Genomic DNA, 72,089 nt, shown 5'->3' on the forward strand with positions numbered 1-72,089 from the left:
CGCACGGGCGACGGCGGGCGAGGTCGAGGGCGGGCGCAGGAGAGACGGCCTGCGGCGTCGAGGGTGGGCGCAGGGGCGACGGTCGGCGGCGGCGAGAGCGTCGACGGCGGGCGGAGGGGCGAGGTGGAGAGGGGGCAAATGGACTTGGTGAAATTTTGAGCCCGCGCGGCGGGGGGTTAACTCAAAATAGCGGCATCGCTGGTTTTGAACCAGTGGTATAGCTAACTTAGCTATAGCGCATGTTTACAAACCAGCGCTACCGCTATCATTTCGATTTTTTAATACAAGTAGCAGTAGCGCTGGTTTAGGAGCCAGCGCTATAGCTAACTTAGCTATAGCGTTGGTTCCCTAAACCAGCGCTACTGCTATCTTTTCCATCTTTTCTTTTTATTATTTTCCTTTTCTAGTTTTTTGTTTTCTTTTTTTCATTATTTTCCTTTTCTTTTCTGTTTACTTTTCTTTTTCTTTTGTACTCCTTTCTCCCTTTTGTTTTTGTTTTTTTGTTTTTCTCCCGACGACGGCGTGTCCCTCTCCCCCAATGCGCGAATATCACCGGAACCATGCATGTGGTGGTAACATATCAGTTGACCGATAACGGTTACTTAAGTGTGCACACAAAATAGATACATATATATAAATGTAGGTTTCTGATAAGCTGCGTCGACGACGTTTCACATTGAGCTTTTTCCCTTTCTTGTTCGTTGTCGAGTAATTGAGCCCCTCCTTGTGACTTTTCCGGAGCCATGGAGTACGATCTTTGTTATGTAATGTAGTCTTGATTCTTCTTTTCATGTACGCTTCATCGTCATCGTGATCTTCCCTCATCGGGTTGTCGTATTGGTCGTAGTCTTCCTCGTTGGCGACTCCATCCATTCCGACGATGCTCCTTTTGGATCTCCTCACGACAACACGGCTGGGATTGGCTGGGTTGGTTATGAAGAAGCATTGTGTCACGTGCTTAGCGTGTACCCATGGCTCTTTTTGGCGATGATGTTAACGTTCATGGGAGTGCTCTTCGCATCGGGTATAGACATGGTGGTGAAATACTTGTTTTCTCTTACGACGCCCTTGGGCAATCTGACACAGAGCATCGTCGCATCATGCATTCCAGCATAGTCAAGCTCCCACATCTCTTCGACCCTTCCGTAGAATCTTTGAGTTGTGCCGTTGGCGTCGCTCACACATTGAATTGTCACCCCAGAGTTCTGGTAATCACTGTCCATGTCTTTGGCCTCCGTGTAGAACGTGTACCCATTGATATCGTAGGACTGATAGGTCACGAGCTTGGTCACAGGGCCATGTGCCAAGACGTGTACGAGCAATCCGTCCGAACTACCCTATTCCGGGGGGTTTTCAAGAACTTGCTCTTTGAACCAACGCAAGAAAGTAGCATTGTGCTCTACAGTAACTTTGTCGTCCGTCTTGAGCATCCCCTTACAATAGTACTTCTTTGCGATGCTTTCTTTGTGTCGTGTCACATAATCATCTACCACATCTAGGTGATGTAGCACTACTAAGTTAGCCCTGTCAAAGTCGTTCCGTCAATCCGAGTAGTCCACGTGCAATTCCCTCCAGCCGTTGTTGTGACCATCTCCTTCGAGCTTCCCATCGTGCTTCTTGACGGGCAAACCAACAACAGGGTCTCCGACGCTTATATCATTCTCGCAAAGGAGACGCACTCATGTGTCAGATACCCCTGGACGATGTTCCCTTTGGGAGGGGACTTGTTACAAACGAATCCTTTGATGACCCCATTCATCCTCTCGAACGACATCATGCTGTGAAGGAATGTTGGCCCGAGGTCCATGACGTCGTCCACGATGTGGACACACAGATGCACCATGACGTCAAAGAACGCGGGCAGGAAGTGTTGGAAATATGCCCTAGAGGCAATAATAAATTAGTTATTATTATATTTCTTAGTTCATGATAATTGTTTATTATCCATGCTATAATTGTATTGAATGAAGACTTATATACATGTGTGGATACATAGACAAAACACTGTCCCTAGCAAGCCTCTAGTTGGCTAGCCAGTTGATCAATGATAGTCAGGGTCTTCTGATTATGAACAAGGTGTTGTTGCTTGATAACTGGATCACGTCATTAGGAGAATCACGTGATGGACTAGACCCAAACTAATAGACGTAGCATGTTGATCGTGTCATTTTGTTGCTACTGTTTTCTGCGTGTCAAGTATTTGTTCCTACGACCATGAGATCATATAACTCACTGACACCGGAGGAATGCTTTGTGTGTATCAAACGTCGCAACGTAACTGGGTGACTATAAAGATGCTCTACAGGTATCTCCAAAGGTGTTAATTGAGTTAGTATGGATCGAGACTGGGATTTGTCACTCCGTGTGATGGAGAGGTATCTCGGGGCCCACTCGGTAATACAACATCACACACAAGCCTTGCAAGCAATGTGACTTAGTGTAAGTTGCGGGATCTTGTATTACGGAACGAGTAAAGAGACTTGCCGGTAAACGAGATTGAAATAGGTATGCGGATACTTACGATCGAATCTCGGGCAAGTAACATACCGAAGGACAAAGGGAATGACATACGGGATTATATGAATCCTTGGCACTGAGGTTCAAACGATAAGATCTTCGTTGAATATGTGGTATCCAATATGGGCATCCAGGTCCCGCTATTGGATATTGACCGAGAAGTCACTCGGGTCATGTCTGCATAGTTCTCGAACCCGCAGGGTCTGCACACTTAAGGTTCGACGTTGTTTTATGCGTATTTGAGTTATATGGTTGGTTACCGAATGTTGTTCGGAGTCCCGGATGAGATCACGGACGTCACGAGGGTTTCCGGAATGGTCCGGAAACGAAGATTGATATATAGGATGACCTCATTTGATTACCGGAAGGTTTTCGGAGTTACCGGGAATGACGAATGGGTTCCGGGTGTTCACCGGGGGGGCAACCCACCCCGGGGAAGCCCATAGGCCTTGGGGGTGGTGCACCAGCCCTTAGTGGGCTGGTGGGACAGCCCAAGAAGGCCCTATGCGCCATAGGAAGAAAATCAAAGAGAAAAGAAAGAAAAAAAAAGAGGAGGTGGGAAAAGGGGGAAGGACTCCTCCTTCCAAACCTAGTTGGACTCGGTTTGGAAGGGGAGGGTTGCCCCCCTTGGCTCGGCCGAACCCCTTGGGGGTCCTTGGACCCCAAGGCAAGGCTCCCCCTCTTCCCCCTACATATATGGAGGTTTTAGGGCTGATTTGAGACAACTTTGCCACGGCAGCCCGACCACATATCTCCACGGTTTTACCTCTAGATCGCGTTTCTGCGGAGCTCGGGGGGAGCCCTGCCGAGATAAGATCATCACCAACCTCCGGAGCGCCGTCACGCTGCCGGAGAACTCATCTACCTCTCCGTCTCTCTTGCTGGATCAAGAAGGCCGAGATCATCGTCGAGCTGTACGTGTGCTGAACGCGGAGGTGCCGTCCGTTCGGCACTAGATCGTGGGACTGATCGCGGGACGGTTCACGGGGCGGATCGAGGGACGTGAGGACGTTCCACTACATCAACCGCGTTCACTAACGCTTCTGCTGTGCGGTCTACAAGGATACGTAGATCGAATATCCCCTCTCGTAGATGGACATCACCATGATAGGTCTTCGTGCGCGTAGGAAAATTTTGTTTCCCATGCGACGTTCCCCAACAGTGGCATCATCAGCTAGGTTCATGCGTAGATGTCTTCTCGAGTAGAACACAAAAGTTTTTGTGGGCGGTGATGTGCGTTTTGCTGCCCTCCTTAGTCTTTTCTTAATTCCGCGGTATTGTTGGACCGAAGCGGCTCGGACCGACATTACTCGTACGCTTACGAGAGACTGGTTTCATCGCTACGAGTAACTCCGTTGCTCAAAGATGACTGGCGGGTGTCAGTTTCTCCAACTTTAGTTGAATCAGAATTGACCGAGGAGGTCCTTGGATGGGGTTAAATAGCAATTCATATATCTCCATTGTGGTGTTTGCGTAAGTAAGATGTGATCCTACTAGATACCCATGGTCACCACGTAAAACATGCAACAACAAAATTAGAGGACGTCTAACTTGTTTTTGCAGGGTATGCTTGTGATGTGATATGGCCAACGATGTGATGTGATATATTGGATGTATGAGATGATCATGTTGTAATAGTTAATATCGACTTGCACGTCGATGGTACGGCAACCGGCAGGAGCCATAGGGTTGTCTTTAAACTAACGTTTGTGCTTGCAGATGCGTTTACTATATTGCTAGGACGTAGCTTTAGTAGTAATAGCATGAGTAGCACGACAACCCCTATGGCGACACGTTGATGGAGATCATGATGATGAAGATCATGGTGTGACGCCGGTGACAAGAAGATCGTGCCGGTGCTTTGGTGATGGAGATCAAGAAGCGCATGATGATGGCCATATCATGTCACTTATGAATTGCATCTGATGTTAATCCTTTTTGCACCTTATCTTGCTTAGAACGACGGTAGCACTATGAGGTGATCTCTCACTAAAATTTCAAGACGAAATTGTGTTCTCCCCGACTGTGCACCGTTGCGACAGTTCTTCGTTTCCAGACACCACGTGATGATCGGGTGTGATAGACTCAACGTTCACATACAACGGGTGCAAAACAGTTGCACACGCGGAACACTCGGGTTAAGCTTGACGAGCCTAGCATGTGCAGACATGGCCTCGGAACACATGAGACCGAAAGGTCGAGCATGAATCGTATAGTTGATATGATTAGCATAGAGATGCTTACCACTGAAACTATTCTCGACTCACGTGATGATCAGACTTGAGATAGTGGATTTGGATCATGTACCACTCAAATGACTAGAGAGATGTACTTTTTGAGTGGGAGTTCTTAAGTAATATGATTAATTGAACTAATTATCATGAACATAGTCTAATGGTCTTTGCTAATTACGATGTAGCTTGCGCTATAACTCTACTATTTTTATATGTTCCTAGAGAAAATTTAGTTGAAAATTGATAGTAGCAAACTTTGCAGACTGAGTCTGTAAAACCGAGGATTGTCCTCGTTGCTGCGCAGAAGGCTTATGTCCTTAATGCACCACTCGGTGTGCTGCACCTCGAGTGTCGTCTGTGGATGCTGTGAACATCTGACATACACGTTTCTGATGACTACACGATAGTTCAGTGCAAAATACTTAATGGCTTAGAAGCAAGGCGCCAAAGACGTTTTGAAACGTCGCGGAACATAAATGATGTTCTAAAGAGATGAAATTGTGATTTCATGCTTGTGCCCTTGTTAAGAGGTACAAGACCTCCGACAAGATTCTTTGTCCACAAAGTAAAGGAGAAAAGCTCAATCGTTGAGCGTGTGCTCAGATTGTCTGAGTACGACAATCACTTGAATCAAGTGGGAGTTAATCTTCCACATGAGATAGTGATGGTTCTCCAAAGTCACTGCCACCAAGCTGTGAGAGCTTCGTGATGAACTATAACATATCAAGGATAGATACAATGATCCTTGAGCGATTCGCGATGTTTGACACTGCGAAAGTAGAAATCAAGAAGGAGCATCAATAGTTGATGGTTTGTAAAACCACTAAGTTTCAAGAAAGGCAAGGGCTAGAAGGGATACTTCGTGAAACGGCAAAACAATTGCTGCACTAATGAAGAGACCCAAGATTAAACCCAAACCCGAGAACTAAGTGCTTCTATAATGAGGGGAACAGTCACTGAGGCGGAGCAACTCTAGATACTTGGTAGATAACATGGCTGGCAAAAGTCGAAAGAAGTATATTTGATATACATGATGTTGATGTGTACTTTACTAGTACTCCTAGTAGCATGAGGGTATTGGATACCGGTTCGGTTGCTAAGTGATTAGTAACACGAAATGAAAGCTACGGCATAAACGGAGACTAGCTAAAGGCGAGGTGATGATACGTGTTGGAAGTGTTTCCAATGTTGATATGATCAAACGTCGCACGCTCCCTCTACCATCGGGATTGGTGTTAAACCTAAATAATTGTTATTTGGTGCTTGCGTTAAGCATCAACATGATTGGATCGTGTTTGTTGCAATACGATTATTCATTTAAAGAAAATAATGGTTACTCTATTTTCTTGAATAATCACCGTCAATGGTTTATTGAATCTCGATCATAGTGTTACACATGTTCATAATATTGGTGCCAAAAGATACGAGGTAATGATGATAGTACCACTTACTTGTGGCACTGCCGCTTGAGTCATGTTGGTATAAATTGCATGAAGAGGCTCCATGCTGATGGATCTTTATACTCACTTGATTTTGAATCACAAGTGACATGCAAATCATACCACATGAGCAAGGCCTTGTTTTCATTGTGATGAAATAAGATAGTAACTTGTTGGAAGTGATACATTTTGATGTATGCAGTCCAATGGGTGCTGAGGCACGCAGTGGATATCATTATGTTCTTACTTCAATGACGATTTGAGTAGATACTAGAGTATTTGCTTAATGAATCACAAGTCTGAAATATTGAAAAGTTCAATTCTGTTTTGGAGTGAAGTTCGTCGTAACAAGAGGATAAACTGTCTACGATATGATCATAGAAATGAATATCTGAGTTACGAGTTTTGGTACGCAGTTAAGACAATGTGGAAATTGTTTCGCAGTTCATGCCACCTAGAACATCATAGTGTGATGATGTGTCTGAACGTCATAGCCACACACTATTTGGTATGGTGCATGCTATGATGTCTCTTATCGAATTACCACTATCGTTTATGGGTTAAGCATTTGAGACAACCGCATTCACTTTAAATAGGGCACCACGTATTTCCGTTGAGATGACACAGTATAGACTGAGGTTTAGAGAAATCTAAACTGTCGTTTCTTGAAAGTTTGGGGTTTCGACACTTATGTGAAAAAGTTTCAGTCTGATAAGCTCGAACCCAAAGCGGATAAATGCATCTTCATAGAATATCCAAAACAGTTGGGTACATCTCCTATCTCAGATCCGAAAGCAAAGTGTTTGTTTCTAGAAATGGAACCTTTCTCGAGGAAAGGTTTCTCTCAAAAGAATTGAGTGGGAGGGTGGTAGAACTTGATGAGGTTATTGAACCATCACTTCGACCTGTGTGTAGCAGGGCGCAGGAAGTTGTTCCTGTGGCGCCTACACCAATTGAAGTGAAAGCTGATGATGGTGATCATCGAGCATCGGATCAAGTTACTACAAGCCTCGTAGGTTGACAAGGTCGCGTACTACTACAGAGTGGTACGGTAACCCTGTCTTGGAGGTCATGTTGTTGAGCAACAGTGAACCTACGAGTTATGGAGAAAGCAATGGTGGGCCCAGATTCCGACAAATGGCTGGAAGCCATGAAATCCGAGAGAGGATCCATGTATGAAAACAAAGTGTAGACTTTGGAAGAACTACTTGATGGTCATAGGACTATTGAGTAAAGATGGATCTTTAAAAGGAAGACATACGATGATAGTGATAAGTCACTATTAAAGCTCGACTTGTTGCAAAGATGTTTCTGACAAGATCAAACAGTTGACTATGATGAGACTTTCTCACTCGTAGCGATGCTGAAAGTCTGTTAGAATTATGTTAGTAGTTGCTGCATTATTTATGAAATATTGCACATAGGATGTCAAAACATTGTTTCCTCGACGGTTTCCTTGAGCAAACATTGTATGTGATACAACCAGGAGGTTTTGTCGATCCTAAAGATACTAGCAAGTATGCAAGCTCCAGCGATCCTTCAATGGACTGGTGCAAGCATCTCGGAGTTGGAATATACACTTTGATGAGGTGATCAAAGATTTTGGGTTTGTACAAGGTTTATGAGAAACTTGTATTTCCAAAGAAGTGAGTGGGAGCACTATAGAATTTCTGATAAGTATATGTGGTTGACATATTGTGGATAAGAAGTAATGTAGAATTTCTGTAAAGCATACAAGGTTGTTTGAAAGGAGTTTTCAAAGGAATACCTGGATTGAGCTACTTGAACGTTGAGCATGAAAGATCTATGGAGATAGATCGAAAACGCTTAATAGAAGTTTCAACAAAATGCACGCCTTGACAAGTTTTGAAGGAGTTCAAAATAGATCAGCAAAGAAGGAGTTCTTGGTTGCATTGTGAGGTGTGAATTTGAGTAAGACTCAAAACCCGACCACGGCAGAATAACGAGAATAGACGACGGTCGTCTTCTATGCCTTAGCCGTAGACTCTAAAGTATGCCATGCTGAGTACCGCACCTGATGTGTGCCTTAACTCAAAGTCTGTTGAGAGGTACAGAGAGTGATCCATGATTGAATCACTAGCAGTGGTCAAAATTTATCCTTAGTAACAGATGGACTAAGGAATTTTTCTCGATTATGGAGGTGGTTAAAGAGTTCGTCGTAAAGGGTTACGTCGATGCAAGCTTTGACACTAATCCGAATAACTATGAGTAGTGAAACGGATTCGTATAGTAGAGTAGATATTTGGAGTATTTCCGAATAGCACATAGTAGCAGCATCTATAAGATGACATAAAGATTTGTAAAGAACACACGGACCTGAAAGTTTCAGAACCGTTGACTAAAACCTCTCTCACGAGCAAGACGTGATCACACCCCATAAATATATGGGTGTTGGATTCGTTGGAATCACATGGTGATGTGAACTAGATTATTGACTCTAGTGCAAGTGGGAGACTGTTGGAAATATGCCCTATAGGCAATAATAAATTAGTTATTATTATATTTATTAGTTCATGATAATCGTTTATTATCCATGCTATAATTGTATTGAATGAAGACTTATATACATGTGTGGATACATAGACAAAACACTGTCCCTAGCAAGCCTCTAGTTGGGTAGCCAGTTGATCAAAGATAGTCAGGGTCTTCTGATTATGAACAAGGTGTTGTTGCTTGATAACTGGATCACGTCATTAGGAGAATCACGTGATGGACTAGACCCAAACTAATAGACGTAGCATGTTGATCGTGTCATTTTGTTGCTACTGTTTTCTGCGTGTCAAGTATTTGTTCCTATGACCATGAGATCATATAACTCACTGACACCGGAGGAATGCTTTGTGTGTATCAAACGTAGCAACATAACTGGGTGACTATAAAGATGCTCTACAGGTATCTCCGAAGGTGTTAGTTGAGTTAGTATGGATCGAGACTGGGATTTGTCACTCCGTGTGACGGAGAGGTATCTCGGGGCCCACTCGGTAATACAACATCACACACAAGCCTTGCAAGCAATAAGACTTAGTGTAAGTTGCGTGATCTTGTATTACGGAACGAGTAAAGAGACTTGCCGGTAAACGAGATTGAAATAGGTATGCGGATACTTACGATCGAATCTCGGGCAAGTAACATACCGAAGGACAAAGGGAATGACATACGGGATTATATGAATCCTTGGCACTGAGGTTCAAACGATAAGATCTTCGTTGAATATGTGGGATCCAATATGGGCATCTAGGTCCCGCTATTGGATATTGACCGAGAAGTCACTCGGGTCATGTCTGCATAGTTCTCGAACCCGCAGGGTCTGCACACTTAAGGTTCGACGTTGTTTTATGCGTACTTGAGTTATATGGTTGGTTACCGAATGTTGTTCGGAGTCCGGGATGAGATCACGGACGTCACGAGGGTTTCCGGAATGGTCCGGAAACGAAGATTGATATATAGGATGACCTCATTTGATTACCGGAAGGTTTTCGGAGTTACCGAGAATGTACCGGGAATGACGAATGGGTTCCGGGTGTTCACCGGGGGGGCAACCCACCCCGGGGAAGCCCATAGGCCTTGGGGTGGCGCACCAGCCCTTAGTGGGCTGGTGGGACAGCCCAAGAAGGCCCTATGCGCCATAGGAAGAAAATCAAAGAGAAAAGAAAGAAAAAAAGAGGAGGTGGGAAAAGGGGGAAGGACTCCTCCTTCCAAACCTAGTAGGACTCGGTTTGGAAGGGGAGGGTTGCCCCCCTTGGCTCCGCCGAACCCCTTGGGGGTTCTTGGACCCCAAGGCAAGGCTCCCCCTCTTCCCCCTATATATACGGAGGTTTTAGGGCTGATTTGAGACAACTTTGCCACGGCAGCACGACCACATATCTCCACGGTTTTACCTCTAGATCGTGTTTCTGCGGAGCTCGGGCGGAGCCCTGTCGAGATAAGATCATCACCAACCTCCGGAGCGCCGTCACGCTGCCGGAGAACTCATCTACCTCTCCATCTCTCTTGCTGGATCAAGAAGGCCGAGATCATCGTCGAGCTGTACGTGTGCTGAACGCTGAGGTGCCGTCCGTTCGGCACTAGATCGTGGGACTGATCGCGGGACGGTGCGCGGGGCGGATCGAGGGACGTGAGGACGTTCCACTACATCAACCGCGTTCACTAACGCTTCTGCTGTGCGGTCTACAAGGGTACGTAGATCGAATATCCCCTCTCGTAGATGGACATCACCATGATAGGTCTTCGTGCGCGTAGGAAAATTTTGTTTCCCATGCGACGTTCCCCAACAGGAAGTACATCTCAAGCTCACATAGTATGACAACAATCTCTTCCTGTAGACTTCGGAGCTGCTTCACACTTATGGACTTTCGAGAGATAACGTCGAAGAAGTTGCACAGACCAGTAAGCGTGTCACGGACGTGCTTGTCCATTATCCCTCTAATGGCAACCGGGAGTATCTGAGTCATCATCATGTGACAGTCATGAGACTTCATCCCGCTGAACCTTTCTTCTTCGGGTCTAGAAATCTGCTTATCTTCCAACAATAACCGGAACTGACTTTGATTCCCATAAGGCACTTAATGAATTGATCGATCTCCTTCGTACTTAAGGTGAAGCAAGAAGGGGGGCAAGAATTCTCCTCCCTCTTGTTGACTTTTCTGCCCCTTCCCCCTCCTCTGTCTCCGTCTACTCCATCAACTTTTTACGGCGGTGGTCTTTCCTGATGTTCAAATCTTCCAAGTCTTTCCTTGCCTTCGGCCCATCCTTGGTCTTATCCGGCATATTCATCAGTGTGCCAAGCAAGCTCTCGAGGACATTCTTCGTGATATGCATTTGATCAAGGCAATGAGGCGTGTCGTGATTGGGCCAGTACTCCAAGTCCCTGAAAATAAACCTCGTTTTCCATACCTTCAGCAGTGGCTCTGGCGCCTTTTTGATCTTTCCCGACACGGGGCATTGTTCCCAGTTTTTCAACAGCTCGTCGATTTTGGCGCCGCTCCTCTTACGTGGAGGTCCTCGAAGCTCATCCAACCCATTGAATAGATCTCCACGCTTTCTCCACGGGTCATCCTTCTTGAGCCATCTACGATGCCCCATGTACACGATTTTCCCAGACCCGCTGATACGTCTCCAACGTATCTATAATTTTTTATGGTTCCATTCTATTATCTTGTCAACTTTGGATGTTTTATATGCATGAATATGCTATTTTATATCTTTTTTGGGACTAACCTATTAACTCAGTGCCAAGTGCCAGTTTCTGTTTTTTCCGTGTTTTTGGCCCATTTTCCGACGGAATCTAAATGGAATGAAACTTTACGATGATATTTTTGGACCAAAAGAGACCCCCGAAGCTTTGGAAGGAGGCCAGAAGAGCCACGAGGGAGTCACAAGCCCTAACGCCGCCACCACCCCCCTAGGTTGTGGCGACCAGGCTTGTGGCCTCCTCGTGGGCCCAACCGACGTAATTCCACCGCCATAAATTCCTATAAATTCAGAAACCCCCAAGAAGAAACCTAGATCGTTAGTTCCGCCGCCGCAAGCCTCTGTAGCCACCTAAAACCAATCTGGAGCCTGCTTTGGCACCCTGTCGGAGGGGGAATCCATCTCCGGTGGCCATCTTCATCATCCCGGCGCTCCATGACGAGGAGGGAGTAGTTCTCCCTCGGGGCTGAGGGTATGTACCAGTAGCTATGTGTTTGATCTCTCTCTCTCTCTCGTGTTCTTGAGATGTCTTGATCTCGATGTACCATGGGCTTTGCTACTATAGTTGGATCTTATGATGTTCTTCCCCCTCTCCTTCTTGTAATGAATTGAGTTTCCTCTTTGGAGTTATCTTATCGGATTGAGTCTTTGAGAACACTTGATGTATGTCTTGCACGTGTCTATCTGCTGTGATCAACTTGCGGGTTTGTGACATTGGGAACCTATGCATATGGGTTGGCACACGTTTGATTCATGTGAGTACTCGATGTATGTTTTGGTGATCAACTTGCGGGTTCGTGACATTGGGAACCTATGCATAGGGGTTGGCACACGTTTTGACTCTCCGGTAGAAACTTTGGGGCACTCTTTGAAGTTCTATGTGTTGGTTGAATAGATGATTCTGAGATTATGTGATGCATATCGTATAATCATGCCCACGGATACTTGAGGTGACAATGGAGTATCTAGGTGACATTAGGGTCTTGGTTGATATGTATCTTAAGGTGTTATTCTAGTACGAACTCTATGATGGATCGAACGGAAAGAATAGCTTCGTGTTATTTTACTACGGACTCTTGAATAGATCGATCAGAAAGAATAACTTTGTGGTGGTTTCGTACCCGACAATAATCTCTTCGTTTGTTCCCCGCTATTAGTGACTTTGGAGTGCCTCTTTGTTGCATGTTGAGGGCTAGTTATATGATCCAATTATGTTATCATTGTTGAGAGAACTTCACTAGTGAAAGTATGAACCCTAGGCCTTGTTTCCACACATTGCAATACCGTTCGTGCTCACTTTTACCATTTGTTACCTTGCTGTTTTTGTAATTTCAGATTACAAAAACCTATATCTACCATCCATATTGCACTTGTATCACCATCTCTTCGCCGAACTAGTGCACCTATACAACTTACCATTGTATTAGGTGTGTAGGGGACACAAGAGACTCTTTGTTATTTGGTTGCAGGGTTGCTTGAGAGAGACCATATTCATCCTACGCCTCCCACAGATTGATAAACCTTAGGTCACCCACTTGAGGGAAAATTGCTACTGTCCTACAACCCTCTGCACTTGGAGGCCCAACAACGTCTACAAGGAGAAGGTTGCATAGTAGACATCACCCGCCATCTTTCGTTGACGTAAGCTGCTGAGATGTTGTATCATCCATGCACCTCGTGCATCCATAGTATCCCTGGGACACCTGGCTTGAGGTGTACCGGTAACCGAGATAGTCGTGCACCGTCGTCATCAGCGCGGCTCTCATATGGAATAATCTCCTTTGCTGGCGTCCCATGTCCATGTCGGTGATTTCCATAACGTGTCTAGCTCCTCTTGCAGAACCCCCATATACAGGTTAATACTATTTCCCGACTGTTTCGGCCCTTGAATCAGCATGCACATGCGTATGTACTTTGTCTTCATGCACTTCCATGGGGGGAGGTTGTACATCCATACAAACACGGGCCATGTGTTGTGGTTGGTGGTCTCGTTTCCAAACAGATTCATGCCATCGGTACTCGCAGCAAGCACGATGTTCCTTGGATCTTCTTTAGCAAATCCATATACGGTGTTGAATGCTCTCCACTGGCTACCATCTATGAGGTGTCTCAGCCTCGGATCATCTCCATCGTCGGGCTTCTTCCTCTCCGGGTGCCAGCGCATGAGCTTTACTTACTTAGGATCTATGGAATACCGCTGTAGACGGGGAGTGATCGGAAAGTACCATACAACTTTCTGAGGAGCTTTCTTTCCTAATGTCTTGTATCGAGAAGCATTGCACACTGGACAGTTGGTTTTTTCCACGTGCTCCCCCCGATAAATGATGCAATCGTTGATGCATGCGTGGAACCTAATGTGCGGCAAATCAAAAGGGAAAACATTTTTCTTGGCCTCCTCGCCACTACTAGGACACAGGTTCCCCGCAAGAAGAACTTTATTATGTAGATACTTCAAATGCTCATCGAGGATTTTGTTTGTCCATTTTTTTGGCCTTCGTCTTTAGAAGTCCGAGCGTGAAACTCAAGTGGGTCACCTCGGGATCGCAACCGTGATACAATGGAGTCCTCGTGTCCACTTCAAGTTGAGGCAGCTTGGCCTCCTCTCTAGAAGCACCTCTCTCCCTATTCTTGCTCTTGCGAAGGACGTCTTGAACATGAGGGTCTTGCACGACTGCACTTAGTAGCGTCGAAGACTGCGGCATCACCACCGCCTCTTCTCCACCATGTCCGGACTCTACTTCGCCGTGTCTGGAATCTTCTCCGCTGCCGTCATCCCCCCCCCCCGCCCGCCATGTCCGGCACCATAGTCTTCGTGTCGATCGGTCATCTCTTCGTCTAGCCCCATGTCGTTATTCCCCGCCATTTGGACGTCCTCGTCATCATCATCTTCTTCACTTATCCACTGAGTATAGCAATCCATGAAACCATTCATCAGCAGGTGCGCCTTCAAAGTGCAACGATCAAAAGGGTCCAAAAGGACTCCTTCCTTGCATCTTGCACACGGACATCTAATCCTAGTCCGATTATTTGAATACATGTCCATCATCGCGGATTGCATGTACCGCTCCACCTTCCATCCACTCACCTTCATGACCGACTGCACGGTATAGCAAGCAAAAGGGTTATAAAATAAATAATGCATGCATGCTTCAAAGTCATATAAAATTTTGGCATGACCTTGCCTAAAAATAGGACATATTGAGTTTGCTCGAAATTCATCGAAACAGAAATAAATCGACATTTTGGCAAAACATAAGCAACTTGAGGGCATGTCACACTCGCACAAATCTCTCCATATATATATCCCAAACACACATATTCTCATTCACACACAGATTCCCATTCTTTAAATGAACAACTTTTTTACTCACCTATATATCTCCCGAGAGAGACCGATCGAGAGAGATGATGAGTGAGACCGATCGAGAGAGATGATGAGAGAGACCGATCAAAAGCACACGCATGGATGGCTAAATAGCTAGCTAGATCTAGTTGTTGGGGAGGAGAGGTGAATCTAGCTATCTAACTAATGGAGAGAGAGTTATGGTGGAGGGGGGCATTAATGGGGAGAGGAAGAGAGGTAGGACAAAGAGAGATGTGAGAGAGGCCATTTATGAAAGAGAGTTATGGTGTAGGGGGACATTAATGAGGAGAGAAGAGAGGTAGGAGGAATAGAGAATAAGAGCAACAATGGTGTGGAGAGTGGAGAGGGGAAAGGAGGGGGAGAGAAGTCAAAGTGGGGGAGAAGAGGGGAGGGGTAAAAAGGTGGCACCAGCCGCAACTAGCAGTAGTGCTGCATACCAAAAAGTGATGCTGCTATGCTATTAGTGGTAGTGCTTGCCACATGCGAGCGCTACTACTAAGTGGGGCCCACTAGCAGGAGCGGTGCTGCAAAATAAAGCGCTACCGCTAAACACTTAGCACTAGCGCTGGATTTTGGGCAACGCTTCTACTACAGCTACCGTCGGTGGCATCGTCTGGTCCCACATAGTAGTAGCGTATTTTTGATAAGCACCGCTACTACAAAGGTGTTAATTGTAGCGCTTAACTGGACCAGCGCTACTGCTAATTAGCAGCAACATTTTCTTTTTTCCAGCGCTACTACTAAGGTTCTGTCTATAAGCATTTCCCTAGTAGTGTCTCTGCAGTCGGCTCCTCTATAGTCGGCTCCCCTACAACTGGCACATTGACAGTCGGCCCCTCGACAGCTGGCCCCATGACACGGACTAGGGTCGGTGTTCACCGACCGAGCCTGCAGTACTCCAGCAACGAGTACCTTCTTGCAGTATCCAACTCCGAGTCGTCACCACTTCCTGTTTCTGTGCGGGCCGCACTCCATGATCCTCACTGGATGGCTGCGATGCAGGAAGAATTTGACACCTTCAGCGGAAGCGCACTTGGACTTTGGTTCCGCGGCCTCCTCGCACCAATGTCATCAGCGGCAAGTGGGTATTTAGCCATAAGACTCGCACCGATGGCACTCTTGAGCGCTACAAGGCTCCCTGGGTGGTCCGTGGTTTCCCTCAGTGAGTTGGTGTTGACTTCACCGAGACATTTTTGCCGGTTGTTAAACCAGACACGATCCGCACTGTTCTCCAGTTAGCGGTTTCTCGTGACTGGCCTGTTCACTAGATGGATGTCTCCAACGCCTTCCTTCATGGTCACCTTGCTGAGCAGGTTTACTGTGAGCAACCCACTGGTTTCATCGATGCCACTCATCCCAGTCATGTGTGCTTGTTGTCCCGGTCTCTCTACGGCCTTAAGAAAGCTCCACGTGCCTAGAACCAGCGAATTGCCGGTTTTCGCTAAACACTGGGCTTCTGTGTTACTCGCTCGGACGCTTTCTTGTTTGTGCTCCACCACGATGAGACAACTACTTACTTGCTACTATATGTCGATGACATCATCCTCACGGCCTCTTCCGCGACTCTTCTTCAACATATTACTCTGCGGCTGCGTAACGAGTTTTCTATCAAGGATTTGGGGTTCTTCATTACTTCCTTGGCATTGAGGTTGTTCGGCGACCTGACAGCTTCTTTCTTCATCAGCAGAAGTATGCGCATGAGCTGCTTGAGTGCGCTGGTATGCTCAACTGTCACCCTATCGCTACTCCTATTGACATGAAGGCCAAGGTTTCTGCGCAGGAGGGTTCCCTGGCGTCGGATGCTCCATTCTATCGCTCCATTGTTGGTGCTCTTCAGTATCTGGCACTCACCAGACCGGACTTGCAGTATGTTGTGCAGCAGGCGTGCCTTCATATGCACGCTCCTCGTGATTCCCGCTGGACGCTCGCGAAACGGATTCCCCTGTATATTCGTGGCACGATGTCCCTTGGACTCACACTTACGGCATCTCTCTCTTTGGATCCGGTGGCTTATTCTGATGTTGATTGGGCTGGCTGTCCTGACACACAACGCTCCACGTACGGCTATTGCGTCTATCTTGGTCCTTCACTTCTCTCATGATCGTCCAAACGGCAACCAACCGTTTCGCGCTCAAGCGTGGAGGCCAAGTACCGAGCAGTGGCTAACGCAGTTGCCGAGTGTTCCTACCTTCGACAGCTTCTATACGAGTTTCATCACGGTGTTACCAAGGCCACGGTTGTCTACTGTGACAACGTCTCTGTTATGTATCTTTCCGCCAACCCCGTTCATCATCGCCGGACGAAGCACATCGAGCTTGATATCCAATTTGTGCGCGAACAGGTCGCCCTTGGTCACATCCGGGTTCTCCATGTTCTAACCGCACAACAGTTCATCGATGTGATGACTAAGGGACTGCCTACTTTCACCTTCGAGGAGTTTCGTTTGAGTCTCTGTGTCTCCGGTGACGCTTCAACTGCGGGCGGTGTTGAATATATATTTGTGCATGTATATTGTGTCATAGGGCCCAACTCCTAATTCCTTGTATAGTTGAGGTAGAGGCCCATCTTGTACCCATATATAAGTGCCTACTGCATCCTATTAATCTCTACTTCTAAAAGGGCAGTTGGTAGCCGGATCTCACCGGTTAATTTTCGTCCATCGTTTTTTTTGTCACCGCTTTTTTTTCGTCCTCGCATCCCACCCGCCCGTTCGCCCTGCCCTCCATCTCTTCCTCCCAGTCCCGACCCTATGCTAGGGTTCCATCCGCCGCCGCCCCCGCCCCCATCTCCTGCTCCGACGCCCCCGCCACCATCTCCTGCTCCGTCGCCGTCCCTACTGCGCGCGCGTCTGGCCGCTCGAAGGCCGCCGCCAGTGCCGCCCCTCGGTGCGCGTGTCCGTCGCAACCATCCGAGAAGTATTGTGGACGCAGATGGACTACTCTTGCGCGGCGTCATGCTCCTGCGGGCCACCTCGCCGCCCCGCCCTCCGCCGTCTCGGCCGCAGCGAGATGGGAGTCCCGCACACTGCGCCGGGACGGGGAGGACAACTGGGAGGAGGTCGCCGCCGCGGCTCCGGGCCCCGGTGACGCCGAGGTGGACAGCGACTATAAGATTGTGTTCTGGTCCCCGCCCACCAGGGACGAAGTCCGCGCCGCCTTCTCTAGCATCCAGGAGTAAGATTCCTTTGCTCCCACTCGTTCGCTCCCTTGCTTAGATTGGACTGGAGGATTTGTATGCGCGTTTTCGTGCTCCCTTCACATGTGTTGGCGATTGGCCTGACGAATTAAAATTGCTCATATGAATTCGATTCAGTTCCAGACTTCAGACTCCTGTAGTATCGTGCACAACAACAAAAATGACTCCTACTACGTGTTGTTTTGTCGGCGTACTGTTTATGGTACTGACTGGTTTCTTTGCCATGATTGGATGGATCTCATGGCCAGTATCATGTAGTACTTCATTGATTCTTACGCGGATAGACGCTAGAACTTTCAGTCATGTATTGAAATTGAAACCCCACCAAAATGAGACAACCACGAATCCATGATTTGGTTAGAATGTTAATTAGTGGCTCTGGCTATGTGCTGTCTGGGACGTTATAGGATGTTAGGATCCGCAATACTGCTCGGAGCAACTTTCAATCAGGTTTAGATGGTGCTTGTACCTTTAAATTAAATAGGAAAAAGATAAATCTCTCTACTTTTGATGATTGCTTCTGTTGTGTTGTTGTTTTCTGACAGCATCTGTGAGATACTCATTTCAATACAGATGTTATAGACTTTTATCCAACAACTCATTATACTCAAAAGGGATCATTTAGATGCAGTTTCTGCTCTCACTCTCCTTTTAACCGATTTAATGTTTTGTTTTCAGGGTGTTTGAGGGTTCTTATTATGATGTGGATTCAGATGAAACTCATAAACAAATAGCATTGTTGTCAAACTCAGAGGATTCTTCATCAAGCAATTCACCGGGATCAGATGATTGGGTCGAACCTGCTGCATATGTTCTCAACTCAACATCTCTTCTGACCAGGGAGCATATGAATGTTTTGGATGCCTTCCATCTACTTCAAAGAGACCCTAATGTTCAGGTGAATGAGGCCTAACCTATTTTCATATGCTCCGAAACTGCATGTTTGCTTGTAACACTATTGTGTTATTGTGCCTCCAAGTTTTGAGGTACTGTCAAAATTCTAAACAGTTCTTCTTTACTTTGCACAAAATGGTTATGTCCTTGTCATGTGATACGACTGTATGGGATGCTGTAATGAATAACGAGGCAGTGCGAGAATTTAGGAGATGTTTCCACGATGGTATGTTTACACTGAAATGTTTATGATGAGCAGCTCTGTTTGGCATAAAACAATATCACATATATCTATTTCCTTCCTAGAAGAGGGTGCCATTTTTTTCCTAGAAGAGTAGTCAGGCATGCTTCTTAGCAGATATTGTGGACGTAGATGGACTGTGCTGCCTCCCGCCTCAGCAGCTCAAGGGTTACACCTTCACCGCACACACCACCTGACAGAGTGCACATATCAGTGGAGCGTCCATGCCGACCTTTTGGTCCTGGACTTAATGAGGTTCATCTTCACAAACTTTCTTTGAAATTCAAAATTTGGTGCCAGATTGTATGACAACTACATATAATTGGTGCAAGTATTAATTGGGAACTTGGTCATCTTTTATCTAATATATTTGCATATAATTGGTGCATCAAATAGCCTCATAAATCTGAAACGGATATATTTTACACGAGCCTTACTCTTATATGTAGTTGTCATAAAGTGACGAAGAGGTGAATGGGACTTGCTTATCAGGATCATATGATATTATATAGGTATGTACTTTTTTTTGTTATATCTTTTGGATTTGTATTCATTGGTTCCTGTTAATCATTTGTGACTTCAAATGTTTTTAATATTTTTGGAAATTAGAAATGATCATTGCTGACAATGAATGAATAAAAACGGACATTTTGAATCTCAGCGAGTGAATGGGCAATACTGGACCCACTACATTGTCTCGCACACAGTTGGGAGGATATTTCCATCCTTTCCTTACATCCATTGGTATAGAAGCGCGGGTACTAACTGTGCTCAAAGTAGAGCCAAGATTGATGAGTTGAAGGAGAGAAATAACTACCGCACCACCCAGCAACTCAGACCCTCCAATTGTGTTATTTGTTTATGATTGGTTGTAGTACTGGTTAGTAGTTAGTATATGAAAAAGCATGTGTATGCTCCTTTTGTGCTCTTGGTTTCCTTCTCTGCTCCCCTTCCTTGTGCTCTTTGACCCGAATATTGGTCTATATAGATCTTGTGATGCAAGCATCGATTTATTGTTCTTGCGACGTCAGCCATCAAGCTATGGCTCCTGTGACACCACCCATGGAGCTGGGGAAAGATTGTTTGGTTGTGATATTAGAGACGGTATTGTCATTTTCCAAGGAGAGATTCAGAGAAAATTATAGAAGTTAGTATTAGAGGATAATAATGTTATATCGGAATACATGTTATCTACACAGGTGTACCCTGCAAGAAATTACTTCACAATAGAAATGCAGGCACGTCCTGAAAATAAACCGCGACATCCCTAAAAAAAGACATCATTCATGGGAGTTAAGAATTGTTGTGGTGTTTCTTTGAAGCAGTTAATCCATGTTGTTTATTCTTGCAGATTGACTAGATGAACTAGTTTATTTATGATATGTGGCATTTTCTGGTAAGATTTTTAACAAACCTTTTAGAGTGTTATTCACTCCCTCATCAATCTGTGTGATGTATAAACATGATCAGCCTAATCGCTCTCCTCTGTTTATAACAGACAATATGCAAAATAATAAGAAGTGTGGCGAAGACAATACAATATGCTGTCAATATGTTGGAAAATTTATTATATAATCAATTGAATTAGTAAACTTGATACTTGGTGTTCTTCAACCTTTGCTCCAAGTAGATTAGATTAGCACACCAATTTAAATCTTTATTGTATAGACATCGCTCGTTGTAGTCCGATTGAATCATACTATAAGATTTTTTTTCCTTTTTTGAGAATATCGTAAGATTGTTTTAAGGAGGTTTTACATTAAAGAAATCAACGTCTAAAACCAATTGTTCCTGAAATTTCAATCTGTGGTACGCATTCACTACTTTTGTTCCTATACAATTTATTTGAGATTGTTGTACATCGGTCCCAACCTTTTATAGCATCATCTCCCTCTACGTTTGCTTGATTAAATAAACATTAATTGAAGTTTATGGAATGCGTGAAAAATAATTTGTAATTGAATCTAGGTTCAGTGATTCTGTGAATGTGAAGGTCCATTCTTACAACTTGTCCGCGCATACAAACATAAAGATTAGACAACACCTTGGATTGGTCTTTCTATTAACTTGTGGTCATCAAACACATTTATGTCGTGCTCTGTACATATGCTCTAGAGCAAACAAGCAATGATAGTGAACTATAGTTTCTGGGGTATCACGCCCATTTAAACTGAAGGTGCAAGTTCAGGCGGTGTTTTTTTTTTTCCTTCAGATCTTTCTATTTTACGAATTTTACTGTTATAGTTATACTATTATATATATTTTTAAAATATATGATCAAAGATTATTTTATTTCATAAAAAAATAGAAAGGATGCGGGAAAATCATTATTTCTCTATTTCCTGAAATCATTGTATGAATTTGTTTACCATGATTTATCTATTTCTAATATTACAAGAGTATCATCAATGAAACAAATAAAGACTTGTGTAACTAAAAGGCCATTTTGCTTCCAGTATGGTAAATATCGTCTGAGTTCACCGTTCATGAGCCGCAAGTCATGTTTTCTGGTGCTACCCGTATAAAACAAGTTCATACTTTGTTTTATTACCCTTTTGTGGTGGTGTTCCTATACCTTTTGGTCTAAGGAGACTCTCTGAAACACTGAGACAAACAAAGCTAGACATTTGGAGTATGATTAGGTAGTCTAGTCAGCGCTACTAATCCCCGCTTGAGCTTGACTGTATTTTTTAAAAGGGCAGTTGGTAGCCGGATCTCACCGGTTAATTTTCGTCCATCGTTTTTTTTCATCACCGGTTTTTTTTCGTTCTCGCATCCCACCCGCCCGTGCGCCCTGCCCTCCATCTCTTCCTCCCAGTCCCGACCCTATGCTAGGGTTCCATCCGCCACCGCCCCCGCCCCCATCTCCTGCTCCGACGCCCCCGCTACCATCTCCTGCTCCGTCGCCGTCCCTACTGCGCGCGTCCGGCCGCTCGAAGGCCGCCGCCAGTGCCGCCCCTCGGTGCGCGTGTCCGTCGCGACCATCCGAGCAGTATGGTGGACGCAGATGGCCTACTCTTGCGCGGCGGCATGCTCCTGCGGGCCACCTCGCCGCCCCCGCCATCCGCTGTCTCGGCCGCAGCGAGCTGGGAGTCCAGCACACTCCGCCGGGACGGGGAGGACGACTGGGAGGAGGTCGTCGCCGCGGCTCCGGGCGCCGGCGACGCCGAGGTGGACAGCGACTATAAGATTGTGTTCTGGTCCCCGCCCACCGGGGACGAAGTCCGCGTCGCCTTCTCTAGCATCCAGGAGTAAGATTCCTTTGCTCCCACTCGTTCGCTCCCTTGCTTAGATTGGACTGGAGGATTTGTATGCGCATTTTCGTGCTCCCTTCCCATGTGTTGGCGATTGGCCTGATGAATTAAAATTGCTCATATGAATTCGATTCAGTTCCAGACTTCAGACTTCTGTCGTATCGTGCACAACGACAAAAACGACTCCCACAACGTGTTGTTTTGTCGGCGTACTGTTTATGGTACTGATTGGTTTCTTTGCCATGATTGGATGGATCTCATGGCCAGTATCGTGTAGTACTTCATTGATTCTTACGCGGATAGACACTAGAACTTTCAGTCATGTATTGAAATTGAAAGCCCACCAAAATGAGACAACCACGAATCCATGATTTGGTTAGAATGTTAATTAGTGGCTCTGGTATGTGCTGTCTGGGACGTTATAGGATGTTAGGATCCGCAATACTGCTCGGAGCAACTTTCAATCAGGGTCAGATGGTGCTTGTACCTTTAAATTAAATAGGAAAAAGATAAATCTCTCTACTTTTGATGATTGCTTCTATTGTTTTGTTGTTTTCTGACAGCATCTGTGAGATACTCATTTCAATACAGGTGTTATAGACTTTTATCCAACAACTCATTATGCTAGAAAGGGATCATTTAGATGCAGTTTCTGCTCTCACTCTCCATTTAACCGATTTACTGTTTTGTTTTCAGGGTGTTTGAGGGTTCTTATTATGATGTGGATTTAGATGAAACTCATAAACAAATAGCATTAATTGCTGTCAAACTCAGAGGATTCTTCATCAAGCAATTCATCGGGATCAGATGATTGGGTCGAACCTGCTGCATATGTTCTCAACTCAACATCTCTTCTGACCAGGGAGCATATGAATGTTTTGGATGCCTTCCGTCTACTGCAAAGAGACCCTAATGTTCAAGTGAATGAGGCCTAACCTATTTTCATATGCTCCGAAACTGCATGTTTGCTTGTAACACTATTGTGTTATTGTGCCTCCAAGTTTTGAGGTACTGTCAAATTTCTGAACAGTTCTTCTCTACTTTGCAGAAAATGGTTATGTCCTTGTCATGTGATAGGACTGTATGGGATGTTGTAATGAATAACGAGGCAGTGCGAGAATTTAGGAGATCTTTCCACGATGGTATGTTTACACTGAAATGTTTATGATGAGTAGCTCTGTTTGGCATAAAACAATATCACATATATCTGTTTCTTTCCTAGAAGAGGGTGCCATTTTTTTCCTAGAAGAGTAGTCAGGCATGCTTCTTAGCAGATATTGTGGACGCAGATGGACTGCGCCGCCTCCTGCCTCAGCAGCTCGAGGGTTACACCTTCACCGCACACACCACCTGACAGAGTGCACATATCAGTGGAGCGCCCATGCCGATCTTTTGGTCCTTGAGTTAATGAGGTTCATCTTCACAAACTTTCTTTGAAATTCAAAATTCTGTGCCAGATCGTATGACAACTACATATAATTGGTGCAAATATTAATTGGGAACTTGGTCATCTTTTATCTAATATATTTGCATATAATTGGTGCATCAAATAGCCTCATAAATCTGAAACGGATATATTTTACTGGAGCCTTACTCTTATATGTAGTTGTCATGAAGTGACGAAGAGGTGAATGGGACTTGCTTATCAGGATCATATGATATTATATAGGTACATACTTTTTTTTGTTATATCTTTTGGATTTGTATTCATTGGTTCCTGTTAATCATTTGTGACTTCAAATGTTTATAATATTTTTGGAAATTAGAAATGATCATTGCTCACAATGAATGAATAAAAACAGACATTTTGAATCTTAGCGAGTGAATGGGCAATACCGGACCCACTGCATTGCCTGGCACACATTTGGGAGGATATTTCCATCCTTTCCTTTCATCCATTGGTATAGAAGCGCGGGTACTAACTGTGCCCAAAGTAGAGCCAAGATTGATGAGTTGAAGGAGAGAAATAACTACCGCACCACCCAGCAACTCAGACCCTCCAGTTGTGTTATTTGTTTATGATTGGTTGTAGTACTGGTTAGTAGTTAGTATATGAAAAAGCATGTGTATGCCCCTTTTGTGCTCTTGGTTTCCTTCTCTGCTCCCCTTCCTTGTGCTCTTTGACCCGAATATTGGTCTATATGGATCTTGTGATGCAAGCATCGATTTATTGTTCTTGCGACGTTAGCCATCAAGCTATGGCTCTTGTGACACCGCCCATGGAGCTGGGGAAAGATTGTTTGGTTGTGATATTAGAAACGGTATTGTCATTTTGCAAGGAGAGACTCAGAGAAAATTATAGAAGTTAGTATTAGATGATAATAATGTTATATCGTAATACATGTTAGCTACACAGGTGTACCCTGCAAGAAATTACTTCACAATAGAAATGCAGACACATCCCTGAAAATAAACTGCGACATCCCTAAAAAAAGACATCATTCATGGGAGTTAAGAATTGTTGTGGTGTTTCTCTGAAGCGGTTAATCCATGTTGTTTATTCTTGCAGATTGACTAGATGAACCAGTTTATTTATGATATGTGGCATTTCCTGGTAAGATTTTTAACAAACCTTTTAGAGTGTTATTCACTCCCTCGTCAAATCTGTGTGATGTATAAACATGATCAGCCTAATAGCTCTCCTCTGTTTATAACAGACAATATGCAAAATAATAAGAAGTGTGGCGAAGACAATACAATATGCGGTCAATATGTTGGAAAATTTATTATAGAATCAATTGAATTAGTAAACTTGATACTTGGTGTTCTTCAACCTTTGCTCCAAGTAGATTAGATTAGCACACCAATTTAAATCTTTATTGTATAGACATCACTCGTTGTAGTCCGATTGAATCATGCTATAAGATTTTTTCCTTTTCTGAGAATATCGTAAGATTGTTTTAAGGAGGTTTTACATTAAAGAAATCAACGTCTAAAACCAACTGTTCCTGAAATTTCAATCTGTGGTACGCATTCGCTACTTCTGTTCCTATACAATTTTATTTGAGATTGTTGTACATTGGTCCCAGCCTTTTATAGCATGATCTCCCTCTACGTTTGATTGATTAAACAAACATTAATTGAAGTTGATGGAATGCGTGAAAAAATAATTTGTAATTGAATCTTGGTTCAGTAATTCTGTGAATGTGAAAGTCCATTCTTACAACTTGTCCGCGCATACAAACATGAAGATTAGACAACACCTTGGATTTGTCTTTCTATTAACTTGTGGTCATCAAACACATTTATGTCGTGCTCTGTACATATGCTCTAGAGCAAACAAGCAATGATAGTGAACTATAGTTTCTGGGGTATCACGCCCATTTAAACTGAAGGTGCAAGTTCAGGCGGTGTTCTTTTTTACCTTCAGATCTTTCTATTTTAAGAATTTTACTGTTATAGTTATACTATTATATATATTTTAAATATATGATCAAAGATTATTTTATTTCATCAAAAAATAGAAAGGATGCGGGAAAATCACTATTTCTCTATTTCCTGAAATCATTGTATGAATTTGTTTACCATGATTTCTCTATTTCTAATATTACAAGAGTATCCTCAATGAAACAAATAAAGACTTGTGTAACTAAAAGGCCATTTTGATTCCAGTATGGTAAATATCGTCTGAGTTCACCGTCCATGAGCCGCAAGTCATGTTTTCTGGTGCTACGAGTATAAAACAAATTCATACTTTGTTTTATTACCCTTTTGTGGTGGTGTTCCTATACCTTTTGGCCTAAGGAGACTCTCTGAAACACTGAGACAAACAGAGCTAGACATTTGTAGTATGATTAGGTAGTCCGGTCAGCGCTATTAATCCCCGCTTGAGCTTGACTGTATTTCCTGGCTTAATGTATGAGATTCTATGTATAGCAAAATTATGTGTAGAATCTCATGTAAGTTTGAAAGCCAATCGATTCCATGCTTTGAGTTGCAACGTGACCCCTATTCTGAATTGGTCTTTGGATCCAGTCCCTATGAACATATAAGGAAATTTTAGTTATAAAACAATACTTAGACATGCCATATTGCTATATGAGGGTCCTGCTATGTACAATTATAGATGCTTTCATTTGACTTCCATTTTGATGTAACAATATACATATAGCTTGTGTTAAAGTGTATGTCCAACATTTAAATTTGTATTTTCATTTTTTCTACTGAAATATATACCCTTGTATTTTGATAGTTTTGCGGAGCACTACTGATGGTGGCCTTTTTGTAGATATGAAACCCTACAATATATTTAGAGTACCGAGGAGTTCATTTGTGCTGCCCTCTCTCACCATATTCTGCAAATATCACTGACATCAACATCTATGAGTGGGAAAGTCATGTTTTCTATTTTGTGGTGTTATAAGTAAAATATGGGTAGTACCATAATCATGAAAGGTATGTCCACAAGTTGATGTTGCACGATATGAGGGTAAAAGTTAAGTTTGATTGCATCTTCAAATCAATGAGCCAATGGGAGTAAATAATAAATAGGGTCAATTTGAACAAATATCAGTCATATACTATTGTCTTTGTGAGACAGTTATTAAAATTGACCATCAACATGAAACTTTTATGTCTACTTGATCATATTATGAGCCCGTAGCAACGCACGGGTACTCTATTAGAGGTTAGAGTTTTTATAAGCCAGGTTCAGGAATTTATTCTTACATCTATTTTGTATATATATTGTTAATTTTCAGCTGTCATGTGTGCAAGAAATGCGTTTGGGAGGTTTCGGCTTCACTTAAGTGTGTCTATGGACATTTATACTTCTATTACATCTGCAAACTACAAATAGGAATATGATTTTTTATATAGAATATATTAGGTCCCTAGCTATATTAGTTGCTGGCCCCTATGTTTGCCAACAGAGTTAGTTGATGATTCCAATGCGGAGAGTATTCGGATGCTGTATATTGTTTATTCCTAATCAATAAACGGTAACTCTCAGATTAATAATTCTTTATAATAGTATATGCAGTACATATCTAATAATTCTCTCTTTGAATATTAATTCAAGTAATGTCTTTTGGCGTTTTAAGTTTTACGAGCTTGCCGACTGCTTAAAATCATTCTAAGAGTGTATTATTGTTTTTAAATGAACTGAAACCTTGTAGCACCGTAAAAACATATTCTAATTCCCTAACTTTGTAGAAATCATTCATGTTCATAACCCATTTTTTGTCTGAGCGGAATAAGAGTAAGGCCTCGTTCGGCTGTGGTGTATTTGCAGGCTTTAACGGGTATTTTACCGGTCGGTGTAGTAATCCCGAAAATTCCAAGCAGGCCCATTCGGTACCACGGTATTGGACCGGCCCATCCCGAAATTTACACCCCAAACCCTCCAGTATTCGTGTGAGAGGAGACGCGACCTAACCCTTGTGAAATTTCTCCCCCGGCTGTGACGGCGCCGCCTCCTCCGCCCTCCTCCCTCCCGTAGTTCGCCGCCGGGATCCAAGCCGAGCCAGATGCTGCCTCAGATCCCGAGGCCTCTTGGCTCTTGACGTCGTCGTTGCCGCTGCCGCTGCCGTCCGCGCCGAGGCCTGTTGGTTCTTGGCCTCCGTTGCCGCTGCCGTCCGCGCTCCGACGGCAGATCCTTCCGAAAACGTGTCATTTTCGCCGGTATGGACTGGTTTCACCTCACCCCTCCCCTCCCCTCAGTGCTCCTATGATTCTTTGACAGCCTTCGGTTAGTAGTAGGTGCTCCGGTGCTCCTATGATTCTTTGAAAGCCTTCGGTTAGTAGTAGGTGCTCCGAGCATTTAAATCAGGTTCTTGCCTTCGGTTAGTAGTAGAAGCTTTGGGGTGTCGCTTCTAGTTAAGATGCACTTACCAGCAGCAGCTGTGGAATCGAACTTTTGATTGCGGGTTGTGGGTACAGGATGCAGCGGGTAGGGGTGCAGCTTCTAGTTAAGATTCAGAGGCCTGTATGTAAAGGGGCAAAACAGAATGGTAAGATTCTAGTTAAGATTCAGAGGCCTGTATGCAGCGGGTTGGTTGTGCTGATGCAGAATGCTATCGTCCTGGGAATTATTCTTGTGTTGTACTAGTAGTTTTTTTTGGTTGTGACTGTTCATATCTTCATGATGGTTCAGAAACTTGCATCTAACAATTACAGTATACTAGATTTTATTTGTCTGACCCTTTCAGAAAAGTTTGATGTGATTGAATTAATGTGTATGTACAAGTGGTGGAACTGTGTGCATGGTCATGTGTTGTTTGCATTATTAATTTTATAGCGCATCTGTATTGAAAGTGGAAGGTGGTTCTGTACCTCTTGCTCTGTAGATATCGTCAAGTGCTAATGTTGTTATAATTATATGGATCGTGTTGCTAGTTGGAATTTGTTCTGTGAATTTGTTCTTTTAATCGGAGAAGATGCTATATATTTACATGTCGACACATGCTTTCTCAATTATGTTGCTGTTTTGTTTTTTTATACCTTAGACCAACAGTTTTGTTTCTTTATAGGTACCCGAGCCTTGGTTTATAGTGGGAGTGGACGAGCCGCCACCTTCGTGGGATCCCGTTAAGACGCCAAAGTTTGGTATGCCTTGTATTTACTAGGGGTTGTTAGCTCTCTAATTCTTGTTAGCTTTCTAATTCTTGTCATTGTTTCTTGATTGCTTCAGTATTAGTTTTGAAATGAAGTCACGGGGTCTAGATCATATTAGGAAGAGAAGAGAGGAAGATGATGATGAGATGGTCCTTTTCATCCTTCCATTATTGCACTTGTACTTAATGGACAGTAGAGGACGGGGTGAAAAAAAACAAAGGCATAGCTCGATCCTTTATGGCAAGCAACGTGTTGACGAACTTCTTGAAGGACATGTGAAAAATTGCTTGGTAGCTTTTAGGATGGAACCATACATTTTTAAGTCTTTAGCATCATATCTTAGAAGGAAAGAATTGATAAAAGACACAAGACTCAAGGTGGAGGAGAAGTTAGCATTCTTCCTGTACATGTTGTCACATAATTCATCATATGAAGATATGCAACTGGAATTCAGGCATAGTGGATCCACCTTTCATGAGTACATCAACGAGTTCTTTGATATCATCCCTGCCCTATGTACTCGCTTTGTGGAGCCTCCACGCATTGACGAACCACATCCAGTAATTGCTAGCGATGAACGATTCTATCCATACTTCAAGGTTCTTATCTTTACACTTACAAAATTCTTTGCCTTTCTCCATTAAAATCTCAAAAGTTAATTAGCAAATCTGTTTTTTTTACAGAACTGTATAGGTGCTATCGATGGATTCCATGTTCCTATTACCATTGCGCCTGAGAGTGCTGCACCATTTCGAAATAGAAAGGGCACCCTGAGCCAAAACGTAATGATTGCATGTGATTTTGACTTGAAGATCACATTTATATCATGTGGATGGGAAGGGTCTGCAACAGATGCTAGGGTTCTTCGATCTGCAATGAACTCTGGATTTAAAGTACCCGATGGAAAGTTTTACCTCGTCGATGGTGGTTACGCAAACACCACATCCTTCCTTGCACCGTATCGGGGTGTGAGATATCACTTGAATGAATTTGGGCATGGCCACCATCGTCCACAAAACCATAGAGAAGTATACAATCTTCGACATGCTTTGTTGTGAAATCATGTAGAAAGGACCCTAGGAGTTCTGAAGAAGCGATTCCCGATTCTCAATGTCGGGACATTACATTCAATTAGGAACCAAGCGAGGATTCCAGCAGCTACCGCAATATTTCATAACATCATCAAATTGCATGCTGGTGATGAGGAATGGCTTAAAAACCAACCAGATAACATACCTCTGGCTGATTTTGTCAATTTACCCAATGATAATGATAACTACCAAGGGAATAACACCCAAGGCAATGCTTTGCGAGATGAAATTGCAATGCAAATGTGGAATGATTTCCCACATAACTAACTCTTTGTAAGTTTGTGGATGTAATTGTCTTTTTCTAATTCAAATGATTAAGTGTCTTTAGTTTGTGTGTTAATTTGTTTTATCTCAACAGATATGTACGCAAAAGGATTTCCCAATTTCAACTTGGCGCAGGCTGCTGCGTTATTAAGAAAGAAAGGACTTCTTGGTGTTAAAATGGATTCACCAAAGGTTAACAAAAAGAGTTCTCCAAAAGGTATTCTTTTTTGTCAGTACAAGACCAATAGTATTTTAATTGAAGACACTTAGCCAATAGACCTTGTGCTTTAATTGGCTTGTGTAGTTGTGAAACAAAGAGCACAATGGAGTTTGGGACTTGAAAAAGGTCTGGTGGAGATACTTATGGAGCACGATACTCCTTACCACCGAGGGCAAAATGGATGGAGCAAGGAAACTTGGAACTTGATGGTGACAAAATTCCATGCAAAACACAAGCATGTGAAGTTCTCGAAGTCTCAAATTCAAGATAAGGAGAAGGAGCTCAAAAGAGAATATAGGATGTTAAAAGAAGCCCGAAAGCAAAGCGGTGTTCGCTGGGATGACAAAAGATGTATGATCGAAGCTGACACCGACCTTTGGGACAATCTGATGATTGTAAGTTCTTTAATTTTACCCTTCGATATGGTTACAAATTTATACCATGCTAATACTCATCTATTACTCTGGTTCTTTGTAGTCATATCCAAGTATCGGGAAATTCAAGAAGAAATCTTTTCCTCTCTTTGACTCGCTAGGAGAACTCTATGATGGTAAGTTTGGTTACTCTTAACTTTGGGACAATCTTCGACATGCTTTGTTGCTTCCTCTTAACTCTTAACTCTGCGTATTGTTTGGTTACTTACATGCATTTTGCAGGGCATACAGCTGAGGGTACCTACAGTTTCACATCAATTGCACAACCATCACAAATTGACGAAGACTTTGAAGATGAAATAGAGGTTGAGGAAGTAAAAGAAAGTGATGACTTGGAGATGATGAATCAAGTGCAACATGATGAAGATGACTTGCAAATTCTGGATCAAATGGATGTTGCACATAGGAAGGAGGATGTCAATCCAAGTGAAGAAGTGGGTCGTACAATGGCTGGTACAATGGCTGGTTCAGGAAAGATGCCCCAAAAGAAACCCAAGAAGGAGAAGCGCAAGAACAGTGGTGATGTGATTGCTGGAGCATTATAGAAGTATATAGAGTTGAAGAAAAGGCAAGTAGATGATGAAGCTACATATTTGGCCAATGAAAAGGCAGATGCAACAAAATTACATGAATTCTCTATCACCAAGTGCATGGATGTGTTGAAAAAAATGGAGGATGTGACCCGCATCGAGAAGATCAAAGCATTCAACGTCTTCAAGGATGCTGCAAATCGTGAGATTTTCATCAATGCCGCTGATGATGATAAAGATACTGCTGTTATGTGGCTTCGGAGCCAAATGTCCCCATGAGCTATGTTCAAGACAGGTAGCAGACATAACTTCTTTGTTATATAATTATGTGATAGTTGATGGTATATTACATCTCTTCCTTGTTATAATTCTGTGATAGTTGATAAAACTTGCAGACATAACTTCCTTGTTATATAATTCTATGATATATTAGTTAAATTTTGGGAGATTCACCATGTGGAGGCAGTGGTTCAACTCAGATCCTTTTGCAAACGATGTTATGTTTGATAACATAACGTCGAATGCTCTAGAATTCAGATCTTTAGTTAGTTTTAAACTTTTAGACGTTATGTTTTATCAAACTTGCAGAAGTTATATCTTTAGTTAGATTCACCATGTAGAGGTAGTGGTTCAACTCATATTCTTTTGCAAACTAATATATCTAACCAGAAGGTCCATCCGCAAGTTTAAAACATAAAAAAAATAACATAACGTCGAATGTAGGTTCTTTCGTGATAAAACTTGCAAACGATGATGCTTTTATTGCTGCAACTATAAGTTAGAGTTTGTAAAAATCTGTACCTGACCGTATCATTTAAAAAAAATATGTAATATACCTCATGTAAAATCTGTAAAAATCTGTACCTGACCACCTCGACGTGGTCAAATCTACAGGAGCAGTGGTGGTAGTACAAAAATTAGGTTCATTGTTCAACACTGCGTGTTCATTGTTCTATGATAAAATATATGATAAAATAACAACCCGTTGTCCTCTTCGTTAATCAAGCCATCCATCCATGTTCAGTGTACTCATGGATCAAACTAAGATAAACAGCAGAACAGAGCACAAGTGAAGTAGAGCTATCTAAAGGCACAGGTTCATTGCCATGCCCATCCCTGGGTTGAGTATGATCCATCTCTGGCACTTGCAGATGGTTCAGATGATGCCTAGCCAAGAAACAGTCCTGCCTGGTTGCCCTTAACCTGGAAACACAATTTGAATGAACATCAGTAGTGTAGCATTAGATAGCAATGTTACGTCTCCTTGAAACAATGTGTGTGCAGATCAAAAACATATGCTTTCTGATTATGGGTGATCTACTTGACAGTTACATTGACTGTTGTTTGTTTTGTTTTGTTCCGCAGCCTGCAGCTATGAGATCGTTGCACTGGCAACAAGCACCCAATGAAGAAAAGCGCAGTCGGTGTTAGCCCCTTAGATCTGCCAGAAAGTGGTTCATCTCATAAACTGGCATTTTACCAACACTCGTTTTGAGCCTCCTGCTGATCTTATGTCATGTAAAATAAAGCAAACTAGGTTGACCTTATTTGGGAGTCGCTTTCTATTTTCAATGCCTACTTGTTGCACAAATGGAATGTTTCATTTCTCCGAGGAGTCAGTTTGCTATTGATGATGACATGATGTTTCAATAAATTGTCGACATCGGATCTTTGATGATGCCCCTTGATGTCTGCTATTTTATGTCATTTGGTGTCTGTTCCAAACCATATCAGCAGTTATTTTATGCCCCTTGATGTCTGCTAAGTTATGTCATTTGGTGTCTGCTATTTTATTTTTTTGATGATGCACCTTCTGGTTAGATATATTAGTTTTAAACCTTATCAGCAGTTATCTGAAAACTCTAGTACCAAACAAGGTCTGGGGTGGGGGATTATTGGGGAGTTGAGGGGATTTGGTGGAGGGGAGGGGATCACCAAATCCCCTCCAATCCCCAAGCGTATTTGGTGTGAGAAAACACCAGAGCCGAACGAGGCCTAAGGGTTGAGCGTAAGCGAGATGTGGATTGGCGTTGGTTTGTTTAGTTACTGTTGTGTGAGCGGAATAATTTCTTACTTTAGAAAATATTTTCAATTACATTTCATTAGAGATCGCTTTGCAGGAAATTGTATGAGCGGGCTATTCATATATTTTTTTCATCAAGTCATATAATTTTTTTGTTATAATAGACAGGTAAATGCATTGGTTGTTTGCTTCAAGGGTTAATAACAAACAAGGTGGTGTGTCGGTTGCATGCTCAAGAACAGACATCATATTTGTGTTTTGTGTTAATGCATGACATTCACCTGTATGTTAGAATGTGGTAATGTCTCACGAGACATCGAATCTGACTTCTTGACTCGGGGATGTCACACGGACGGCGCATGCCTCATTGCCTTGACGGAGGTGTTCAATCGACACGAACACGCAGAGAGAGGGGGTTTAGGGTGGAGAGCGGGTTGGTTGGCAGGGGACTCCTCCTTGCCGAACCGTGGGGAATCACGGTGTGAAGGAGAGAGAACACCGTGGCAAAGGTAAGATGGGCGTCATCGATTTTAAAGGAAGAAATGTCCGGCTACGGTGGAAAACAAAGCGGGAATGGAAGAATCCGACAAGAAATGAGAAATAGTGTGTCGTGGGGTGGAGTTTTTATGTTGGGACCATGTGTTCGAATAACATGGCAGGTAGTTCGGTCGAGATTTGGATTTTGAGGAGCCCGCTTGACGCTCGATTGATGTCCAAACATGCTAGGACGTACGAGGAAAAAATAAACTTTGAACTTGTAGAGGACATTATATATCGAAGGCCGTAGCAACGCACGGGCGTTCTACTAGTATTGAGTGTTGCACAGTCTAAACCTAATTCTCTACCGTATCCGTTAGACTTTCTTGCTTATAATCAATAAATTACCGTCATTATAAAAAAGAAGATGTCTACACTTATAGCCTAACGCTGAATTGTCCTTAACCACCATTAGCGGCCTTGTGATGTGCAAGTTCCATTCTTTTGTGCTAGAAGTGCATGCGATCTCCGAGTTGACTTGCGGAGATGCGGCAACGTGAACAAGCTGGAGGATTACGGAGGTACATAGTTGCGTGCCAATTTAAAATTAGTGCTGCCAGTAATCCAATCTATTCCACCGTCCGAGGCTAGCTAGTTCCCCCTCCATGCATGCCATGAACGCAACACGATCTTAAAACTGTTGTTGGAGATGCCCTTATATTACAGCCATGGTTGACAGCTGCCTGGTTTGAGTTATAGCTGACAGCGAGGACGTCTGTACGCGTTGAATGTTAAGGGTTCCCCACCCCAGCTCTCTCTCCGCCGTATATATATACTACTGTAGGAGCGATCGCTCCGTAGTCCGTAGTACGTGGCTAGCGAGTAGTCAGAATGGGTTCTGGTGGTGGGATGGCCGTCTCTCGTGGATTGCCTTGTGTCCTGCTCCTGCTGGATTGTTGCTGGCTGTGCGAAGCCGGTGCGGGGTTGGCCCCGGCGCTATACGTGCTCGGCGATTCGCAGGCGGACGCCGGGACCAACAACCACCTGCCGACGGTGCTCAGGGCGGACCTCCCGCACAACGGCGTCGACTACCCGGGGTGCAAGCCCACCGGCAGATTCAGCAATGGCAAGAACTTCGTCGACTTCGTCGGTGCGTATGTATTCACATGCCTCCCAATTTTCTTTTATTAGGAAACGAAGGCAAAAGTTTTGCCTCATCTTATTAATTAAGAAAAAGTTTAGACATAGTTTCATGCCTTTTAAAATGGCCATCGACTCTTTCTCTTCTGTTCAAACCTTTTCTTTTTAGTACTGGCACGGCCGGGTCAGTTGTGGTACAAAATGTACGGTCCACACAAGGCCCACAATTTTAGGGGGTCCAAATTTTATCTATAAACGTTATAGTATTTGTTTTTTAAAAAATATCCTACACGTGGTATCTGAACCTGAGTTGAGGTCATCGAGCTCAAGGAGTGTTAACGCTCGTCCGATATTTCTTAAAAGATAGGAAACAACTCGACTGATGATATAAAACGCTATCGTCGGTTTAAGAAAAGGGATCACTACAAAAGTTTATCGGGATGGTCTCGTCTCTCGATCTAAAGACCGCAACAACACTCACGTCTACTTCGATATAGGAAACAGGATCGTCTCGTCTACTTCGCCTCATTAGATAGATCGGATTCATGCCACTACCACTGTTGCCTTCGTAGCTTCCTCTCCAAATTTCGAAGTAGTCGCCTTGTCGGATCGATTTGTGACAGAATTTTCTAGTTAATTTTTGATAGGCATCGTTGCTTCGTTAGAGATCGATTTTTACCTCCTCAATTAAACAATACAGTATAAGAGTTCAATAGAGAGGACCCAAAATTAAGTGAGTTATACGGTTTGTCTAATATCCGAACATTGACGCATGATTTTTAGTTGACATATGCTACATTCTAACTTTAAATTTATTTTATTGATCATTTTTATCTTATGTTTAGATAATACGATGGCATTAGAGAAGAAGAAGAAAGAGAAACATTAATCTAGTTCACATAATTGGTCGTTAGTTTATTTTTTATGAGATAGGGTCTCATGTTTTTTGTTACGCACATGGCTTCAGATTTTGCTAGTCTGGGCCTGAGTACTGGTCTTTGATCAGACGACATATTCGAAGGAAAAGAACATATACCTTTTGCATTTTATACATTTCTAAAGAGGATACCCTGTTTCGGCCGGTGAGATGAGATGATCATAATGTGATGAGGGTACTCGTGCCTCCACGATCTTTAATGTTGTATACTTCTTTTATTTGCCGCCTTGCGGCCAACCTTCTTCCTTAATTAATAATATGATAAGTCTTTTATTTTGTTTCAAAAAATAAAATACTCGGTGAAGATGGCATTGTTGACCAAAGTTAATCACAACAAAAATAATAGTAAGATTGAATTGATTAAAACAACGATTCCCTCAACTAACGCTGACCAAGGTGTTAAAGAAACAATTAGAGGATCACAAGAATGAAACCAGAAACAACTAGAAGATCAACACAATTTGGACCCGAATGGGAGGGGAAAAAAGATGACCATAATGAACCGTACTAGGGATTCCCTGATATTTTCCAATAACCTAATAATGCTTGTTACGCTGCAGTACGATACAATACAATACCACAAATACCCAGTTATTTGTTAGATTTTTTTTCTCATAAGGGGCGCTTTATTATTTAAAGTTGAAGTATTATACCCGGTTTATGCATAACCAGGATGCACACAGCCAAACGGAGTTCAGTCTGACAAACAGTATATAAAAGGATGAAATACAAATAAATGACTGTAAGACGCCTAAACTGGAGGGGGTCTAATCCTAAGATCATGCTGTCATCCATGTTGGGTAAAAGTATCCCTCGTCGTAGCCTTCAATCATGTACACACCTTCGTAAATAGGTCTCGATACTCCACATGTTGTAGAGATGACCATAAACGAAGCGTCCCGGTACATATGTAGATAACCTGCAGAAGAGAAGAACTTTTACCATTAAAAATCTTATCATTTCTACATAGCCAAAGCGACCAGACAATGGCAAGCGCTCTCTGAGAAGAATTTTAAACTTGTGATCAATCCCATGTAACCAGTTGCCAAAAATATTGACAACACTACAAGGAGGAGACAAGTCAGATGCTATTTGGATGACATACCATATAGAACGAGCCAATTTAGATTGAAAGAACAGGTGCTTTATTGTCTCATCATGGTGACAGAAAACACATTACGAACTTCAATGTCAATTTCTCTTAATAATGTTATCTTTAATAAGAGAATGACTCCTCAACGAAGATACCATGCAAATATTTTATTCTTAAGTGATATCTTCATCTTTCAGATCTTTTTATTATTATCAACCGGCACATCAGACTAGATTAAGGCTATATACATAGACTCTACTGAGAATTTACCACTTTCAACTGCACCGTGGATAACCGTTATACTAACGTGTTCCACGATTGAAGTCCGAGTCCAAATAAATCTCTTTTGAACATGTATTTGTTAGATGCATACATGTATCCTCTTGGAGCCTAAAGGAAATGCATATATTTACTATACATGTATGCACTATGAAGTGTTTTCCTCATTATACTTCATCCTACCATTACAGCTGAACATCTGAAGCTGCCCAGCAGCCCTCCTCCGTACCTGTCCATCTGCAACACCCCAAGCAGCAATTCCATATATCTGAGCGGGGTCAACTTCGCTTCAGGAGGTGCAGGAGTATCAAATCAAACAAACAAGGTAAAATGGAGATACTAATTAATTATATTTCCTAATTTTATAGTATTTCTTAATGATATATTTAATTTTGTCATATTTAAACTTAATCATCTCCCGTATGTCATACTCCGTATTTCCTAATTAATTATATATGCATGCATGCGTCAACGTACAGGGTGAGTGCATCAGCTTCGACTACCAAATCGATCGCCAATTCTCCAAGGTGCATGAATCACTGGTGCAGCAGCTCGGCCAGTCTCAGGCATCGGCGCACCTGAGCAGATCGATCTTCACCGTTGCCATCGGTGGCAACGACATACTCAACTACGTCCGTCCAAGCCTTGTGAACCAGGTGCTAAGCCCTTGTCCTCCAACTCAGTCTCCTGATGAGTTCGTTGCCTCGTTGGCTCTGTCACTGAAAGACCAGCTGCAGGTATGGAAACTTCATGGTTCATCCTTACTTACATTACATAAGCTTGCTTGCTTCATTGATGTATACGTACGTACTTCCTCTTATATTAATTTGCATCGACGCATGAGCACATAACTTGTTGAGTAAATAGGCAATTTTCCGAGTATATTAATTCACGAAATAATAACTAGCATGGCATTGACTAGACTAAGGACATACTGATCTTGAACTAACCTAGCACATACTACGCATATAGTGGATACATCTATGCAAACAAGTAGCACTGCTAGGATAAATGCGAACATGAGGATAAACGAGTCATACCCTCCAATCGGCCAGTTGGCCGTAGCAGCAGCGGCGGCGGCGGCAGTATCCTCTGCCGCCTTTTTATCGGCTTCGCGTGCTTATAAAGGCGGCTGGGTGGAGAGACATGGGCCAAGCCCACGTCCGAGTCGGTAACAGCCACGATCCAACGTCTCGGACCGTGCCTTGTCCGTTACGTATTCTCCGTTCCTGACCGGCAAAAATAAGCGCGTAGGTATGGGCTCGGCTCATTCCCGCAACCCGTGTCGCGTCGGAGGAGGAGTGCGCGAGGGCACCTTCTCTTCTCACTTTCCAATAGCATGTGGAAGAGAGACCCTTATAAAGGGGTCCAAACTCTCCTCCACTAACGGGGTGGGACTAAACTCGCACCACCTTGTCATACCATCACCTACATGGGACCTTGGAGATTTTTCTGAAATTCTTTAATGGGCCTAAAGCCCACCTCCAAATTTCAACGTAACTGTAATGCAATCTGAATCACACTCTACTCATTAGTCATGAATGATGAACTGCAGAGGCTGTACAAACTCGGGATGCGCAGGCTGTTCATCATCGGAGCAGCGCCACTGGGGTGCTGCCCGGTGCTGCGTGGGAAGGTGGCGTGCGACGGAGTAGCGAACTACATGTCATCTCAGTACAACATCGCGGTGGCTTCCCTACTGCGGAACATGAGCGACAAGTACCCGGATATGCTCTACTCCTTGTTCGACCCATCCACTGCATTGCTCGACTACATCCGGCAGCCAGAAGCAAACGGTACGGGACCAATGACTCACTAATTAGTTAAACTGCCCAAACGGCTCACTAATCATTCACATGTTAATTTGATATATATACTGTAGGTTATGCTGTGGTGGATGCGGCGTGCTGCGGGCTAGGGGAGAAAAATGCCATGTTTAGTTGCACTCCGGCCAGCTCCCTCTGCAAAGACCGGACCAACCACATTTTCTGGGACTTTGTGCATCCCACGGAGATCACCGCACAGAAGCTCACGGAAGTTGCCTTCCACGGCTCAGCGCCCTTGGTGACACCAAGAAATGTTCGGCAGCTTTGTGACACTGCCATGTAGGCAAAGTTATGCCTATTGTGCAGTCATTGTTGTTTTGTGACACATGTTGGGCATTTTCTATAACTGCATTTTCATAACTGCATGCTCTTAAGATTTTCATATGTTTTGTGACACATGCCCCATATTTTTGTCGTGTGCTACTTCGTGTGGGTGGGTTGAACTTATGTTAGTTGTTGTGCTCTGGCGGTTTGCTTTATAGATAAAGTGAGGCAAAAACCTTTTTCGGTAAATGCATTTTCTTAACATTTTCATAACTGGTGGATAGTTCCTGTCGTCCTGAATCCAAAAAGCCTGAGTTTGTTCAATTCGAACCTCGTATGCGAAAGTTATGGTACTACCTTTTATCACCGGAAGTACCGCCCGGGCCGGCGGTAGTACTGCTCAGAGCGGTACTACTCTGCTGGTACCGTTGGCCTGTACCGCTTCTCGGAAGGGCGAACACTTTTGTGTTCGGACTTTGTGGTAGTACTGGGCGGGTGGTACTACCGCTTGTTACTATCGCTCCGGGTGGTACTAGCTGCCTTGCCTCGTCTCTGGCTCGGCCTCACTTTCCTGAGCGGTAGTACCTCTTATCATCGTTAGTACCGCTCCCAGGAGTGGTAGTACCGCTTTGGCTCGAGTTGAGGGGGTGGTTAACGGGCAGATTCCTTCCCCCCTATAAAATTGGGTCTTCTTCCCTAATGGTTTTCTATCCGTTGAGCTCGTGTTCTTCCCCATCGTTGATCCTCTTAGAGCTTACTAACTCTCAAGCTCTCCAATGATTCTTGCTAGTTCTTGAGGGAAAAGAGCGAGGAGATATAGATCCACATCTCCACCAATTGCGTTCTCCTCTATGTGAGGGGAACCCCTTGGATCTTGATCTTGGAGTTCTTTGTGAGCTCCTTGTTCTTCCTCTCATATTCCTCCATAGCTTTTGTTGTTGTGGAGGGATTTGAGTGTGAGGGACTTGACCACTTCGTGTGTTCTTGCCATTGCATTAGTTGCATCGGTTTGAGTTCTCCACAGTGATACGTGGAAGTAAAATTTAAGAAGCTTGTTACCCTTGGGTACTTGGTACCCTAGAAATTGTTCTTCGTGGATGCTTTGGCGTCCTAGAAGTTTGGTGGTGCCTCAGACCTCAATCATTGTGGTGTAAAGCTCCGAGCAAGCATCGGGGTCTCCAATTAAGTTATGGAGATTGCCTCGAGCATTTGAGGTCATCACGGAGCCACAGTCCATTGTGGTGAAAATTTGTGGTGTTGTTGGGAGCCTCCAATTAAGTTGTGGAGATTGCCCCAACCTTGTTTGTACGGGTTCGATGACCGCCGTCAAAGGTCCCTTAGTGAAATCATGACATCTTGCATTGTGCGAGGGCGTGAGGAGATTATGGTGGCCTTAGTGGCTTTTTGGAGAGCATTGTGTCTCCACACCACTCCAAACGGAGATTAGCATCCGCATGGGTGTGAACTTTGGGATATATCGTCGTCTCCGCGGTGGTCACGATTTGTCGAGCTTGGCGTCAAGGAGACGGCGGAGCCAAGCGGTCGTCTCCGCGGTGGTCACGAAGCGGTCGAGCGCCCATGCCGCGGTGAGGTACGGGTCATTGTGCACCCATTTGAGGACCACGTTCGTCTTGGCAAACGCGGAGCGACGATCAACATCGCATCTGTCGTACCTCGCATGCTGTTATGCTATGCTTTCGGCCTCAGACACCACGGCCCAAGAGTTGGAGGCACCATCGAAACCTCTTCCTCCGAGGTAGTGAAGGATGTGGCCATGTGCCTTGGCGATCGCGGGCATCACCTCCTCCTTTATCTAGGGGTGGTGGTGTCAAGGTGGCGACGATGGCCAGTCAATCCTCGCGTAGCAGCTGTGCGGTGGGGACGACACCGGCAATGGCTTCATCCGGCGGAGATGCTGGGGACACAGGCTCCTGCTTCACACGGCTGTCGATGTAGAGGCCGAGGTTGCGCGACGGGGACGCAGGCTCGTCCTTCACCTACCAGAGCGGAGATGTCATCGGGGCTCCGAAGGCCACCTCTGCAATAACCGAACCAACCACATTTTCTCGGACTTTGTGCATCCCACATAGATCACCGCGTAGAAGCTCGCGACAGTTGACTTCCACGGGTCAACGCCCTTGGTGATACCCAAAATTGTTCGGCAGCTATGTGACACTGCCATGTAGGCAAAGTAATATCTATTGTGCGGTCATTGTTGTTTTTTGTAAATTGTACCTTTTCTAGAAAGGTTTATGTAAAGGGATAATTATTTCTCAAAACACGCGGTCCTGCCCAACTCACATCGCTTAGCTTGCGTTTTTTCCCTTCAAACACGGTTCCGTCTAGTCAGCGTCGTTTGACCACAAACGACGCGGTACTTTGGACACCTCTTGCCCCCGTGCTCACTCACACTCTCTCATTCCCCACTCTCGCTCTCTCTCTTTCCCTCTCGCGAACCCTAAATTCTAGCGGCGAGATCCATTGCAAGGAGATGGTGGAGAGTGGATAAAGTGTCGATGATGGTGCCTGCGGTGGTAGGGACAACACACATCCACTTCAGCACGGAGAAGGTGGCTGCGGCGGCATGAACGACGACAAGGGCAGCTGCTCTTGTACATTGGAGCGCGGAGGAGCAAGAGGTGGCGGGTCTGCACAACAAATTACCTTACGGTGAGTATCGGACCTGATTTTCTCAGGTTTTCCACTGGATGTTTTCTTGGATTAAGGGTTTAGGCTAGAATTTGTGCGTTTTCTCACTGGATATCGTGTGTTATATGATAGGATGGATCAAGTTACAACGTTCTTTCTTTCAATTAGGATGGAGACCACTGTTCTAGTTTCTGCTGTTACAAAAGGAAAAGATTGTGGATTCACATTTCCTTTAGTTGTGGAAAGAACTAGTTCATACAGTAAATTTAGGGCTGCCATTTGTGCCAAGTATCCATGAGGATTGTTTGATTCTGTGGAGATCAGATATTGGGATAGTTCCAAACTTTCTTCGGTCCCTCTGCAGTGTGATGAAGAGTTAGGTCTAAGTTTGCAAGTAATGCACCAATTATGTCGTGAAATTGGGAAATCAAAGTTATACAAAGAACTAGAGGTAAAGGATGTGACAAACCATCTAGTTTCAGCCCCCTGCATCTAGAACTACGGCTAGCAGTAGAACACCAAGTGCTCCTAGAACAACAAGTGCTTATGAAACTGCAAGTGTTAATGAAAGCCAAGAACACCAGAAGAAGACACTTCATCATGTTGTGGAGGAGGCATTGCATGATGCACCTGGTGTGGAGGCTGAGGTTCTATATCCTGGATATGTCCAGCACAATAATGATGAAGAAGATGCAGCAGATAAAGAGTACAATCCTGTAGAAGTTTTAGATGGAGATGATGATGAGAAGCAAGAGGATGTTGTGATGGGAGTTTTTGAAGATGCAAAAGAGGACAAACCTGTAAAGATATATGACAGAGAAAATCCATGTATTGATGAAGGTCTGGTCTTCCATAGCCCAATTTCTACAGAAATGCAGTTTCAATTTTCTCAATCAAGTATGAAACTGAGTTCCTTACTCTGAAAAGTGACCCAACAAGGTTTACTGTCAAATGTGCGTATGAGAGACGCAAGTGGAGACTGCATGCCTCCTTAATGAGGAAAAGCACACTAGTTCATGTATTGAATTTTTGTTATAGTTTATTTTCAGGTATTTTCTTTTCTGTACTAATCTCACTGTTTCTTTTTTGGTTTGTTTCATATTAAACTCAACCCATACCAGCATACTGTGTGAATAGATCCTAGAGATTGAGAACTGCAAAAAGAAGATGGATAGCAGATGCTTCTATGGCATGGGTCAGATCAAATCTAGGAATTGGTCCTATGGAAATTCAGAGCAAGTTGTTAGAGAAATATGGTGTGGAGGTGCCATATCAAAGATGCTACCATGGTAAAGAGATGGCACTTGACAAACATTATGGAAAGTATAGTGATAGCTTTCAGATGATTTATACTTTCAAAGCTGAAGTAGAGAGGGCGTCACCAGACAGTATTGCAGAAACTGACAAGCACACAGTTGAGTACAAGATAAAAAGCTAGAAGTACTACAAGGGGTGCTTTAGAAGGTTGTTTATGTGCTTAAAAGCATGTCAGAAGGGTTTCCAGCACAGAGCACCAGGCAGACTAAGAAAGTAAAGGATTACAAGTAGCACTGAAGGAAAGGGCCTTGGTCCTAAAAGCATAAGTGCAAAAGGTGTAGGAGATGTGGACACAAAGCCAAGGGTTGTAAACAATAAGTTGATCCAGCCTTTGGAGAAGATGAACACAAGGGAGCAGACAATGCAAATAATCATCCTACACCCAATGAAATAGCAGAAGCAGAAATACAAAAGGAGGATGATGTTGATGAGACAACAACTGATGTTCTTCAGCAGCAGATGCCACCACCAACGGAGCCCTCACATGATGCATCTACAGGAGCTAGTTGTGCAGTCAGATATGTTACAAATTCTTACATGTTTTTATCTTACTCCTTTATAAAATCTTTCAAACTGTTATATGCTTCCACTTGTTTTAGCCCTAGGAAAAATTATAAAAAGGGAGCAGAAAGAAGAGCTTCTCGCATGTATGGCAAGTTGAATACAGTTGTGGAACCAACAACAACATTTTGCTCAGTTGAAAGCAGTGTTCAAAGCAAAGGTTTCTCTCCGAAAAGAGAAGCAACAACATTTGAAGCTCCAAACCCATCAAAGAACACTAGAAGCAAGGCACAACTAGCTCCATACCTAGGCAAGAACACCAAGAGCAAGAAACTTAAGTTCTAGTACTATGTTATATTTGCCAGTGCTTTTATGCACTTATCTGCTTGTTGTTATGCACTTAAGTTGTAGTATTATGTGTGCTTAATGCACTGTCAAGTTGCTATATTTGGTACAATGTCAGTTTGCTGAATTTGGTAAAGTGTGTGCTCTATTAGGTTGAAATAAATATGGTACAATTTGGTACAATGGAATAAATATGTATTTGGTACCATGTCACAAGAATGAATAGTAAACAACATTCAGGTCATTCCTCTCTCTCACACTTTCTTCAACAACTGCTACAACTACAAGACAAACAACACAACAACACACATTCCTACAAACAACAATGCCAAAACAAGCAGCATCTCATCTCTCTCTCACTATCTTTTTCAAAGCAAGATTATTCTTTGACAACTCCATGTTTTGCTTCTGCAATTTGTGACTTCTGATGCAGCTTTGTTCTACCTCTGCGTGCAGGTCTTCATAAGAAAGGGCATCACGCAATGGATGAGGAGGATCAACCCAGACCACCCAGTGACACTCATGTGGTAACTTCTTGTTGTAGCTGCACTAGAAATGGGGTCCCTAGTGCCCGTGACTTGTGCACACGAACCGGAGGCATCGCCCCTTGAGTCAAGCACCAGCTCCCCGAGAAGCGAAGATCCCCCGGCGCATGCCGGGGGAAGGAAAGAAGAAGCAAACGAAGAAGACCAAGACTCGGGAATGCGCCTCCCCGACAGGAAGGAGCCCATATACCACAGCTCCACCTCATCGCCACATCAGTCACTTGTCGATGAGGTGTCGAGCCCTCGGGTGGCTAGGTTGCTCCCAATTGCTATGTGGCGGTGTGTGGGACGATAGTCTTAGGTCCGTCGACACCCGTCCAGATATGTGTCGAGGCCCAGGTTGTAGCCAGCTCACGGGTTGCAGAAGCTTGTCGGGAACGCATGCTCGCTCGCCGCCTAAGGCCGCATTTATGGTGTTCTCTCATAAGTGCCAGAGTTAGGTATGATAGCACTGTTTTCTATCTAATCATGTCGGTTGCCACTGTGGACGCCCCTTGAGCTATAAAAGGAGGCCCGAGGCAACCTAAGAGAGGATTCAGACCCTTGGCAAATTAAATGCCTAGGGATTCGTCATTTGGTAGGCTAGAGCTAGGAGGAAGCACACCCGCGTGTTAGCCTTCCCCCGGCAACCCTTGCCGGGAAGTAGCTCCATGCATACCACATTTCCCCCAATCAATCCACCAAAAGCAGGAGTAGGGTTTTGCGTCCTGAACCTGGGTAAAAAACCCCGAGTCTCATCAGTGCACGGCCTACCATGTTTTCTGCTCTTTGTGTGATACAACCTCCCTGCCGAACCATAGCAGGGACTCCATAACGTCACATAGGTGGTCGTGTGTGTATCCTCACCAACATCTTTGGCACGCTAGGCAGGGGGCGTCGTTAACGTGGATTTGAGATCACGAGCAGCGTGCTGATTTTGATCGCCGTCTTGCGATGGTTCCAAGAACAAGACATGCGCACGTGCTCACCCTTCTACTTCGAAGGCCACAGTACTTGTAGTCGCGAACGTTGCCGGCATGTCCCCGGCATCAGGCGACCTGGGCGTTGTAGGTGACACGACCGACACATGCAACGCCACTGTCGTGTCCCCTGCGGACGAAGTCGAAAGGGGAGGGGGGGGGGTGGCGGGCAGCAGCGCCGTCCCGACGATGTCGCCCATGGTGCTACGGGCGAGCGGGACACGCAAGCCTCGCACATCTGCCGCATCAGTGACCACGCTCTCCACAGCGGCGCCTAGTCTGAAGGAAACCACGCTCCACCGCCTGCACCGACCGCTAGTGTGACCATTGGATGTGCACCTCACCCAAAACAAGATGGGGGGCTGAGTGGGGCCACGAACCCGCGCACCCGGCCTCCCCCACGCCAGGCCACCAGAGTGACCGATGTGCTACAATGGGGACGTAGCGAAGGTCCTCCTGGTTCTACCAGGAGTCGAGCTACATCGCGGTCCGCCTCTCTTCACATCGCGGTCAGCTGTTGTTGAACTTTCCGCCAACGACTGACAAGATGGACGAGTGGAGAGCCATTATCCAATGCTTGATCGACTTCGTCAAAGCCAGAAAATCCCAACAAGTAGGGCCGTCTCACCCCCCATGGGCAGCCTCGGCGGCCCGGACATACGGTCCGGTTGAGGGGGCTATGCCAACGGTGCAGTCCTCTCCTCGACAACAAGCTCAAGGGCAGTAGCAACCATCTCGCACGCTGACGGTCCTGACAAGGCATCTATGGCCTGGACCGGCCCACTCAATAAGAGGGATCAGCGGCATGTCCTGCAAGACCGGCGGAAGGAGGACGCACGTACACCATCGAACGACGCTAGGAAGCTGATTGACAGTACGACAAGCGTGACAGCGTAAATGCTGGCACCTCCACACCAAGTGCTGGCGGGAACCTACCTGATGAGGTTAGGTGTCCCGCTTTCACTCGTGAGTTCCGGCAGGTCCGCTGGCCGTCGAATTGGGCCTTCAAACCCGAGAAAATGGAAAAGTACGACGGGAAGCTCCATCCGGCAGAGTTCCTGGGCATCTACACGATCACCGTCCAAGCCGTCGGAGGAAGATATGAGAAGGTGCTCGCCAACTATTTCCCTTTGGCGCTCAAGCCGAATGTGAGATCTTGGTTGATGCACCTGCAGGATAACTCCATTGCATCTTGGGCTGACCTGTGCAATGAGTTCGTTAGTGCCTTCATGGGTGTCCACCAGGAGCCAGGACAGCCGAGCGACTTGCAGGTCCTCCCTCAAAAGGAGGGAGAATCCCTGTGAAAGTATATCCAGAGGTTCAGGAGAGTGAACCATAACATTCTGGAGATCCACCCTGCAGTCGTGATCGCCGTGTTCCACTCAACATGCACAACAGAAGGATGCGGGCCAAGATGAACGTGAAGCTCCTGAAGACCGTCAACGACCTGTATACGATGGCGGACAAGTGCGCTCGGGCTGAAGAAGGTAGGCGACTCCCCGGAGAGGAGGCTGGCGTCGAAGTCGACTCTGATGACGATGACGATGCCGCTGGATCAAAGGGGAGGAATCAGAAGCGCAACAAGAAGTGCAAGGGCAAGACATGTTGGAAATATTCCCTAGAGGCAATAATAAAATAGTTATTATTATATTTCCTATTTCAAGATAATCGTTATTATCCATGCTATAATTGTATTGTATGGAAACACAGATACATGTCTGGGTACATAGACAAAACATTGACCCTAGTAAGCCTCTAGTTGCTAACTCGTTGATCAAAGATGGTTAAGGTTTCCTAGCCATAGACAAGTGTTGTCACTTGATAACAGGATCACATCATTAGGGGAATTATGTGATGGACAAGACCTTAACTATAAACGTAGCATCTGATTGTGTTATTTTATTGCTACTGTTTTCTCCATGTCAAGTATACATTCCTATGACCATGAGATCATGTAAATCACTAACACCGGAGGAATTCCTTGTGTGTATCAAACATCACAACGTAAATGTTTGACTATAAATGTGCTCTACAGGTATCTCCAAAGGTGTCCGTTGAGTTAGCATGGATCAAGACTGGGATTTGTCACTCTGTATGACGGAGAGGTATCTCGGGGGCCATTCAGTAACACAACATCACAAACAAGCCTTGCAAGCAAGGTGACTAAATAGTTAGCCATGGGATCTTGTATTACGGAACGAGTAAAAAGACTTGCTGGTAACGAGATCGAATCTCGGGCAAGTAACATACCGAAGGACAAAGGGAATGTTATACGGTATTAACTGAATCCTTGACATAGAGGTTCAATCGGTAAAGATCTTCATAGAATATATAGGATCCAATATGGGCATCTAGGTCCTGCTAATAGATATTGACCGAAGAGAGCCTCGGTCATTTCTACATAGTTCTCGAACCCGCAGGGTCTGCACACTTCAGGTTCAGTGACATTTCAGTATAATTAAATTATTGATGTTGGTAACTGAAGGTTGTTCGGAGTCCCGGATGAGATACCGAATGTCACGAGGGTTTCCGGAATGGTCCGGAGACGAAGATTGATATATAGCAAGTATCCAAGTTGTGTTGGAGGAGGATTCCTCCTACTCTCTTGCGCCGACCGAAACCATAGGGATTTTTCCCTAGGGCGCCACCCCTCCCTCCCACCTATATTTAGTGGAAGTCAGAGAGGCTTTTGGCACTCAAGCCATAGCATAGCTCTCTCTCCCTCCGCCACTTCGTGACACCCCGTAGCTAGTTCGGTACGACACGGTGAAGCCCTGCCGGAGTAGCTCCACCACCATCACTGCCACGCCATCGTCTACCTGTTCGTCTCTCTTGCTAGATCAAGAAGGTGCAGATCGTCATCGAGATGCATGTGTGCTGAACGTGGAGGTGCCGTCCATTCGGAGCTAGATCGGGACGGAGTTCATGGGATGCTTGTGATTCGGATCGCGAAGACGTTCCACTACATCAACCATGTTTCTTAACGCTTACCGTTTAGCTATTTACAAGGGTATGTGGATCCGATCTCCCCTCTCGTAGATGATCATCACCACGATAGGTCTTGCGTGTGCATACAATTTTTTTTATTTCCAATGCAACGTTCCCCAACAGGGCAGTGTTCGCCGTGGAAGGCTCTAGCAGTCTCGGGGCCGGTAAGAAGGCGAAAGCTGACCCCCGGCAAAGGAGCTACTTCATGCGGTGATTGCTGGGAGGCCGCTGCGGCGGAGAAGGCTAGGAAGTCCGACAGGCCATACTGCAAGATTCACTGCACCAAGGGCCATTACCTCCATGAGTGCACGCAAGTCGAGTAGCTCGTTGAAAGATAGAAGTCTGAGTACGAGAAGCGCTACAACAAAAAGGGCCAAGATGATGCTGCCAGGAAGGGCCGCGGTGGCCGAGCAGTCCGCTACGGCAAGGCCCTGCAGCACAAAGACAAGCCTGCCAGAGGCCGTGAGAGGAAAGAAGATGATGACGCAAGTGATGACGAGGACGATGGAGACGATTCTAGCTACACGGAGTTTGAGACGGCAAGCGATGGCATGCGCGTAGACGGGGGTGCATCCTTGCACTCCTCTTGCCGCCAACTCAAGGAGTGGGTGCGTGAAGTCAACGCCATGGAACTAGTGGTAGGGCCCCAAAGGCCACTTGAATGGTCCCGCCTCGGTCTTGCGTGTGCGTAGGAAATTTTTTCTTTCCCAAGCAATGTTTTCCCCAACAATGGCATCATGAGCCAGGTTCATGCGTAGATGATATCTCGAGTAGAACACAAAAGAGTTTGTGGGTGTTGATGTTCAATTTGCTGCTGTCCTTACTATTTTCTTGATTCAGCGGTATTGCTGGATTGAAGCGGCCGGGACCAACATTACACGTACGCTTACGAGAGACTAGTTTCAGCGACTAACATGCAACTTCTTGCATAAAGATGACTGGCGGGTGTCTGTTTCTTCAACTTTAGTTGAATCGGATTTGACCGAGGCGGTCCTTGGAGAAGGTTAAATAGAAACTTGCATATCATCGTAGTGGCTTTGCATAAGTAAGATGCGATCATACTAGATACCCATAGCAGCTACGTAAAATTTGCAACAACAAATTAGAGGACGTCTAACTTGTTTTTGCAGGGTATGCATGTGATGTGATATGGCCAAAGACATGATATGATATATTGGATGTATGAGATGATCATGTTGTAATAGTTAAATATCGACTTGCACGTCGATGCTACGACAACCGGCAGGAGCCATAGGATTGTATTTAATTATTTTGCGCTTGGTGATGCTTTGGTTTATCGCTAGAAGTAGCTTTAGTAGTAACAACATGATTATCGTGACAACCTCGATGGCAGCGCGATGATGGAGATCATGGTGTGGCGCCGGTGACGATGGAAGTCATGTTAGTGCTTTGGTGACGGAGATCAAGAAGCACAAGTTCATGGCCATATCATGTCACTTATGATTTGCATGTGATGTTAATCCTTTTATGCACCTTATTTTTCTTAGGACTACGATAGCATTATAAGGTGATCCCTCACTAAAATTTCAACATAAAATTGTGTTCTCCCCAACTGTGCACCGTTGCTACAGTTCGTCGTTTCGAGACACCACGTGATGATCAGGTGTGGTAGACTCTATGTTCACATACAACGGGTGCAAAATAGTTGAACACGCTGAACACTCGGGTTAAACTTGACGAGCCTAGTATGTACGAACATGGCCTCAGAACACAAGAGACCGAAAGGTCGAGCATGAATCATATAGTGGATATATATGATCAACATGGAGATGTTTACCATTGAAGCTAAACTCAACTCACGTGATGATCGGACTTGAGTTAGTGAATTTGGATAATGCAACACTCGAATGACTAGAGGGATGTCAATTTGAGTGGGAGTTTATTAGTAATATGATTCGCTAAACTCAATTATCTTAAACATGGTCTAAGTAATCTTTGCAAAATTTTATGTGGTAGATCAATGGCTCGCGCAGTAGCAACCCTGAACTTTAATGCGTTCCTAGAGAAAGCTAAGCTGAAAGATGATGGAAGCAACTTTGATGACTGGGCCCGTAATCTGAGGCTTATCCTCATGGCTGCCCAAAAGAAATATGTTATTGATGTACCGCTAGGTGATGAACCTCCCGAAATGGCGTTGCCAGAAGTTATGAACGTCAGGTAGACGTGCAAGGATGACTACTCACTAGTTTGATGTGCAGTTTTGTATGGCTTAGAACCGGGACTTCAAAGACATTTTGAATGTCATGGACCATGTGAGATGTTCCATGAGTTGAAGTTTATCTTTGAGAAGAATGCCCGGATCGAGAGGTATGAGACCTCTGATAAGTTCTATGCTTGCAAAATGGAGGAGAACGGGTCTGTCAGTGAACATGTGCTCACAATGTCTGGGTACTCTAACCGTCTGGCTGAGCTGGGAATTGTTCTCCTGCCAGAGGCTATCACTGACAGAGTTCTTCAATCACTGCCACCTAGCTAGAAATGGTTTGTGTTGATCTATAACATGCAAGGGATGGATAAGTCACTTGTCAAGATGTTTGCGATGCTGAAAGTCACAGAGTCAGAAATCCAAAAGAGCATCAAGTGTTGATGGTCAAGAAGACCACCAGTTCAAGAAAAACGGCAAGGGGAAGAAGGGTAACTCCAAGATGAGTGGAAAAGTTGTTGCCCCTCCGACGAAGAAACCCAAGTATGGACCCAAGCCAGAGACTGAGTGTTATAATTGCAAGGGGACTGGTCACTGGAAGTGGAACTGCCCTGTGGGGACCCCGACTAGCAAGTCGAGTTCGCCGTGCCCAGTGACCCCAAGGATCAATGTTCACTGAACACAGATACTGAATAATAGAGTCTTACATCCAAGTACCGAAATTATTACATCAAACGACCAGAAGGTCGGGTTCAAGAGCGAGGCCTAAAGCCAATTAAACAGATACATCGGGTAGCGGAAACTCGCAAGGGCTAAGCGGTGCCCATGCCATCAAGCCTACACCGACAAGCATTCTGACTTGGAAGCGTCCTAGATCGCAGGTTCGTCTCCGAAGGCGTACTCGTCGCCAAACTCCGGTCCTTCCATGTCTGGTCAATAATATAACCAGTGGCAAGCCAATGAGTACTTTGAATGTACTCGCAAACAGCCCATGATATGAACATTGATAGTGAAGAATAACAGTAACATGTATCTTTGGTGGAATGCAATTTGGTGGAATGATCAGGTATATGCAACAAGTTAAAGAACTACTCTTGAAGAACATGTTACAGATATCGACATATCTGACAAGGGTTGAACACACCGGTTCACCCTATATGCCAAGTCACCGAACTTGGTCATATCAATTCCTCAAGTAACTCTAGTTATTAACACCATTCACCGAACTCACACACACACACTTGGTTTATGCGGAAACGTTGGACGTAGTTTAAGCAGCACCACCCAACTGTCCTTGACCGTGGACACGACTATTCGAATAGTTTGACACTCTGCAGAGGTAGTACGTTGGACCCACGAGAAACGGGAAACTTCCGTGTCATCCACGACTCGCGGTATATCACATATACCCGAGGTAAGTACCCGATCATCATCTTTCCCCTGGCGATACTAGACAAAGAGGTCCACTCGATTGGTACCCATCCCACATGTTGTACGTCTTACGAGCACCGACTCTGGACAGTATCAACCATGCGGGACCAACGGTGTGCCTGGAACTCATAATAATGGCATAGTCGTCCTACCTGGCACGACCCCATCACGAGAGTGACGACAATCACTCCCGCCACTAGTAATATGGCTCTTTGCTAGTACCGACCAGAGTAATCAACAAAGCCCCGTCCCATAAAGGGGTAACGTGGTCGCACAGATAAGGTTGGGACGGTCGACACATCATAAATCTAATCCCATTTCCGAAACCATACTCACACAAAAACATCGGTGCATCACTTCACCAAAAGTGATCACCAACTCATCATCACCCTCGGGCATTAGTGGCACCCGACGGGGTTTTCACAAACTCTTTGATTTAACTCATCATCATGCTCATGATAAAATGCTTTTACTTTACTTGTCAACATGGTATTAACATGACCCTCAAGGGGTAGGGTCAAGCTCAATGCAATGATCTTATAACTTTACTAGTCAACATGACAGTAGCATGATCCTCATAGATGGTAGGGTCAAGCTCATCATGTTTGTGCTCCGAGGAGCCATATGTATAACATCACTAGCATGCAAGTGCTTCGATGAAGCCTTCGGTACCATCACACCAATGATGAACCGACACTGTGATCACATGCAACGGAAAAGTACTTGCTATTCTAGCATGCATCAATTCATATGCTCAAGTCATGGTCAAAGGGCTGCTTGCCTTGGTCAGCTAGGTATCCGGGGTCTTCGAGGTCTTCCGCTCCGAATCCTCCGTCACTCGGTAACTCTACCGTCGAGAAAGGAATAAATAAATAAAAGCTCACACCAAAACAGATCACAAGGTGCTTTTAAAAATGTTGCAAAGCTTGAATAAATTCACTTCATTATTTTGGAAAATGTTTCCTATGGTTTTTATTAGCTAAGCATATTTATTTAAAAGCAAACAGGAGCAAACAAATGCTTTTAATATCATTTTATTATACCAAAACAGATTCTGTTTTTGAAAAATGTCAAACTCTACAGAATCAATTACTACACATTTTTAGAAAATTGTTGGTGGAAGAATCATATTTTTCTACTGGCTAAATGTTTTTATAAAAATCATTTAAGCTTGCAGGTTAAAAATAAAAGAAAAGGCCAGGGGGGGGGGGGACCCAGCCGGCCCAGCTAGCAGACCGGCCACCAGGCGCGCGCATGCCAGGTTCAAACCTGACATGCGGGCCCCTGGGGTCAGCGTCAGCGGCTGCGCGCGTTGGCTGCCCCAGGACACCGACAGGTGGGCTCCACCCGTCGGGTCCTTCTCCTACCTCCAGCCAGAGAGGTGGAGACGGACGCCGGCGAGGCTACCGTTGCCCTCAGGCCAATCTAGGAGCGGGAATGGGTCCCTTGTCCCCCCGCCTACCTGATCGTGGTCGGGACGTCACCAGAGGTGGTCTGGGTCGCCGGTGACGAGGTGACCGTGGCGGAAACGTTTCGGGATGGCGTCGAGCTAGTGGCTAGGGGCACGAATTCGCTCGGGGAAGTTGGGGGAAATGATCCTGGCGTCAAGGGAAGTGCAATGGGAGGTCGGGCGGCGCAGGAGCCGGCGTGTAGCCGGAGATCGACCGGAGCTCCGAGGCGGAGGGGCCTCGGTCGATCTCGAGCACCGGGGCTCTGCGAGCTCGATTGGGCGGCTAGGGGGAGTCTAGTGGTTGTGCTGAAGCTGTCTGGGGGTGCTGGGGCGCCGGGGAGACCTATTTATAGGCCAGCGACGGTGAGCCGACTCGGGCGCGCCGGTGACTCACCGTGGCGCGCGTGTGTGCACAGTAAGGTGCTGGCCGCGAAACCACGGGTTCGGGACGTGGTTTAGGACCTTCTGGTGCATCGGCCGCAGAGGGAGAGCGAGTGGGGTCGAGCCGCAGCGTCCGTGCATGCTCGGCCGCGTCGGGCGTGCGCGGGCACGCGTCGCCTGATTTCTTGCGCGAGGAGAGGGGGCCCCTGATGGTAGCTTTGCACAGAGTGGCTGTGGGGGGTGTGTTTGGACACTACTGGGGAGGTTGGAACTAGCCGTGGGCGACGTCCCCTTGCTGGAGGTTCTGTGTAGCGCATCCAGAGCGCAATTTTGGCATGCCACGGCATGCTGGCGCGCTCTGGGGCACTTTGGACGTGTCCTCCATGTCCTGAGTGTTGCTGGGAGTATGCCTAGCCGTTGTGTGCTAGCGGGAGCACGAGCTGGTCAAAGGAGGCAAGGAACACCAGTGTTGCCAGCCCTGGCCTGTGGCTCAAATTGAAGATCTTGTCACTTGTGCTTGGAGTTGGGGAGGGGCTGGTTGACTGAGTGCTCACGGTGTTCTGGGGCTCTAACTCACCAAGTTTGGGGCTTTGCCATTGGGTAAAACAGTGGCTAGGAGGGTTTTTACCTTCCTGTCAGAAGGTGTTCGACAGTGATTTGGGCTGCTTCCACTCCACCACTGGAACTGACACTTAACAGGTTTGGTCTTGAGGTAAAAACATGGGGTTTCACCAAATTTGAGCTCCATTGAACAAGTTTAGCTTTGTAAACTTGGAAATGCTCCAAAATGACCACTTCTGTCCTTTACAAAGGAAGTGTGGCCAATCAGAGTCTCACAAATCTCATCTTTGGTGTGGAGTCCTCATTTGGGGTGTCAAATACCTCTGCAAAGTTTCAGCTCCATAGGAGAAACTTTGCAATGTAGAGTTGGTCCAACTCTTCTCTAGACACAGAGGGTTTTGGGCTCATTTGATGCACTTCCCTACCTTTTATCAAGGTGAGATTTTATGTGAGCACCTAATATGGCTTGGGAGGGCTCCTGTAATTTTATGGGAATTTATTGAGATTATTTCCTTTGGAAACGTCTCAAAAAGCTAAAACAGACAGAAATGGTTTTCAGGGTTTTACTCAAATAATATTAATATAAAATAGGGTTGAAAATCTTATATATGGAAAATATATGTCCTTCTGAGCTTCCATGAATTTACTCAGAATTTTCTAAGGCAGGAAAGCAATTTTCCTTGTGGGAATATCATTCCTGGCCTTAGAAACAGACATAAATATAAAATAAGAAAATAATATTTTAAATCACCAATTAATGTTTTTAATGAATGAAAATAATATTTGGATCAGATCACCAACTTTGGTTGGAAGTGCCACTTGGCTTCATGAGCTAGTAGTGTATCCCAACATGATGAAGGTGATCTTGATATAAAGGAAAAAGGGGTTTTGAAGAGAGCAAAATAATAAGTTTTTCATGGGTTTGAGTTATCAAGCAAGCAAGCATTCACTCATACAAGGGCTTACATTTCACTCACAACATTATTTGAAAAAGTTTTAACAAGCTCTGATTTTGCAACATAAAATACTTGTGGTGAAAAACAGGGTGTGACATGCCCCAAGTATCCGGCTGATAAGAAGGCAGCCAACGCCAAACAAGGTATATTTGATATACATGTTATTGATGTGTAACTCACCATCTCTCGTAGTAGTGCCTGGGTATTTGATACCGGTTTTTTTGCTCACATTTGCAAGTCTAAATAGGAACTGTGGAATAAATGAAGGCTTGTAAAGGATGAAGTTACGATGCACATAGGAAATGGTTCCAAGGTCGATGCGATCACCGTCGGCACGATCTCACTTCAGTTACCATCGGGATTAGTGATGAACCTAAATAAATGTTATTTAGTGCGTGCGTTGAGCATGAACATTATATCTGGATCTTGTTTATTGCGAGAAGATTACTCATTTAAGAATAATGGTTGTTCTATTTATATGAGTAATATCTTTTATGGCAATGCACCCAATGTGAGGGGTTTATTCATGTTGAATCTCAATATTGATGATCAACATATGCATAACATTGAGACCAAAAGATGTAGAGTTGATAATGATAGCGCCACTTTCTTTTGGCACTGCTGCTTAGGTCATAATGGTGTCAAATGCATGAAGAAACTCCATGTTGATGGACTTTTGGAGACACTTGATTTTGAATCAGTTGACACATGCAAACTGTGCCTCATGGGCAATATGAATAAGACTCAGTTCTTCGGAACACTGGATCATGCAAGTGACTTATTGGAGATCATACATACTAATGTATGCGGGCCGATGATCTTAGAGGCGCGTGGTGGATATCATTATTTTCTCACCTTCAGTGATGAGTTGAGTAGATATGGTTATATTTACTTGATGAAGCACAAGTCTGACACGTTTGAAAAGTTCAACAATTTCAAAGTGAAGTTGAAAAGCATCATAACAAGAAGATCAAATTCCTACAATCTGATCAAGGAGGTGAGTATCTGAGTTACGAGTTTGGTGCTCACTTAAGACAATGTGGAATTGTTTCATAGTTGACACCGCGTGGAACACCACAGCGTAATGGTGTGTCCGAACGTTGTAATCGTACTTTATTAGATATGGTGCGTTCTATGATGTCTGTTACCGATTTGTCGTTATCGTTTTCGGGCTATGCATTGGAGACAGCTGCATTCACTTTAAATAGGGCACCATCAAAATTCGTTGAGACGACACCATATGAACTATGGTATGGCAAGTAGCCAAAGTTGTCGTTTCTTAAAGTTTGGGGATGTGATGCTTATGTAAAAAAGCTTTAGCCTGAAAAGATGGAACCCAAAGCGGAGAAGTATGTCTTCATAGGTTGCCCAAAAGAGACAGTTGGGTACATGTTTTATCTCAGATCCGAGGGCAAAGTGTTTGTTGCTAGGAATGAAGCTTTTCTTGAGAAAGAGTTTCTCTCGAAAGAATTGAGTGGGAGGAAGATAGAACTTGATGAGGTTGTAGAACCTTTGCTTCAACCAGATGGTGGGGCTGGAGAGAAAGAAGTTTATGTCGAAGCTACACCAGTTGAAGAGGAAGCTAATGATAATGATCATGAAACTTCAGATCAAGTTGCTATCGAACCACGTAGTTTGACAAGGGCACATACTGCTCCTGAGTGGTAAGGTAATCCTGTCTTATCAATCATGTTGTTAGACAAAATGAACCTACGAGCTATGGAGAAGCAACGGTGGGCCCAGATTCCAACAAATGGTTAGAGGCCATGAAGTCCGAGATAGGATATATGTATGAAAACAAAGTATGGACTTTGGAAGTATTACCTGAAGGCCGAAAGGCCATTCAAAACAAATGGATCTTTAAGAAGAAGAAGAACACCGACGGTAATGTGACCGTCTTTAAAACTCGACTTGTGGCAAAGGGTTTTCACAAGTTCAAGGAATTGACTACGATGAGACTTTCTCACCCGTAGCGATGTTTAAGTCCGTCAGAATCATGTTAGCATTAGCTACATTTTTCGATTGTAAAATTTGGCAGATGGATGTCAAAACAGCGTTCCTTAACGGGTTTCTAAAGAAAGAGTTGTATATGATGCAAACAGAAGGTTTTGTCAATCCATAGAATGCTCACAAAGTATGCAAACTTCGGTGATCCATTTATGGACTGGTGCAAGCATCTCAGAGTTGGAATCAACGCTTTGATGAGGTGATCAAGGCGTTTGGGTTTATACAAGTTTTTGGAGAAGCTTGTATTCACAAGAAAGTGAGTGGGAGCTCTATAGTGTTTCTAGTATTATTTGAGGATGACATATTGCTGATTGGAAACTATACATAACTTTTGGGAAGCACAAAGGATTATGTGAATAAAAGTTCTTCAATGAAGGACCTTTGAGAAGCTGCTTACATATTGGGCATTAAGATCTATAGACATAGATCAAGGCGCGTGATAGGACTTCCACAAAGCACATATGTTGATAAGATTCTGAAGAAATTCAAAATGGAACAATCCAAGAAAGGTTCTTGCCTGTGTTACAAGGTATAAAGTTGAGTAAGACTCAATGCCCAGTGAGTATAGAAGATAGAGAAACGATGAGTATCGTCCCTTATGCTTCAACCATATGTTCTATCATGTATGCAGTGTTGTGCACAAGACCTGATGTCAGCCTTGCCATAACTATGGCGGGAAGGTTTCAAAGTAATCCAGGAATGGAGCACTGGACAACGGTCAAGAATATTCTGAAGTACCTGAAAAGGACTAAGGAAATGTTTTTCGTTTATGTAGGTGATGAAGAGCTCGTCGTAAAGGGTTACATCTATGCAAGCTTCGACACTGATCCGGATGACTTTAAGTCACAAACCGGATACATATTTATTCACAATGGGGGTGCGGTAAGCTGGTGCAGTTCCATGAAGAGCATCGTAGTTGATTCTACATGCGAAGCGGAGTACATAGCTGCATCGGAGGCGGCTAAAGAGGGTGTCTAGACGAAGCAGTTCATGACAGATCTTGGAGTTGTGCCAAGTGCACTGGATCTAATAAATGTATACAGTGACAACACTGGTGCCATTGCTCTAGCCAAGGAACCAAGGTTTCACAAGAGGAGCACACACATAGAGCGACGCTTTAATGCCATCCGCGATTACATCAAGGAGGAGGACATAAATATTTGCAAAGTGCACACGGATCTGAATGTTGTAGATCCGCTGACTAAGCCTCTTCCACGAGCAAAACATGATGAGCACCATAACTGTATGGGTGTTTGATTCGTTACATTGTAAATCACATAGAGATATGAAGCTAGATTATTGACTCTAGTGCAAGTGGGAGACTATTGGAAATATGCCCTAAAGGCAATAATAAAATAGTTATTATTATATTTCTTGTTTCGAGATAATCGTTTATTATCCATGCTAGAATTGTATTCAATGGAAATGCATATACATGTGTGGATACATAGAAAAACATTGTCCCTAGTAAGCCTCTAGATGACTAGCTCGTTGATAAAAGATGGTTAAGGTTTCCTAGCCGTAGACAAGTGTTGTCACGTGATAACGGGATCATATCATTAGGAGAACGATGTGATGGACAAGACCCAAACTATAAACGTAGCATGTGATCGTGCTATTTTATTGCTACTATTTTCTGCATGTCAAGTATACATTCCTATGAGCATGAGATCATGTAACTCACTCACATCGGAAGAATGCCTTGTGTGTATCAAACGTTGCAACATAATTGGGTGAGTAAAAAGGTGCTCTACAGGTATCTTCGAAGGTGTTCGTTTAGTTAGCATGGATCAAGACTAGGATTTGTCACTCTGTATGATAGAGAGGTATCTCGGGGCCCACTCGGTTATACAACATCACAAACAATCATTGCAAGCAATATGACTAAAGAGTTAGCCACGGGATCTTGTATTATGGAACGAGTAAAGAGACTTGTTGGTAACGAGATTTGAATAGGTATGGAGATACCGACGATCGAATCTTGGGCAAGTAACATAGAGGTTCAACCAACGATCGGATCAAGGACAAAGGGAATGTTATACGGGATTAACTAAATCCTTTACATAGAGGTTCAACCGATAAAGATCTTCATAGAATATGTAGGATCCAATATTGGCATTCAGGTCCCGCTATTGGATATTGATCGAAGAGTGTCTCGGTTATGTCTACATAGTTCCTGAACCCACACACTCTAGACACTTAAGGTTCGGTGATGTTTCGGTATATTTTAGTTATTGATGTTGGTAACCAAAATGGTCCGGAGATGAAGATTTATATATAAGAAGTATACATTTGGCTTCCGGATGGTTTTCGGGCATTACCGGTAAAGTACCGGAGAGACGAATGGGTTATGGTGTTCCACCGGGAGGGGCCACCTACGTGGGAGAGAACCTAAGAGGCGCAAGGGTGGCGCACAAGCCGCTAGTGAGCTAGTGACCAGTACAAGAAGGGCCAGTTCGGCCGAAGTAGGACAAAGGAAAGTAGAGGTGGGGCAAACCGAATTGGGGAAGGAGGACTCCACCTTCGAAGTTGTGTTGGAGGAGGACTCCTCCTCCTCTCTTGTGCTGGCCGAAACCCTAGGAATTTTTCCATAGGGCGCCACCCCTCCCTCCGACCTATATATAGTGGAGGTGAGAGAGGCTTTTGGCACTCAAGCCATAGCTCAGCCCTTTCTCCCACCACCACTTCGTGACACCCTGTAGCTAGTTCGGTATGGCACGACGAAGCCCTGCTAGAGTAGCTTGACCACCATCACCGCCACGCCGTCATGCTATTCGAGAATTCAGCTACATCTTCGTCTCTCTTGATAGATCAAGAAGGCCGAGATCCTCATCGAGCTGTACGTGTGCTGAATGCAGAGGTGCCGTCCGTTCGGGGCTAGATCGCGATGGAGTTCGTGGGATGCTTGCGATTCAGATCGCGAAGACGTTCGACTACATCAATCGCTTTTCTTAACGCTTCCTACTTAGTGATCTACAAGGGTATGTGGATCCGATCTCCCCTCTCCTAGATGATCATCACCATGATAGGTCTTGCGTGTGAGTAGGAAAAGTTTAGTTTCCCATGCAACATTCCCCAACAAGGAAGTGTTGGCCTGAGAAGGCTCTAGCAGTCTCAGGGCCGACAAGAAGGCGAAAGTCAACCCCCCAACAAAGGAGCGACTTCATGTGCTGATTGCCGGGAGGCCGATGCGGTAGAGAAGGCTAGGAAGTCTCACATGCCATACTGCAAGATTCACTAGACCAAGGGCCACGATCTCCATGAGTGCTGGCAAGTCGAACATCTCGTTGAAAAGCAGAAGTGTGAGTACGAGAAGCGCGACAAGGAGAAGGGTGATGCTGCCGGGAAGGGCCGCGGTGGCCGAGCAGTCCACCGCGGCAAGGCCCCGCAGCACAAAGACAAGCCTCCCGGCCGCAAGAGAAAAGAAGATGAGGACGCAAGTGATGACGAGGACGAGGGAGAGGATTCCAGCTATAGGGAGTTCGAGAAGGCAACATATCCCATGTGTCTAGATGGGGGTGCATCCTTGCACTCCTCTTGCCACTAAATCAAGGAGTGGATGCGCGAAGTCAACACCATGGAACAAGTGGTAGGGTCCCGAAGGCCACTTGAATGGTACCGCATGCCTATAATCTTCGACAAAGAGGATCACCCTGACAGCGTTAGTGTGGTCGGGTGTCTGCCACTGTTAGTTTCCCGGACAATACGCAACCTCAAAGTGAGTAAGATGTTAGTTCACGGCAGGGCTAGGATGAACTCAATTTCTCGTGAAGTAGTCAAGAGGCTGCAAATCCCCGATAGCGATGTCAAGCCGATGGGTTCATTCCAAGGAATCAACCTCGGGAGGGGCCAGCCGAAGGGAAAGATAACCTTGCCGGTCACGTTCGGTGGGGAGCTCAACTTTCCATACAATGGAATTCTCAGGTGCTCGGCCTTGGCAAACTTCATGGCAGCATCCCACTATGCTTACAACATACTGAAGATGCCAGGCCCCATGGGAGTAATCTCCATCCCATCCAACAAGAAGGACGCCGGATGTACCGAGACGCGGTGGCAGCCAAAGCAGCAGGAGAGCCCGCCGCTGCCAGAAGCCAGAAGAAAGAGAAGAAGTCTAGCGGGAATGCCGACAAGGACTCCGGGAAGCGTGCCTCCCCGGAATGCGCCGCTTCCGTCGATGACGTTCCGGAGAGTTCCGCTAGTGGGAAATCCAAGGCCTCCTACACTGCGATGAACAAGGTCCTGACAAGGGAGGATGGCTCTAATCGTACCTTCACCATCAGTGCCACCCTTAGTGACAAATCGGAAAGTGCGCTTGTTGCCTTTCTGTGGGTTAATGTTGATGTGTTTGCCTGGCAACCATCTGACATCCCTGGCATTCCCAGAGAAGTAATCGAGCACCACCTTGCTGTCTGGCCTGATGCTAGACCCGTCAAGCAGAAGGTTAGGAAATAGGCCTTGGAGAGACAATAGTTTATCGCCGAGGAAATCATGAAATTGGAAGCAGGTGGAGTGGTACAAGGAGTGTTGCATCCAACATGGTTGGCCAACCCAGTCGTGGTGCGCAAGTCCAATGGGAAATGGAGGCTTTGCATCGACTTCACACACTTGAACAAGGCATGCCCGAAGGACCTATTTCCTTTGCTGCGCGTCGATCAGATAGTTGCCGCCACTTCCGTGTGTGATCGGCTCTCCTACCTGGACGCATACTCCGGATATCATCAGATTTACTTGGCCCATGAGGGTGAGGAAAATACTTCATTCATAACCCCATGTGGCACGTACTGCTTCGTACGGATGATCTTCGGGTTAAAGAGCGTTGGTTCTACCTTTGCGAGTGTCGTGCAAATTGGATTTGGACCCCAGCTGCACAGAAACGTGGAAGCCTACATGGATGACATAGTGGTGAAGACCAAGGACAAAGCTACCCTTGTACAAGACTTGGAAGATACCTTTGCTAACCCGTGCAAGATCAAACTAAAGCTTAACCGGTGTCCTGTCTGACAAGCTGCTTGGGTTCTTTGTGTCTCAGCGAGGGATTGAAGCCAACCCCGACAAGATCAAAGCTATTGAGCAGATACAAGCACCCAAGACAGTTAAGGACGTGAGGCACGTGACCAGATGCGTTGCTGCGTTGAGCAGATTCATCTCCAAATCCATCGAATGGGCACTGCCGTTCTTCAAAATCCTGAAGAAGTCCCACCCGATGAAGTGGACCCCGAAAGCAGATGCAGCGCTGCAGGATCTGAACGCTTATCTCTCCTCCGCTTCAACTTGGTCGCTCCAAAGCCACAAGAGCCGTTGTTGCTATACCTGGCAGCAACTAATCATGTGGTCAGCGCAGCCCTGCTGGCGCAGCGGGAAAGAAAAGAACAAATAGTTGCCGCAACAGATGTTACCAGGGGAGGAACCAGAGTATCCGCGTTAACACCCAACACACGACGAGCGGAAACATCGCAGGCTCGCGACGAGGGCTCCAAGGAATTGGCAAAGAAGAAAGTGGTGCAGTAACCAATGTACTTTGTCACCTCCCTCTTGCAGGGGGGTATGACCCACAAGTATAGGGGATCAATCGTAGTCCTTTCGATAAGTAAGAGTTTCGAACCCAACGAGGAGCAGAAGGATCTAACAAGTGGTTTTCAGCAAGGTAAAATCTGCAAGCACTGAAATTATCGGTAACAATTGATTGTGTGGTGAGATGATTCGTAGCAAGCAACAAGTAACAAAAGTAGCAACGGTGCAGCAAAGTGGACCAATCCCTTTTGTAGCAAGGGACAAGCTTGGACAAAGTCTTATAGGAGGAAAAACGCTCCCGAGGACACACGGGAATTTCTGTCATGCTAGTTTTCATCATGTTCATATGATTCGCGTTCGTTACTTTGATAGTTTGATATGTGGGTGGACCGGTGCTTGGGTATTTCCCTTACTTGGACAAGCATCCCACTTATGATTAACCCCTCTCGCAAGCATCCTCAACTACGAAAGAAGAATTAAGACAAAGTCTAACCATAGCATTAAACTAGTGGATCCAAATCAGCCCGTTAGGAAGCAACGCATAAACAAGGGTTTAAGCTTCTGTCACTCTAGCAACCCATCATCTACTTACTACTTCCCAATGCCTTCCTCTAGGCCCAAATAATGGTGAAGTGTTATGTAGTCGACGTTCACATACCACCACTAGAGGAAAAACAACATACAACACATCAAAATATCGAACGGATACCAAATTCACATGACTACTATTAGCATGACTTATCCCATGTCCTCAGGAACAAAAGTAAGTACTCACAAAGCATAATCGTATTCATGACAAGAGAGGTAATGAGTAGCATCACTACTGGAAATCAATTTTTTGCCGTCTGCCAAATCTTTGCCGTCTGTTGGCTGATAGCAAAGAGTGTCTTTACCGTTAGCTCCCACAAAGCAGACGACAAAGAACTGGCTGATGGCAAAGAAGTGCTTTGCCAGCCAACAAAGAAGGGGCCAGCTGACGGCAAAGATGCTCATCTGGCCGGGGAAACCTTAGGTCAAACTACGCCCTTCTTTGCCGTCTGCTCGCGGATGGCAAAGATGCCAGAGGCAGACGACAAAGAGTATAGACCCTTTGCCGTCCGCCAGCAGACGGCAAAGTAGACGAATCTACTAACGTCCGTCCCAATCCTCTCCCCATCCCGATCCTATCAAACGCCACTCTTCCCCCCTCCTCTCCCCCGACCACCACCGCCCCACCACTGTCACGCCACCGCCCCCGCCCCCGGCGCCACCCTGGGGGCCCACGGCCCCGCCGTCGCCGCCCCGCAGCCCCCCGGCGCCGCACCGGTGCCCACAGCGCCCCCACCCACCGCCCCCGGCGTCGCCCCCGCAGCCCCAACACTACCGGTGAGCCCCCACACCCCCACCCCCATAGGAAATTTACTTGTTGTTATTTAGTTTTTTGGAGGAAGAAGAAGAATAGGAGGAGGAGGAGGAGAAGAGGAGAAGAAGAAGAAGAGGAGGAGGATGTCACACCCTGTTTTCCACCCCAAGTTTTCTGTATTGCAAAAATCAGAGCTTGTTAAAACTTTTCCAAATAATGTTGTGAGTGTAATGTCACCCCTTGTTTGAGTGTATGCTTGCTTGTTTGATGACTCAACCCATGAAAAACTTATTATTTTGCTCTCATCAAAAACCCTTTTTCCTTTACATCAAGATCACCTTCATCATGTTGGGATACACTACTAGCTCATGAAGCCAAGTGGCACTTTCAACTAAAGTTGGTATTCTGCTCCTAATATCATTTTCATTCATTAAAAACACTATTTAGTGATGTAAAATATTATTCTCCTATTTTATATCTATGTCTATTTCTAAGGCCAGTAATGATATTTCCACAAGGAAAATTACTTTCCTGCCTTAGAAAATTCTGAGTAAATTCATGGAAGCTAAGAAGGACATATATTTTCCATACATAAGATTTTCAACCCTATTTTATATTAATATTATTTGAGTAAAACCCTGAAAACCATTTCTGTCTGTTTTAGCTTTTTGAGATGTTTCCAAAGGAAAGTATCTCAGTAAATTCCCATAAAATTGCAGGAGCCCTCCCAAACCATATTAGGTGCTCACCTAAAATCTGACCTTGATCCAAGGTGGGTAAGTGCACTTAGAGAGCCCAAAACCCTCTCTGTCCAGAGTAGAGTTGGAACAACTCTACATTGCAAAGTTTCTCCAATGGAGCTAAAACTTTGCAGAGGTGTTTACACCCCAAATGAGGACTCCACACCAAAAATGGGATTTGTGAGACTCTGTTTGACCACACTTCCTTTGTAAGGGACAATACTGGTCACTCTGAGACATTTTCAAGTTTGCAAAGCCAAAATTGTTCAATGGAGCTCATATTTGGTGGAACCCCATGTTTTTACCCCAAGACCAAACCTGTTAAGTTTCATTTACAGTGGTGGAGTGGAAGCACCCCAAGTCACTGTCGAACACCTACTGACAGGAAGGTAAAAACCTTCCTAGCCACTGTTTTACCCAATGTCAAGGCCCCAAACTTGGTGTGTTAGAGCACCAAAACACCCTGAGCACCCAGTCAACCAGCCCCTCCCCAATTCCAAGCACAAGTGACAAGAACTCGAATTTGAGCTGCAGGACAGTACTGGCAACACTAGTGTTCCTTGCTCCCTTGACCAGCTCGAGCTCCCACTAAACCACAACGGTTAGGCACACTCCCAGCAACACTCAGGACATGGAGGACACGTCCCAAGTGCCCCAGAGCGAGCCAGCATGCCGTGGCATGCCAAAACTGCGCTCTCGGCGCGCTGCAGAGAGCTACCCGCAAGGGGCCGACGCTCCGGCCGGTCCCAGCCTCCCCAGTTGTGTCCAAGCACTCCCCCGACAGCCCCTTAGTGCAAAGCTACCCCAGGGACCCTCTCCCCCTCGCGCAAGAGCTCAGGCGACGCGTGCCTGTGCGCGCCCGACGCGGCCGAGCATGCACGGTCGCTGCAGCTCGTCCCCACTCACTTTCCCTCCGCGGCCGTTGCATCAGGAGGCCCAAAACCACGTCCCGAACCCGTGGTTTCGCGGCCAGCGCCTCACTGTGCTTGCACGCGTGCCACGGTGAGTCACCGACATGCCCGAGTCGGGTCACCGTCGTTGGCCTATAAATAGACCTCCCCGACACTTCAGCACCCTCCAAGCAGCTTCAGCACAACCAGTAGACACTCCCTAGCCGCCCAATCGAGCTCGCAGAGCCCCGCTGCTCGAGATCGACCGAGGCCCCTCTGCCTCGGAGCTCTGGTCGATCTCCGGCTACACGTCGGCTCCTGCGCTGCCCGACCTCTCATTACACTCCCCTCGACACCAGGAACGTTTCCCCTAACTCTCCCGAGCAAATCCATACCTCTAGCCCCTAGTTCAACACGAACCCGAAACCCTTCCGCCACGAGAACCTCGTCGCCGGCGACCCAGACCACCTCCGGTGACGCCCCGACCACGAGCAGGTAGGCGGAGGCGCGAGGAACCCGTTCCCGTTCCTAGCTAGGCCTGAGGACAACGGCAGCCTCGCCGGCGTCCATCTCCACCTCTCTGGCCAAAGGTAGGAGAAGGACCCGACAGGTGGAGCCCACCTGTCGGTGTCTTGGGGCAGCCAGCGCGCGCAGCCGCTGACGCTGACCCCAGGGTCCGCAGGTCAGGTTTGAACCTGGCCCGCGCGCGCCTGGTGGCCAGGCCTGCTGGCTGGGCCGGCTGGATCTGTTTCCCTAGCCTTTTTCTTTTGTTTTAATCCAGCAAACTAAATGATTTTTATAAAAAGATTTAGCCAATAGAAAAATATAATTCTTCCACCAGTATTTTTCTAAAAATGAGTTTTATTTGATTCTGTACTAGTTGATATTTATCAACAACAGAAACTATTTTGGTATAATAAAATGATATTAAAAAGCAATTGTTTGCTTCTGTTTGCTTTTAAATAAATATGCTTAGCTAATAAAACAGCAGGGAACATTTTTCAAAATAATAACCTGAATTTATTCAAGCCTTGCAACATTTTTTAAAAGCACTTTGTGAACTGTTTTAGTAAAAGCTAGCATTTATTTATTCCTTTCTCGACGGTAGAGTTACCGAGTGACGGAGGATACGGAGCGGAAGACCTCGAAGACCCCGGATACCTCGCTGACCAAGGCAAGCAATGCCCTTTTGCCATGACTTAAGTAAATGAAATGATGCATGCTAGAATAGCAAGTATATTCCGTTGCATGTAATCACGATGCCGGTTCATCATTGATGTGATGGTACCGAAGGCTTCTTCGAAGCCCTTGTATTATAGTAGTGATATTCACATGGCTCCTCAGAGCATGAGCATGATGAGCTGATCCTACAATCTACGAGGATAATGCTACTGTCATGTTGGCTAGTAGAGTATAATCACTGCATTGAGCTTGACCCCGTGAGGGTCATGATATTATCATGTTGACAAGTAATAATAATAAGAGCATTTTATCATGAGCATGATGTTGAGTCAAAATAAGGAGTTTATAAAAACCCCGTCGGGTGCCACTAATGCCCGAGGGTGATAATGAGTTGGTGATCACTTTTGGTGAAGTGATGCACCGGTGATTTTGGTGTGAGTATGGTTTCGGAAATGGATTAGATTTATGATGTGTCGACCGTCCCAACCTTACCTAGTACGACCACGATACCCCTTTATGGGACGGGGCTTTGTTGATTACTCTGGTCGGTGCTAGCAAAGAGCCACATTACTAGTGGCGGGAGTGATCGGTGTCACTCTCGTGATGGGGTCGTGCCAGGTAGGACGACTATGCCATTATTATGAGTTACAGGCACACCGTTGGTCCCTGCATGGTTGATACAGTCCAGAGTCGGTGCTCGTAAGACGTACAACATGTGGGCTGGGTACCAATTGAGTGGATCTCTTTGTCTAGTATCGTCAGGGGAAAGATGATGATCGGATACTTACCTCGGGTATATGTGATATACCGCGAGCCGTGGATGACACGGAAGTATTCCGTTTCTCGTGGGTCCAGCATACTACCTGTGCAGAGTGTAAACTATTTGAATAGCCGTGTCCACGGTCAAGGACAGTTGGGTGGTGCTTCTTAAACTACGTCCAGAGTTTCCGCATAAACCAAGTGTGTGTGTGTGGTGTTAAAAAGGTGTCGTTATAATCATGATAATCACAATAATATGATCACGTTCGGTGACTTGACATATAGGGTAAACCCGGATGGTTTAGCCCTCATTAACACCTTGAGATTATGACAAGTCCGATGACTTGGCATTTAGGGTGAGCCCGGTGTGTTCAACCCTTTACGGATATGTTGATATCTGTAACCTGATATTCACAAGCAATTCTTTAACCTGATGCATATACATGATCATACCACCTCATCGCATTCCACTCAAGATAACTGTCACTGTTATTCATTACCATTTATGTCATGGGCTGTTTGCGAGTACATTCAAAGTACTCATTGGCTTGCCACTGGTTATGTTATTGACCATACATGGAAGGACCGGAGTTTGGCGACGAGTACGCCGTCGGAGACGGACCTGCGATCTAGGACGCTTCCGAGTCAGAATGCCTGTCGGTGTAGGCTTGATGGCATGGGCACCGCTTAGCCCTTACGTGTTTCCGCTACTCGATATATCCCTTTATTTGGCTTTAGGACTTGCTCTTGAACCCGACCTTCTGGTCATTTGATGTAATAATTTGGTACTTGGATGTAAGACTCTATTATTCAGTATCTGTGTTCAGTGAACATTGATCCTTGGGGTCACTGGGCACGGCGAACTCGACTTGCTAGTCGGGGTCCCCACAGAGGAGGAGGAGAAGAATAAGAAAAAGAAGAAGAAGAAGAAGAATAAGAGGAGAAGAAAAAATTAAGAAGGAGAATAAGAAGAAGAAGAGAAGAAAAATAAGAAGGAGAAGAAGAAAAGAAGAAGAGAAGAGAAGAAGAAAAAATAAGAAGGAGAAGAAGAGAAAAAAGAAGAATAAGTAGAAGAAGAGGATAAAGAAAAATAGAAATAGAAATAAGAGGAAGAAGAAGAAGAAGAAGAAGAGGAGAATAGGAGGAGGAGGAGAATAAGAAGAAGATGAGAATAGGAGGAGGAGGAGGAGGAGGAGAAGAAGAAGAAGAGGAGGAGGAGAAGAGGAGAAGAAAGAGGAAAAATGAAAAGAAGAAGAAGAGAAGAAGAAGGAGGAGGAGGAGAAGGTTTAGCTAATTATCCTCCAGAATGATATAATAAGCTAAAAACCTTGGTTAGCTCATGAATATATATATTTTAATCTTTATTATTCATGTACATATTATTATTCATGTTAGTTATTCAACTTTTTTATGTTGTACTAATTTCTTTTGATCTTTATCATGGTAGGTCACCAGGTGTTGAAAGATGGTGGGCGCTTGTCCAAATCGCTCGACGGGTTCTTCCCAGGCGCCCCGCATGAGGGGTGGTACTTCCCTTCCACCCCTATCTCTCCGTAGAGCCTTGGCAGATAGTCTGTCGACACCACCCGTGGGTTCTTCTTCGTCGGCGGCATTGCCCACTGGGAGAGGTGCTGGTCGGGTAGGGAAGAAGGGGAAGGGTACACGGAGAGGTGCTGGCCGCGGAAGATCCAGGAGGACTGTTGAGCCGTCCTCGCCACCACCACCACCTCATTCACCCGAGCATAGGACTACTATGGTCGACCCGTTTGCGGAGGAGGCTACGGGGACTCCGGACCAGGAGCCTGGTGTTGACGGGCATTTGTCCCATGAGACTCCGGTCTAGGATCAGCCTCGGGTCGAGGTGCATTCGGCCCACGAGACTACGGTTCCGGAGGCTTCACCCGACGTGGAGAGGTCCGGATGGGATGCCTAGCCGGATCAGACCGAGTTGCCGGCTTGGACCGAGGGCCTGGGTGGCTCAGGGGGCGGGGATGGCGTGGATGAGTTTACGGATAGTAAGGGCGATGTGCAGGTGGACGGGGCCACCGTGTACAAGCGTGGTAGTACACGTCTCCCGGTCGTGTCGGCTACCCGCGAGCAGAGGCCGGTGATTAAACCTAAAGGAGATAGGTAAGTACATTTACTCTTTTTTTGGCTTTTGCCTTCAAGTTTGTTCAAATATCTAATGTGTTGACCTTATCATACTGCAGGGGATGGGCACACCCTCGTGGAGTCCGCAAGCCGAACTCCGTCCTTGGTGTGCTTTGCCGGACAAATTTCCCGGGGTTTGTCACGTTTCCTGGTGAGGGTCAGGTTCCTACACTAGGATTTTCCTGGGAGCACTACCAGGCTGCGCAGGCCCCGCCGGAGGATATTATAGATGGTGTCTTGTGCCACACGAGGGCTGAGATGGTGATCAAGAGCTTTTGGGTAAATTATCCTTTTACACAATCTAAAATTAACAATATAGCTAATTATTGTACTAATCGGTGTTTTCACGTTTGATTGCAGAACTTCTATAGGTGTGAGGATGGATATGAGGAGGAGGCGGCCAAGGTTCTCGAGGCCGGGTGTAGGCGGTTACTACAGAACTTACGCCACGAGGCTCGGCCGCAGGCTATTCAAGACTACCACGCCACGCGTGGTATTAAGAAGCAGAAGAAGGATTGCCGCAGAAAGTTTCTGAAGAAGGAGCAATACATGAAGGTAATTACCTATTCTTAAATCCTTCTACGTAGTTTTCTTGATTTCATTCATAGGCGTAGCGCTCACAATTCTTTCTAATAACTTACAGGTGCCCCCGAGATGGTGTGCGGATAAGTTGGATTGTTGGGAGGCGTTGGTTGATGAGTGGTGCACAGGCAACTGGCGAGCCGTCCACGACAATGCGAAGGATCGGCGTAGCAAAATGGTTGGTGTGCCACACCATCAAGGCAGCGCCAACTTACTTCAGTTCGGACAAAACTGGGTATGTGATTTGCTTCATGATTCATGCAATTCATTCTTCATGCTAATATTTTGTTCCTCTCTTTTAGGCGCATCACAATAAGACGGAGATGCCACACTTGTACGACCTTTATGGCATGGCCCATACTGCCTCGTACAAGAAGGCGAAGTCATTCTCTGAGTCTCACATGGATGATCCAAATAACTTCACCAACATATCATCCCACCACAAGCTCGTGACATACAGGGACACGGGGAAGGCTACGAAAGGGGATGAATTTAACCCGAGCTAGGAACCTTTGGATCCAGAGCTGGTGATGATATCTGGTGGCGGGAGGCCCCATGGCTCGATAGCCATTGGAGATGGGATAATACGTTGTCCACTCACTCTCCTGGAGATCAAGGCGCTCCAGTCGAGCAACTGTCCTGAGATAACGCGTCGTCCACGGCGAGTCGATCTTGCCATCGAGGTTAGTTGTACGGACTCAGAAAACTTTCATCCATTTCATTATGAGTGTCACCATAGATCATTACTGTGGTAACGAGGAATGGTGTTTCAGGCTGCTCTTCAGAAAGAGAGAGCGGCAAACCAGGTTGCTCTTGAGAAAGAGAGATTGGCAAGCCAGGCTGCTCTTCAGGCTGCTCTTGATGAGAGGAACCAGACCACGACACGATTGCTTGAGGAGGAGAGGGCCCAGAATGAGGCGGGTCAACGGGCCCTGTACGAGCTTTTTGTGGTAAGTTTTTCTTCAGATTAGCCAAATCATGTGTGTGATGTATGTTTCATTACTAACTAATACGACCCACTCTCCAGGGTCTCTGCGAGGAGAGCGGTCAAGTCCCTCCGCCGATGCCCGTCTTCTCTTCGATTGGCACGGTGAGTTTCATTATAAACTAGTATTAATAATTGAGTGTCATTATGCTAAATGAGACATTGCAAAATATCTTTTCTACAGAATAACTCCCGACCGGCATCGCACGAC

General features: G+C 45.2%; 2 protein-coding genes and 1 pseudogene across 2 annotated transcripts; all 3 read left to right on the plus strand.

Moving 5' to 3' along the window:
- The first annotated feature begins 17,469 nt into the window (after positions 1 to 17,469).
- On the plus strand, positions 17,470 to 23,133 carry LOC123399531 (annotated as a pseudogene).
- A 4,603-nt stretch (positions 23,134 to 27,736) lies between these two features.
- Positions 27,737 to 33,121, plus strand: LOC123399532. Its single transcript, XM_045093930.1, has 7 exons — positions 27,737 to 27,971; positions 28,820 to 28,895; positions 30,354 to 30,476; positions 30,564 to 30,874; positions 30,957 to 31,029; positions 31,136 to 31,738; positions 32,809 to 33,121. Exons 3-6 carry the CDS (start codon positions 30,356 to 30,358, stop codon positions 31,456 to 31,458), a joined length of 828 nt encoding a protein of 275 aa, XP_044949865.1. The 5' UTR covers positions 27,737 to 27,971; positions 28,820 to 28,895; positions 30,354 to 30,355; the 3' UTR covers positions 31,459 to 31,738; positions 32,809 to 33,121.
- A 1,669-nt stretch (positions 33,122 to 34,790) lies between these two features.
- On the plus strand, positions 34,791 to 39,731 carry LOC123399533 (GDSL esterase/lipase At5g55050-like). The gene is made up of 5 exons (XM_045093931.1): positions 34,791 to 35,093; positions 37,584 to 37,717; positions 37,872 to 38,129; positions 38,948 to 39,188; positions 39,275 to 39,731. The coding sequence occupies exons 1-5, from the start codon at positions 34,835 to 34,837 to the stop codon at positions 39,499 to 39,501; spliced, it is 1,119 nt and encodes a 372-aa protein (XP_044949866.1). The 5' UTR covers positions 34,791 to 34,834; the 3' UTR covers positions 39,502 to 39,731.
- Positions 39,732 to 72,089: the final 32,358 nt, after the last annotated feature.

This window comes from Hordeum vulgare, chromosome 5H, assembly GCF_904849725.1.
Source record: "Hordeum vulgare subsp. vulgare chromosome 5H, MorexV3_pseudomolecules_assembly, whole genome shotgun sequence".
Taxonomy (NCBI): domain Eukaryota; kingdom Viridiplantae; phylum Streptophyta; class Magnoliopsida; order Poales; family Poaceae; genus Hordeum; species Hordeum vulgare.

Excerpts from the sequence above, each read along its gene's own strand:
- LOC123399532 (XM_045093930.1), top strand. The coding sequence starts at position 30,356 with ATGTACGCAAAAGGATTTCCCAATTTCAACTTGGCGCAGGCTGCTGCG. Across the intron at positions 30,875-30,956 it reads TTTGGGACAATCTGATGATT|TCATATCCAAGTATCGGGAA; the intron begins GTAAGTTCTTTA and ends GGTTCTTTGTAG. Across the intron at positions 31,030-31,135 it reads GCTAGGAGAACTCTATGATG|GGCATACAGCTGAGGGTACC; the intron begins GTAAGTTTGGTT and ends TGCATTTTGCAG.
- LOC123399533 (XM_045093931.1), top strand. The coding sequence starts at position 34,835 with ATGGGTTCTGGTGGTGGGATGGCCGTCTCTCGTGGATTGCCTTGTGTC. Across the intron at positions 37,718-37,871 it reads TATCAAATCAAACAAACAAG|GGTGAGTGCATCAGCTTCGA; the intron begins GTAAAATGGAGA and ends GTCAACGTACAG. Across the intron at positions 38,130-38,947 it reads CACTGAAAGACCAGCTGCAG|AGGCTGTACAAACTCGGGAT; the intron begins GTATGGAAACTT and ends GATGAACTGCAG.